Source organism: Lolium perenne, chromosome 2 (genome assembly GCF_019359855.2).
Source record: "Lolium perenne isolate Kyuss_39 chromosome 2, Kyuss_2.0, whole genome shotgun sequence".
NCBI lineage: Eukaryota > Viridiplantae > Streptophyta > Magnoliopsida > Poales > Poaceae > Lolium > Lolium perenne.
This window is the reverse complement of record NC_067245.2, coordinates 207,305,501-207,377,098: the sequence shown is the minus strand read 5'-3', so window position 1 is coordinate 207,377,098 and position 71,598 is coordinate 207,305,501. Positions and strand designations below refer to the sequence as shown.

Below are 71,598 nucleotides of genomic sequence, written 5' to 3'. Positions count from 1 at the left end.
GTGTCGGTTAGTTAGAGTTTGGCTCGTGCACGGTTGGGATTATTCCCACGTTAGAAAGTCTACGGACTATAAATATGTATCTAGGGTTTATGAAATAAACAACAATCACGTTCACCACAAACCAATCTAGGCGCATCGCCAACTCCCTTGTCTCGAGGGTTTCTTCCGGGTAAGCATCATGCTGCCTAGATCGCATCTTGCGATCTAGGCAGTACAAGTTTATTCGCTGTTCATGCGTTGCTCGTACTGAAGCCTTTTTGATGGCGAGCAACGTAGTTATCTTAGATGTGTTAGGGTTGGCATTGTTCATCGTATCATATGCTATCGTCGTGCAACCCTGAGACATCTAGCCGCCCTTACACCTATCTTAGGTGTAGGGGCGGCACCCCGCTTGATCATTATTTAGTAGATCCGATCCGTCATGATTGCTCCTTGTTCTTCAAGGATTAGTTTAATATCTGCATAGTTAGGCCTTACAAATGGATTGAAGGATCCAGTGGCGCGTAGGGTGTAGTTTGCTAGCCCTAGACAGGATGTTCCGGGGATCAACCTCGTGTTGGTTTTTAGGCCTTGTCTAGGGACGGTTTACGATCACCGTGCGTGGCCGCCAGGCTCAATCACGAGTAGGACGTTCCGATTATGTGGTGAAAACCCTAAATCGTAGTAGATCGTTTTAGCTTTATATTGATCAAGCAGGACCACCATATATTCGTACACCTCGTGCGAATCATGGGTGGATCGGCTCTTTGAGCCGATTCACAGGACAACCTGAGAGCCGATCGAGGCTCGTATTTAATGTTTACGTGTATGCCATGCAGGAAACTAAGCGAGGCATCTCCATCACCTTCACGACCGGTATAGGTCAGGTGGCACGCCCTTGCACCAGCATCGGACGTGCGTGCCGAGTCTTTGCGGGCCGTCGCTCGGAGGGACCAGGGCCAGCCGCAGTCCTGGGAGCCTCCCGGCTCTACTGTGTTGCCCGTCGCTGCTCGCCGGTGGGTTTCTGACCGCAACAGAATGTAAGCCAACTGAATCGCCATTCTGGAAGGGTCTTATGCATGTTAAAGCTGATTTTTTTAACCGGGGATATTTTAAATTGAAGAATGGAAGTACTGTGCGTTTCTGGGAGGATGTATGGTTGGGAAATACACCTCTCAGCCAACAATACCCGGCTTTGTATAATGTTGTTCAACATAAAAATGTCCTAGTCTCAATAGTTTTGGAGACTACACCTTTGAATATTTCATTTAGAAGAGGTTTGAGTGACAACAAATGGTTACAATGGCTCAACCTTTGTCAACAACTAATGATAGTGACCTTGAATGATCAACCTGATGTGTTTGTTTGGAAACTCACAGAGTCTGGTTTATTTTCAGTGAAGTCTATGTACCTTGATTTGATGAATGGACATACTATTTATCTTCGCAGATATTTGTGGAAACTAAAGATTCCTTTAAAAATCAAGATTTTTATGTGGTTCCTTAGTAATAAAGTGCTTCTAACTAAGGATAACTTAGCCAAACAGAAGTGGAATGGATGTCAAAAGTGTTGTTTTTGTGATTCTGCTGAAACCGTTAATCATTTGTTCGTTCATTGTCCGTTTGCAAAAATTATTTGGCAAATGGTGTTTTTCTCTTATAACATCCCCCACCAGCAAATGTTACTAATATGTTTGGTAGATGGCTCAATGGTGTAAACAAGAAAGATAAACAGATGATTCGGATTGGAGTTTCAGCGTTATGTTGGTCCATTTGGAGGACTCGGAATGATATCATTCTTAATAAACATACTGGGACTAATTTTTTTGCAGGTTATCCGACGAGCTGCTCAATGGATCCAACAACGGGTTTTCCTTCTCCCGCCGGACCTACGACAGGATATGGTTACTGGATGCAATCGGATGCTAATGGTTGCTCAGGACTTCTATTTCCAGGCTACTGGATGGCGACATGCTAATGGAATAGCAAATTGATAGCTTTTCTACATGTTGTATTTTCTTAGGGTTGATTCATGTGTCGACCTTAGCTTTCCCTTGATTGTAATAATGGATACTCTGTAACTTCGTACTTGCGTTTAATAAGAAAAAGCCGTGTGCATCTATTGATGCAGAGGCTGGGGCGATGCTCCCATATCTAAAAAAAAAACTAAAGTGATACATGAAAAATATTGTGAAACAGTCTGACAAAAAGTGAAACTGATGACATCATTGCTAACGTCACTACGGTTTGTTTTACAAAAATATTAGTGTTTGAATTATGTTTCAAATTTATTTCACAATTTTATGAAAAAATTGGTCAGCATATGGCTAACGTCATTGCTGACGTCACTCCGGTAGGTACCGGAGCCTGTAAAAACAAGTTTTCGATTGCGTTCACGCACTGCACAGATCTCTATATCATGATCGGTCGCCACTCGCTAGGTCGCTCCTACTTCGGAGCTCCCGGAGTATGAAGTGCAGTTAATCAATGTAAACGTCGACACTATTGCAGACAGCCGGCACGGCTCAGGGTCAAGGGCTGAGTGCGGCCGGTTTGACAACACGCATTTTCGCTAGTCAAATGCAAACTTCAGAATGGCCTTGATGTCTTCCTGTCACATTCAAGCAGTTAGCCGCCTAGAACTAGCCCGTCCGGCCGCCGGCTGCCGGCTGAATATTGCACTTAGCTTCCGTACCACGGGATGGTTCGACCATTTCGGTCGAGAATTGGAGAAATCATTTGAGTGATTCGTTGACAATAGGAAAATCTTTCTACACCGTGCCTCGTTAAAAACAAGACCTGAATTTGTAGGTGTCCTCTAATATTTAGGACTATAGATTCGTTTTTTCTGCATAAGCAAAAGATTCGTTTTCTCCCGGTTGGATGTACTGAAATGTGCTTGGACTGGGGCTTAAAAGTCTTTTTTTTACATATCCTTGTTTTCTTGTAAAATTGTGACGGTTTCAAGAAAAACACTGTACTTCGACAAGTAATTAGGGGAGCGAAAATTTGCATATTCCACTGGGTTATGTTCATACTGTTGCACAGATCACCGTGTTAACAAAATTACAGGTCTTGTTCTAATCGATTGCAGCAAGCCTAGTTCTTGTGCTTATCTTCGTTGATAGCAAACCGGTGGTGGGCTCATATCGATATTCTAACAAGCTCTGACTTCAGGCTTAGCCTTTGAAAAAAAAGTATGTCAATGGGTACAATACTCTTACCCAGTCGGCATGGGTTGCCCTGTGATTCGTGCTACACATGAGTTACGACTTACGAGACGGATTATAACTGAGATTTTTTAGTTACATATGTTACAACTGAATTTGATTACTTGCACATGTGTTACAACTAAGAAAAACGCCTCGGACCGTCAAAATTATTGGTGATTCGTGCTAGTCATAAGTCATAAATGGGAATAATATTTTGAACCGTTAAATTGTTTGTGATTTGTGTCAACTATAGGCTGCAACATGGATTGCAACTGAGATTAGATTACATCAATGACTAAGAATTAGCTTGATTCTCAATCGACTGAGCATTAATCACATCTTATTAGAATTTAAAGTATAAGCTGCGAACAACGAGCCTAATATGAACTACACACTATGCTAGTGCCAAGACAACAGATTTTACATGAAATACGTATGTAAATGCATGTGCATCTACATATCCGAACAGCTGATCCACTCCGATGTGATCGACATTGGACGGAACGGCCCTCGTTGAAAACGCACGACGGCGAGCGTTGTCCGTACTGCAGGAGCTTCTTCGAACTTTCGCATGCGTCCACGGCGTCCTACATTTTGGTGAGCCGAATCTCGTAACCCGGAGATGCCAATCTGGTTCTAAACAAAACTTGTCGAAACTAGGTAGTTGTTGTCCTGTCTTGGTCCTGGCTGGTACTATAAATGAGCCAAGACGACCTGTGTCGAGGCAGGATCCTATCGAAGCCAAGTTCCTCTAAAAAAAGGATCGAAGCCAAGTGTTTACCATGGCAAGCAGCAGCAGCTCTGATGTCGTCCCTGCCGCTGCAATGAAGTACGAGAAGTTGCTTCCCTTGTGCCGTGTTGAACTATTTACATGCACATACTCATGCGCATACGTTTTTCAGGCTGGTGGGCAAGGTGGCGGTGATCACGGGCGGCGCGAGCGGCATCGGCGAGCGCACGGCGCGTCTGTTCGTGAAGCACGGGGCCAGCGTGGTGATCGCCGACATCCAGGACGAACTCGGCGCGAGCCTCTGCGCGGAGCTCGGCCCCGAGGTCTCCAGCTACGTGCGGTGCGACGTGACGAGCGAGGAGGACGTCGCGGGCGCCGTCGACCACGCCGTCGCCAGGTTCGGCAAGCTGGACATCATGTTCAACAACGCTGGCATCGGCGGCGCGCCGTGCCACAACATCCGGGAGAACACCAAGGAGGACTTCGAGCGCGTGCTGGCCGTCAACCTGGTGGGGCCATTCCTCGGCACGAAGCACGCGGCGCGGGTCATGGTGCCCGCGCGGCGGGGCTGCATCATCGGGACGTCGAGCCTGGCGTCCACGGTGGGCGGCGTGGCGTCGCACGCGTACACGTGCGCCAAGCGCGGGCTGGTGGGGCTGACGCAGAACGCGGCGACGGAGCTAGGGCGGCACGGGATCCGGGTGAACTGCCTGTCCCCGGCGGCGGCTGCCACGCCGCTGGCGACGGCGTACGTGGGGGTGGATGGCGAGGTGTTCGAGGCGGTCATGGAGACCGTGGCGAACCTCAAGGGCGTGGGCCTAAGGGTGGACGACATCGTCGCCGCCGTGCTCTTCCTCGCCAGCGACGATGCGCGGTACATCAGCGGCCACAACCTGGTCATCGACGGCGGCATCTCGATTGCCAACACGTCCTTCGGCATCTTCAACTGAAGACCGGTGATGATCGATGGACATGTATCTATAGATGCATGGATCGTGTCCTGCATCGTCAGGGACGGGGTCGTTTCTCTGGTTTGGTTACCTGTGTTGCAATTCCTTTGACGCCGTGCAGTGTGCTCCGTTTCACCATCATTTATGTTGCATTCCGGAAGAAATAATATATGCGCGCGAGCGCATTCCTGCGTTCATCAGTCCCGGCAACATCTATACTATAGGGAACTTCTTCATCCCTGATTATTCCTACATGACGTGTGTAAGTGCCATTTTGAAAAACAGGGATCAAGGGATCATCTTTTTACAAAACGCCAGGTTATTGCAATGTGTTGGCAGAATCGATGCCCCAATTAGATAGTACTACTATTATTATGTTCCATAATGTAAGCCATTTTCGCAAACTATTTTAATTTGCTAAAATGGTTTATGTTATGGAGACGCAGATGATACAACTAATCTGGGGCGAAGCTGATATCAGAGATTTTCTCGAGATTCGGGTCAATGATCCCCACGTGAAAAGAGAATCTATAGCTGTCATGTGTACAAAAACAGAGGTACTCTTCATAATACTACATGTACTATTCAAAAAAAACTTGAAAGGACTATAAAATCATTGTGATATATGGCATGACTACATGGACATAGTATCCGGACTACATGCCCAAGTAATAAAGAACTTTATAGATGCAGTTTACGAAATAACTTTTAAAATATTGAATATTAGTCTTGTTTTGAAGAGTTCGTCGCGAGGAAGTCGAATATGAAAACAAAAACTCATTTGCATTTGTTACGTGAAAGTTGTGCTAGTTTTTCAATTGGTAGTGCATTTGGAGAAGGGAATCTTGTAAAATGGGTAGTCAAATATGTGGGACACATGAATGGACATCCTTATGCCATGCAAGGGCCCAGATTTCAACTATGGCCCATATCAGCTTCACAGATGCATTTTCGTTATGTTATGAAGATCTCGAAGCTTTTATCACCTCTTCAAATCACATTCTGGCCAGCCTTTCTTAATGAGGTTTTTACTTAACAGATGCAAAGTGAAGTTCAAGGCGGAGCTCGTTTTGGTTCTCTACAAAACCAACAGAAGAAATGTTCTAATTTTGAAGCGTAGGTGCAGAGCTGCACTTAGTTACCTTAGATCGCATGACTCACAGCTTAGTTCAGTTTGTTGGATAATTAGGCACAATTTTCATGATTAATTCCAGAATATAAAACATGATGGCAGTAACTACTAACATGTGAAACTCAAACATACTAGATGCATTAATCAACATGAGTAGCAGCACCGCAAACGGTAAAGCATCCATCGCTAAACAGATCGAGATATGTCGCACGTACCGATCTGGTGGTGGTGGTGGTGGAGGTGTAGCAGATGATGTCGCAGCAGTAACGTTGTTGATGACAACGTTGTTGACGATGGGGACGACGGGTCGAAGTAAACGGCGTTGAAGACGACGGTAGGCAGCACCGCCCGACTTGGACGGAAGGCGACCCGTAATGAAGAGCTTGAGCAGTCGCGCAGAGCGCTTCCCAAAAACCTAATTCGCCCTCTCCCGTACAGGATCGCAAGGACGAGCGGTTTCGGAGACCTGCTCTCCCGTTCGCCGATGCACGTCAGCGCGCGGGATGGAGTAGGCTACGATGGCGGCGCAAGCAGAGAGAGGTGAAAACCCTAACTCGTGTATTGGATGTATTTCTGCGGTAGCCGGGCAGGAGATTATATAGGCTCGGGAAACCCTAGGCAACGTGGGCCACGCCCACGTCGCACGAACGTTTCGAGTCGGTTACAGATAGCCCACGATCCGGGAGCGACCCGAACCGACTAACTGCGACGCGTCCGTCTAGGACTCTGTTCGTTTTCCTGAGCTGCAAAAAGTAAGGAAAGTCTCGGCTCGAGGAGGAGGAGGAGCGCGCGTGTAGCACTCCTATTCTCACTCACTTACTAGTGGTGGAACAACCCACCTTATAAGGTGGTCTAACTTCCTCCCAACTTTCCATGTGGGACTAAACTTTCCACCCCTTGCCACTCCCTAGTGAGCTGCCACCACCTTGGGCTCAAACTCACAAGGCTGCCACTATGTGGGCTTTGAGATTTATAGGAAAAACTGAAATCTAATTTGGGCCACTAAAAGTGGGCCCAATATTTCAACAATCCCCCACCAGATCTCAAATCCCCATTTAGAGATTTACCAATACTCGCTGCTTGTTTATATACCAGTGTTTCAGCGGAGACTGTTAAGTTGAACTTCCGCCTAGAACCTTAAGCTACATCCACTCACACTTGAACAATGGACTAAGCCTTGAATTGCAAGTTTTGCGTGAACAGGATTTCACTCAAAGTCATGACCAGTACATGGCTGCCAGTAGCCTACCCCGCGGGTGAAGCATATGCGTCATACTTCATGGTCTCTTCATGAGTTTACTAGAGATCACCCAAATCTCATAGATTGCGACGTTTAACAATCGGACTCATATAGGTGTGTTATTTCAAGAATGCTCTGTAGGACAGCATCTTTGCTAAAATAGCCAACATAGACACATTAAGGCTTGTTGCCAACCTGCCTTACAGCAACTGAGAGTTGTGCATCTTCACATAGAGACGGTTACATAATACTCTCCTCAATTAAACCACTAGTTTGTTCTTCCCAGGTCCTAATTCACGGGATCTCCGATCACAAAGGTTGGGTTACCACTATGGCGTAACATCAACGGGTCTCAAACCCATCTCCCTCGATGCACTTTCTATCACATTACGTGATAGTCCCTTTGTAAAGGGATCTGCCAGGTTTTTGTCTGTTTGAATATATGTAACAGTTATTACTCCGGAATTTCGCAATTTCCTGACAGACTTCAAACGTCTCTTGACGTGTCTTGATGACTTCGCGTTATCCTTAGAATTGTTCACTTTGACAATTACAGTTTGATTGTCACAATTCAAAAGGATTGCCGGAACAGGTTTTTCAACCACAGGCAAGTCCATCAAAAGCTCACGCAACCATTCTGATTCAACAGTGGTTGTGTCTAAAGCAGTAAGTTCTGCTTCCATAGTTGACCTCGTCAATATGGTTTGCTTGCAAGATCTCCATGATACTGCACCACCTCCAAAGGTAAATACATACCCACTTGTGGCGTACAGATCAGCTACATCTGAGATCCAATTCGAATCACTATATCCTTCAAGCACAACTGGGTGCCCTGAATAGTGAATCCCATAACTCATTGTACCACATAGGTAGCGCATGACCCTATCAAGTGCATGCCAATGATCAGTACCCGGGTTTGACATGAACCTACTCAACTTGCTAACAGCAAAAGAGATGTCGGGTCTAGTCGCGCTCGCTAAGTACATGAGTGAGCCAACGATCTGAGAATATCTCAATTGATCTATGGAAATCCTCCGGTTCTTGCGTAGTGTCACACTGGGATCATAAGGTGTTGAAGAAGGCTTGCTATCAATATAGCCGAACCGGCTCAAGATCTTCTCAACATAATGGGATTGCGTTAGAGTAATCCCACTCTCGTTCTTAATCAGCTTGATGTTCAGAATCACATCAGCTTCTCCCAGATCTTTCATATCAAAGCTCTTTGACAAGAAAGACTTGACCTCGTGTATTACTTTCATGTTTGTACCAAAGATCAGAATATCATCCACATACAAACATAGTATAACACCTTCGCCCCCATCATGGCGATAGTAAACGCACTTGTCAGCCTCATTGACAACAAAGCCTACAGAAGTTAAAGTTCTATCAAACTTCTCATGCCATTGCTTAGGTGCTTGTTTCGGGCCATATAAAGATTTCAGCAACTTGCACACCTTTCTTTCTTCACCTTTTACTACAAACCCATCAGGCTGATCCATATAGATTTCCTCTTCCAACTCTCCATTAAGGAAAGCTGTCTTTACGTCCATTTGATGAACGATAATGTAACACCCCAACTTTTTGCAAGCTTGTTTAATTATCCAAAGTGCAAAAATTAGGGGGAACAAAAACTTTTTCTATAGACTAATTAACATGAATTGCCTTGATCTGTTTGTTATGATGAATTGCCTTGATCTGTTGGTAGATAAATTGTCTTGATTTGCTTGTTGAGTTTTGTTTTGAGCTACCCTTAATAACAACACCTCCAGTGATTAAACAAGCAACTCACTAAATAAAACACATGTGTGGCTTAGGAAGAATTGTTTTTCTTTTTACTACATCAAACCTCCCTCCTGATGGCAACATGAGTGTGCCTACTTATAAGATTCCAATTTTGGCAGTTGATCTCTTAGCACCCACAACTGTTTTTGGTGACCTCAGTGCATGGATCTCTTCTATACAACACCCTCTGCAACTTCCACATCTTACATGTCACATCCTCCACTTGCAACTCTTATAATCACTTGATCTGGTATCCTATCCAATGTTTCAGCACCAGATCACTTCTTCCTCTTTTACCTCTTGTGTTTATTTAATCCAATTTTAATATCCACAAAACCAAGAGTAGGTATGATGGGTACATTTTGTAGCCACCATCTACCCTTGAGAACACTCCTTCCTAAATTAGTTTTCTTTCTCAAAAACCCTATTGTTTTTCTTCCCTGGTTTTAGCCACAAAAATCACTCCTTGTTATTAAAACTCCTTAAATGTTTTCTTCAAATAACAAGAGAGATTGTGGATGGTATTTTGTATCATCCCATTCCCTTCAACCCAAAAAGACTTTCTATAAAGGCATTTGATTTTCTTCCTTCTTTTAAGTGCATGGTTTTGGTACATGTGCCATCCTTGCACCTTTTGATAACACAAGGGAAAAATCTATTTGGCATTATTATGCAAGTAGACCCATTTTGTTTTAAAAATCATTGGATCTCTTTCAAAATGTTTTCAAAGGAAAGTTCAATATAAACCCTATCCAACATTTTGATCAACTCTCATAGTGGTGGAGACCCACCTCTGTAAAGTTCCAGATCTAATTTACAACTTCCATTCATTCATCACATCTCACTCTTGTATGGTTTACCATCATCATCTTGACCTCATGTTGATGGCTTATGCCACCATATTCATCCTTGTGAGTATGGTTATTTCACTCACCATCTCTCTTAGCCTTGCTCTACAATTGTCTAAACCACCATCACCACCACCATATTTTGGCCAAGTTGATCACTTGATCAAAGTGCTTCATTCCTCAACATTGGCACCAATGTTTATTAACACCTCTCTCTTTTCATTCTTACTTCATCAAATCAACATTACCCATCTACCTTGGCATGCTCATGCATTGTTGCATGTGGTCAATGCCAATCTTTTCAATTTTGAATTCAAATAAAAAGTTTCATTCTTCAACTATACCTTTGGATCTATTTTCATCTTATGTTTGTCACAACCAAAGTGGTGGGAATTATCCTTAGAGTACATATCACCTCACACTTCTTTTTATCTATATGAATCCACTCATATTCTTATCATCATTAAAGTCACTCATTGACGTCATCTCCTCAACATCATGCCTTGGCCTACACACATGGATGTTGTGCATCTCTTTGTTTGTTCACTTATGTTTGGCAAGGATGGAGCCGGCCATTGTCTATGCATGGCAATTTCGGCCAGCCATTCCTCTCTATTTTTCTTCCTCTACAAGACTTGCCTCCCAACTACCCCAATCAATAAATGAGCAGCCTCCCAACCCACCCAATCAATGAGGAGGCAGCCACCATCCTCCCTCTTTATAAAGAGCTTGGCCGGCCACACCTCCTCTCCTTTGCCTCATTTCTTTTCACTCCCTACTATTTCCTCCACTCCCTCACACTCTCCTCCTCCACTTCCCCACGAAAATGGTGCTCCCCTTTGCTCCCCTGGCCGGCCATGGCCATGGCAAGCCACCAAGATGAAGCTCTCCCTCTCCCTCAAGCTCCTCCTCACCATGAGAGCCTCCCTCTCCTTCTTCTCCCCAACCCTAGATGGTTTTCTCTCCTCTTCTTCTTCCTCCCTTGCTAAGATTGGATCTTGATGCAGGTGCATATTGGTCCAAGCATGGAGAAGCTCGAGCTATCCTCAGATCTGAAGTTCTTGAGCAAAGTTCGTCCAAATCCCTGCAGTAATTTCTGCTATCTTGCTGTTTCAGATTCTGTACGATTTTGTAAAATCTGCCAAAACTCGTGTGCAGGGCCAAATCGAGTGATTCAAAGTTCCGCGGATAGGTATTGAAAAGATCTACAACTTGGCGTTGGTTTCACCCTCAAATTCGTTACATATTTTCCTCGGTAAATAAAGTTCTGTAAACATGCAGATTCACTGTTTGTTAGATTTGTTCCGTTTTACAAAACCTTTTTGAGCAAACTCAACTGTGGGTGAAAGCCCTCTACAATACCTTCATTTTGGCGGTGGTTTCACTTCGATTGACCTCCTGAAACTGAAATGGTTCACAGATCAAGATCTGGTCAGATCTGACTTGGTCGAATTAAATCAGGAGCTTGGGAACGAATTTTTGAATGAAACAAACTGGGTAAGAACCACCTTTTCAATACCTTTCAGATTCAACTGACCTCATATTTTTATGAATCATGTACGATTTGTGGTGAATTAAACTTGTTCTGTGGGTTCTGCAGACATGGCTGTTAGCTTTTAAATCACCAAAAATTCATCTTTGAACCTAATTGAGTGATTCCAACTTTGTAGGACTGCTGGATGTTTTCCTAATCATCTCAAACAAGTTTCAAACTTTTATCTGTTATGAAAATCTAGTTGTAAAGAAAATGGTAAAGACATGCAGTAACCTTGTTAATCCATTTGTGAGAGTTTCAGAAATAATTTGAACCCAAATCCAATTGTGTATGCATCTCTGTTTAAATATCTTTCAAATGCCAGTGGTCTCATATTTTTAGGATTTTTCTACGATTTATGGCTTACAGATCTTGTTTTCTGTACAGTCAGATTCAAACAAATTCTTAAATTTGTAGGTTTAATATTTTTGAGTGAATCCAATTGGGTTAGTCTTGTATTAGTACTGGCCATCTAGGAAAAATAGTGTTAGTATCTGTTCATGCATTTTTGTTACTGTTAGTAATGTGTATGTGTGACATGGGTTGTTGTAGCAAAACTTTTTGGTTTACTTGGAAACCTTAACCACCTCTTTGCATTAAAAAAATTGGTCAACCAATGTTTTATTCTTGCAAAACAAAACCTCTGCAACTTAACCTTAGTTCTATTGTTGGCTTAAGTTTTCCAATGATGTGGAATATTGTTTACTTCCTATTCTTGTGTAGTGTTATGTAAGCTTTATAAAATAGAGAGAATGATTTCCCGCTTTTCCAAAAATGTTTCAAATTATAATATGAATGTTTGTGATGCCAAACTAATGCACTTGTCCTCTTTATGACGTTATCTACCAGGGGATATTTGGTTTATGCCATGCTGATAACCGAGAGAGGCAATTACTAAGCATGGTACTCTCATACCTTTATTAGGTAAATAAAATGGGGTTTCTTCTAGATGCTTTGTAGTATCTATATGTCCTTAATATGTTAGCCTTAGTAGAGTGGTTAGTTTTTGATTGATGCTTGTTGCTTATTGTTTTGTTGGTGCAATGTGTTTGATTGTGTTCCTTTTATATTTTTCGGCGATAGATGCGAACAATTACGGAGAAGAAGAAGAAGTGGATTGGACAAGGTTTTTATTTATATTGTTGGAATTCTTTTGATGGAGTTGAAGAAGTCCAGGGACAAATAAGCCAACCAAGGCAAGCCATCTTTTGATCTCTGATTTGGTGTCCAGTTGGACGTCATTTGCTGATATCCAAAGCACCTTGATTCTATGTGTGTTGATCTCTCTTTTATTGTCATCTATGTATGGTTGCTAGTGGGGTACTCCCTAGTGGTGATACTCCACTACTATCTTTGTGTTTTGGGATGCATGGAATTATGGCCATGCTATTCCACTTGGTTAGCTTGTATGCTCACTTGAGCATGCCTCTTATGGGGATAATAACTTACACCACACCCACCCCCTTTTGTAGTATAGAGGTATTAATATCATGATCTTGGTATATTCTCAACTTGAGAGGAATATGCCTTTGTACCCTATGGGAAAGTATGTGGGATAGTGATAGTCCACTATCTAAGTTGTATTATTAGCATCACAAATCTGAAAGTATATTCCTTCTTGTGTTGTCATAATACATGCTTACCTTAAGCAAGTATGATCCACTCCATTACCCCTCTTTACACCATCTATGGCGTGATGACTCTCATCTCGGACGTAGTGAAATAGTTGTTCAACTCATGAAACTTTAGGTTGGGAACCCCTCAAGGTTTACCTTGTTGTAAATGTTTATGAAAACCTTGGGTGAGTTAACCTTACCCAAGTGTATGGTTTATAAAGGCAAAAAGGATCTTGTCAAAGATGGTTGAGAAAAGGAATGTGTGTGTGTGAGTTGAGTTTTGAGAAAAACGACACATGGTTCTTTGTATTTGTTGACTGCCAAAACCCACCGGCGGGCAGCGGCCTGTCAACACAGGTAGAGCCGGGAAGAGCCTAGAGCTGCGGCTGGCTGAGACCCCTCCGAGCGACGGCCCGCAATGCTCTTCTGGTCACACGCGGCGATGCGAAGTGCAAGGGCGTGCCACCTGACCTATACCTGGTCAGGAAGGTGATGGGGATGCCTCGCTTAGTTCCTGCATGGCATACACGTAAACATTAAATAAGAGCCTCGATCGGCTCTCAGGTTATCCTGTGAATCGGCTCAAAGAGCCGATCCACCCATGATTCGTACGGGGTGCACGAATACTTGGTGATCCTGCTTGATCAAGATAAAGCTAATGAGATCTACGACGATTTAGGGTTTTCACCGCATAATCGGATCATCCTACTCCAGGTTGGGCCTCGCGGCCTCGCACGGTGCTCGTAAGCCGATCCTAAACAAGGCCAAAAAACCAACATGGCGTTGATCCTCGGAACATCCTGTTTAGGACTTGCGAACACCACCCTACGTGCCACTGGATCCTCCCCCCCTTTGTAAGGCCTAACTATTGCAGATATTAAACTAATCCTTGCAGAGCAAGGAGCAATCGTAACGGATCAGATCTACTAAATAATGAACAAGCAGGGTGCCGCCCCCACACCTGAGATAGGTGTGAGGGCGGCTAGACATGCAAGGGTTGCACTACGTAAGCATGTTATACGGAGAACTATGCTAACCCTAACACATCTAGGATAACTCCGGTGCCCGCCATCCAAGACGCTTGATACGGGCAACGCATGAACAACGTGGAGCTTGTGCTGCCTAGATCGCAAGATGCGATCTAGGCAGCATGTCGCTACGATTGAAACCCTCGAGACGAAGGAGTTGGCGATGCGCCGAGATTGGTTTGTTTTGGGGTGAACGTTGTGTTGTTGTTTATTCCATAAACCCTAGATACATATTTATAGTCCAGGGGACTTTCTAATTCGGACGTGCACCTAACCGTGCACGGGTAAAACTCTAGCTTCTAACTTAAGATACGATCTAATAAATTACAGATAAATGGGCAATCTAGCCCAACTTTGCATATAAGGCCGATCTTCGTATTCTCTCCATATATAACCTTCAAGCTTATCTTGATCGTGGCCCACCTCCGACGTGGTCAAATTCTGGTGATAACACATGCCCCCCTGGTTTTGGAAATGACATTTCCAAAATCATTATGCTTTGTCCGTCGGGTCATGTCGTGGCAGAGCAGAACCATTGCAGTATTTTTCGTCATGATGCCTGTCTTCTCGGCGCCCGCGTGATTTGACCGTTGTATTTGGGCACGCCTCCTCGAAAACTGCTTGTGGCATTGAATTTTTTCACCGTAGCCCCTTTTATTTAACCGCTACGAACAATTTGCCACTTCACCATCCTGCTCTGTTCTGGTCATCGGCACCAAAAACCCCAATCTCCCACAGCCATGTCTTCCTCTTCTTCCTCTTCGTCGTCGGCCTTCCACGACTCCTCCTCCGAGCTTTCCTACGGGTCCTCCTCCTCCCGTGAGACGCCGCCGGACATCCGCGCCCCAGAAGCATGGGACCTGGAAGACCACGCCTCCTCGGTTTGGTCCGAAGACGACCAGTCCCTGACCAGCGGGAACGAAGATCTTCAGTTCCTTGCCGTCGGGGAACTGGAGTCGGAGAGCGAGGACGATCGGTTCCACAGGGACGGCTGCCCCACCTCTGAAGAAGAGGAAGAGGAAGACGACGATGATGACAACGACTCCCTCGAGGGCTACCCGCCAGCGAAGCGCCTCCGCATGTGGTGGGACAACGACAGCAGCGATGATGAAGACGAAGATGAAGCTCCCGTAGAGGGCTATGGGAGCAGCGACGAGGAACCCATCGGCAGCAGTGCCGATGAGAGTTCCGAGGATGACGACGAAGGAAGCGATGGCCCATAGATTAGGATCTACTAGTGTAGGCCTAGCAGTAGTAGATTGGTCAATAGACCCTTCTTTTGTTCTTCCTTCCTAAGAAATCGGCTCTTTCTTTGTAAGAAATCCTCTTATCAATGAAGAAAATCCCTTAATTAATTTCGCTCCCTTGCCGATTGTCGAATGGAGTCGTCGTACGAGGAGCCGATAGCGAGAACATCGGCTCATATCGCTGCACGAGGCCAAGCTGTTGTATAAACTTATTTCGCTAAAGTCGATATCAGCGTATCGGCTTTGTTTTTGAAGTCGATGCCCGCGCATCGGCTGTACTTGCATCTTGTTAATCTCCATATGTCTTCTCAAGTCGATGTACGTGCATCGGCTGTGATTTTTCTTATTATTTTTTCTTGGCCGATTCTGAAATCGGCCCCCACATCTTCTTGTCCATCATCCCACATGCTTGGGAAATATTTCTTGAGGTGTTGACCATTTACAGCCACTGGGAATTTTTCGCCGCTCAACTCTTCCAGCATGTATGCATTACCCTTCAAGGCCTGGACAACTTTGTACGGACCGTGCCAATTAGGAGACCATTTGCCATATGCCTTATCCCTGGTTCCCAATGGCAACACAGCTTCCCAGACAAGATCACCAACTTGGAACTCCTTTGGCCTAACCTTTTTGTTGTAAGCACGAGCCACCCTGGCTTTGTTCTCCTTAATCTTCTCCAACGACCAAAGCCTGAGTTCCGTTGCGTCTTCAATAGTGTCGCTCATCAAGGCTGCATATTCTTCAGCTGTCAGATCATTCTGAAACGTGACACGTCTTGACCCAGCCGTAATTTCCCAAGGCAATACAGCTTCCTGTCCATAGACAAGCTGGTACGGCGAAGTCTTTATGGCTCCATGGCACGACATGCGGTAGGCCCATAATGCTTCTGATAACTTCTCATGCCAATCCCGAGGGTTCTCGTCGATTTTTCTCTCGATCAACTTGATCAGACTCTGATTGGACGCCTCAGCCTGCCCGTTAGCTTGAGCATAGTACGGGGATGATCGGATCAATTTAATCCCTAAGTCATCACAGAACTTCCTGAATTCTTTAGAAGTAAAGACCGAACCTCCATCGGTCGTGATAGTTTGGGGAATCCCAAATCTATGAATGACGTGTTCTTTCACAAACTTGATCACATCTTCTGATTTCACCTTTTTCATAGGGACGGCTTCCACCCACTTAGTGAAGTAATCTGTGATAACCAAAATCCATTCATGTTTTTTACCCGACGCGGATGGATTTTGCCGATCATATCCATGCCCCACCCCAAACGGCCAAGGTTTGATGATTGGGTTCATCGCTGATGCTGGCACCATCTGAATCTTTCCAAACATCTGACACGCTTGGCACCCCTTGTAATAATTGAAGCAATCTTCAAGCATAGTGGGCCAATAAAACCCTGATCGCCTGATCAACCACTTCATCTTATGAGCCGACTGATGCGTTCCACAGGCGCCTTCATGCACCTCATGTAAAAGCCGATTAGATTCAATCGGTCCTAGACACTTGAGTAGCAACCCCTCCAATGTCCTGTAAAACATGTCGTCTCCTATAAGGACATACTTCATGGCTTTGTATCTAACCCGTTTAGGTGCCCCCCGAGCCGAATCTTTTAAATAATCGAAGATCTCGGCTCTCCAATCATTCTGTTCCAGGAATTGTATCTGAACTTCCGGTCCGTCGGCTATATCTATGTAGCCTGACGCCATTTGTGCGAGATTGTTGGCATCGGTATTCTGGGATCTTGGGATCCAATTAAAGTTGATGTGCAAAGCTGTGTCATAAACTCACGGCATTACATCCAATTTGGGAAAAGCGTTTCACTTTCGCAATTATATTCATCCGTGAGCTGGTTAATCACCAACTTTGAGTCTCCAAAGAGCTCCACGGCTTCCGCTCCAGCTTCCAATAACAATTCCATTCCCTTGCGTATTGCCTCATATTCTGCTACGTTGTTGGTGCAAGGGGTAGATAATCTGATGGAGAAGGAGTATTCTACCCCCCGAGGCGACACAAGCAGAATGCCGATGCCACAACCACCGTCACAAACCGATCCATCGAAGAACATAGCCCATGCTCGTATAGATAGTGCTGCTATATTGGTGCGATTCGTTCAGCGATGAGATCGGGCCAACGCTGGCCCTTGACGGCCTTCGCCGTGGTACCGGAGATCAAATTCGACAGCGCCAACATCCACTTACCGAGCCGGCCTTTCAAAACAGGAGCCGACAACATGTGCTTGACAACGTCCGATTCTGAGATGACGATGATTTACTGCCGTCGGAAGGATGTGATGAAGCTTGGTGCGAGGTAAAGAACAAGCAGAGGCAAAGTTTCTCGACCTCAGGATATCTTGTCTCCGCGTCCAGCATCCTTCTGCTGAGGTAGAAAACGACTCTCTCAACGCCCTCGTAGAGTTGCACCACTACCGAAGCAATGGACGTGTCAGCTACTGACAGGTAGATGTAGAATGGCCTGTCTTCTGGGCGGAACTAATACGAGCGGTGTTGTCGGATATCGCTTAATTTCATCAAACGCTTTGTTCTTTGTTTCGCCCCAGTGAAACTCGTCGTCATATTTAGTCTTCACCAACGCCATGAACGCAGCTCGATTCGTCACGACAAATTAGAGATGAACCGCCGGACGACGAAATTGATCTTGCCGATGAGGCGTTGGAGCTCCTTTTTCGTGGTGGGCGGCTGCATGGTGCGCACCGCCTCCTGACTTTTCAGGCCGATCTCAATTCCCCGCTCATGAACCCGAAAACCTAGGAATTGACCAGCCGTCACGCCAAAGGCGCACTTCTTGATTCATTCTCAGCCCGAATTTCGAGTTCGGTCTAGGACGCGCCGTAGATCGTCCAAATGCCCCTCCATGGAGACCGATTTGACCACCACGTCGTCGATATAGATCTCCACCAACTTGCCGATCAGATCATGAAATATATAATTCATGGCTCGTTGGTATGTCGCACCAGCATTCTTCAGTCCAAAGGTCATGACCACGTATTCAAACAAGCCTACTGCCCCTGGTACTATGAATGCGGTCTTGTGTATATCTTCCGGAGCCATGAAAATCTGGTTATAACCGGCGTTGCCATCCATGAAGCTCAACACCTTGTGGCCAGCAGGCGGCGTTTATCAATGTTTACGCCACGGGCATTGGATATTCGTCCTTTGGGGTGGCTCTGTTGAGAACTCGGAAATCGATGCACACGCTACATCGGCCGTCCTTCTTCTCCACCGGAACGATCACGGAGATCCACTCGGCATACTGCATGGCCTGATGAATCCGGCGGCCAACATTTTCTCGATCTCCTTCTTGACTTCTTCCGGGATCTCGGCCTTCATCGACGTGCTCGCTGTTGGAACGGCCGAAATCCTTTCTTAAGGGGAGCCGATGCTCAATGATGCTCTGTCCAACCGGGCATCTCCGTGTAATCCCATGCAAAGCAATCTGGGTATTCCTTCAACGGGGCTATCATCTGTCCCCCTGAGTTTGTGGATCTAACTTCTTGCTGATAAAAGTAGGTCGAGGCTTATCCCCAGGGACCGATGTCGACTTCTTCTAGCTCATCAGCTGATGTAAACCCGTACCCTAGCTTTTCGTCACCTGTGAGGTCGACGGCACATACCGGGAGAGCATGTGATACGGATACTACGGGCCGATCGCTAGCATCGGCTTCTACCTTGATCATCACCAAGATGTTTTGGCGGTGTTGGGGCCGATCGCATGGAGCAGCCTCTTCCTTATCTTTGCCACGAGAGCAGCTGCCCTCGCCTTTATCTCCATCAAGGGGTGTCCCGGTTCTATCATGTTGACGTTGAACGAGTGTCCTGGTTGGCACCTCCCGGGGTAAGTACCGTTGGTCCTACCAACGGTGCGCGGCCAGTGAATGAGGCACTCCCGGTGCCGCCGATGTGCACGACAACGGCAGACGGGGCTGGAGTGGCACTTTTCCTCGGTAGGTCCTGAGAGCTGGCTCTAATAGAGAGTGCTGATTCTTCATGACTTCCTTGACCATCCGAACGGCGACGTGCTCCAAAGTATTCACCAGGCTCTCAGAATGGAGACGCAACGAGTGAGCCACCATGCCACCAATCTCCTGGCGCACGGCCCTGGTACGTTCCTCTGACGGGACAGATAGATCCACTTCATCGAGTGCGCCTTCCGGTGAGAACCCCTTCCGCCTGACGCCATGTGAACGAGTTCTGTGATATGAGCCGATGAGGTTGGCTTCGAGGGTGGCCTTGGTTTCGTCATATCGCTTCTTGAGCTCGTCAGGCAGTTCCTCGTAGGTGACTGGCGTGCCGTCCGCCGCCATCTCAGATGTAGATGGCGATGTGGTTGATGTAGACGATCGTCCCACCGGGCGTGCCAGAATGTGTTGTTGCCAAAACCCACCGGCGGGCGGCGGCTGTCAGCACAGGTAGAGCGGGAAGAGCCTAGAGCTGCGGCTGGTGAGACCCCTCCGAGCGACGGCCCGCAATGCTCTTCGGTCACACGCGGCGATGCGAAGTGCAAGGGCGTGCCACCTGACCTATACCTGGTCGGGGAAGGTGATGGGGATGCCTCGCTTAGTTCTGCATGGCATACACGTAAACATTAAATAAGAGCCTCGATCGGCTCTCGAGGTTATCTGTGAATCGGCTCAAAGAGCCGATCCACCCATGATTCGTACGGGGTGCACGAATACTTGGTGATCCTGCTTGATCAAGATAAAGCTAATGAGATCTACGACGATTTAGGGTTTTCACCGCATAATCGGATCATCCTACTCCAGGTTGGGCCTCGCGGCCTCGCACGGTGCTCGTAAGCCGATCCTAAACAAGGCCAAAAAACCAACATGGCGTTGATCCTCGGAACATCCTGTTTAGGACTTGCGAACACCACCCTACGTGCCGCTGGATCCTCCCCCCCTTTGTAAGGCCTAACTATTGCAGATATTAAACTAATCCTTGCAGAGCAAGGAGCAATCGTAACGGATCAGATCTACTAAATAATGAACAAGCAGGGTGCCGCCCCCACACCTGAGATAGGTGTGAGGGCGGCTAGACATGCAAGGGTTGCACTACGTAAGCATGTTATACGGAGAACTATGCTAACCCTAACACATCTATGATAACTACGTTGCCCGCCATCAAAGACGCTTCAGTACGGGCAACGCATGAACAACGTGGAGCTTGTGCTGCCTAGATCGCAAGATGCGATCTAGGCAGCATGTCGCTTACCTGATTGAAACCCTCGAGACGAAGGAGTTGGCGATGCGCCGAGATTGGTTTGTTTTGGGGTGAACGTTGTGTTGTTGTTTATTCCATAAACCCTAGATACATATTTATAGTCCAGGGGACTTTCTAATTCGGACGTGCACCTAACCGTGCACGGGTAAAACTCCAACTTCTAACTTAAGATACGATCTAATAAATTACAGATAAATGGGCAATCTAGCCCAACTTTGCATATAAGGCCGATCTTCGTATTCTCTCCATATATAACCTTCAAGCTTATCTTGATCGTGGCCCACCTCCGACGTGGTCAAATTCTGGTGATAACAGTATTCGCCCGGAACAATTACACAGCGCAACCATAGCTACTCCAACATGGGCACGGGGCTTAACTTGACGTTTGTTCTTCTTAGCATGAGGCACCGCACAACTATACAAGGGTACGGTTACCCCCGAGTCCGGGTTGTCATGGTTGGGACAATAGTATAACGGGAGGCCTTCGGGGCTGACCCGTCCGGAAGACACTATGGGTCTCCTGGCTTGGCGGTGGAGCCACGCTCAAGAGGAGGTGAGCTGCCACGGTGCCGGGGAGGTACATACTCCATAGGGTAGGACCTCATGTTAAGTCGAATGGGCGAAAGGTTATGTCCGGGTATCCGTCGTGGCATATGTCGTTATGCGAGGATGATGCCCACACGATAGGTATCCGGATAGTTGTGGTGAAAGTGTGCAAACTCTGCAGAGTCAAAACTATTCGAATAGCCACGTCCGCGGTCATGGACGGTTGGGATGGCCGTTACCGAGCTGTGTCGAGTTTTGGTTTTGAAAATGTTTTCCAAAGGAAATGTGTGTTGGAAGTACCGGAAGGGTACGGGAAAGATGTTGTGCCGACCATGTGGAGATGGTCGAGGAAAATGAAACAAAAGTGGGTGACCCTTCCTAGTGTTTCATGTAGAGGAACTCTTCTTTAACAAAGATATACAGATGTCATAGGACTTCCCTAGTATCCCCATCAATTGAGATGGCGGTATGCTACCTCTTCTTTAACAGAGATATAGAGATGTCATAGGACTTCCTTAGTGTTCCCATCAACTGAGATGTGGGATGCTATATCCACAAGAGAAACTGATTCTCTTTCACATGCTATATCCACAAGAGAAACTGATTCTCTTTCACATGCTATATCCACAAGAGAAACTATTCTTCCTCTCTTGTCTCTTTTAATTAGCATTGCTAGCACCTTTCTTGATGGTTTGCGAGTGCAATTCCAATGTACTCACGGCTTTGTCCCTGGCTATTTACTTGGCCAGACTTGGAGGAACTCGACAGATGAAGAAGGAGCTGACGACGTCTATGCGATCTAGGAACGTCTTCCCAGTCAGTTGCCTGTAGGGTTATGGCAGATGACTTGGGTACTGCGCTGCTGAAGTGCTGATGCTACTCTGATGTTTAGTTAGGCCCTTCGAGGCTATTATGTAATTATCGGTCATGTGACTATGTTGTAATTTTCTTATTCCACTTTGTAATGGATGGTGTAATTTGATATCAGTTCGGTTATGTGTTCACGGCGCACTGATCATGGGATCGTGAACTGTATACATAACAGGGAATATCGGACAGCTAGTCCGGGGTCCCCACAGAGCTGGTATCAGAGCCATCCTGACTGTAGGAGACCTTAGTTAGCATGGACGTTAGTTAGGGAAAGCACTACTTTGGTAAAAATATTTACGAACCTTATCTTCCTAAGTAACTAGAAACTTCGTTTCTATTCTTCTTATCCTTTCAAAAATTTCTAATTCTTACCTCACTTTCTGATTTCCAAAGACTTTGAAAGCTTTTGATTTTACTACCTCATCCTCTTCCAAATCAACATATTGGACGATGTCCCAACTCATACTCGGAGACTCGAAGTCGAAGATGGATCAACCCTTCAGGAAGTCTCAAGTATCTCCGACTACGACTGCGAAGATTGGATGCCGACTTAGCCGTACGCGTATAGGGTTAATAAGAGCATGTCTTTGGTTGTCACCAAAGTCTGTCAAGGAGTTGACCTTGCTCCTCTTTGGACTTGCACTTTTGCAGTCGTCAAGGATCAAGTCCTCAGTTTCTTGACTAGTAATTTTTAGGCCAGCAACGAGTAGATCTTGATTTCAGGAGCACATCAACAGCTACTCCTTCGAAGACCTCATGTTTCCGAGATGTCGAGACTAGAAGTTCTACACAGTTTTCTCCTCCGCCTCAACATCAACGACTCAACACCCGGCCCCTTCACCACCAACAAGTACAAGGTTCCTTATTGAAGACGATGCCAACAAGATGAAGACGCCAACATATGTGACCAGCCCCAAATCCAATAGGATGGATAGGACAAACTCAATCGCTTCGATTGAGCTACCCCCACGTATTAGGTATCTCTGGATACTTAGAGTGCCTTGTTTGGTTTGATGATTGCTTGTAGTTCCCTAGTGTGCTGCCTTGAGTGTTTGTATCTGTTTGCTGTGTGCATGTATGTCTGGCTATTTAGACGTTCCCGCCCTTTTTAATTGTTTGAAATTTGTGAAACAGAAATTAAAAATGGAAATCTGCCCGTGTACTGTTTTTCTAATAAAAATAGTTCGGTAGCTCCGATTGATGTGATTCCAATTGCACTAGAACCAGTATGAAATTATCTTTCAGGCGCCACTGACCTTGTATTTTTAGTATTTTTGTGCGATTTTTAATAAATAAAACTTGATCACTGTTTCTGGTTAGTATTTTGAGTCTCAAAAATTGAAAAATAAATATTTTTGAATGATTCCAATTGTGTTGATCTTGTTTTGTTACTGTGTATCCAGGAAAAATACCAGTAGCCTCTGTTAGTGGTATTCTGTCTCTGGTTATGGTTGTATGGGTGTCACATGTAATGATAGGATTAAAGATTGCCTCGCCGATGTATTGCTAACTGCTAGTTAGTTGGGTAGAATAACGAAAGACTCTAACTCTAAACCCGTTAGCAGTTGTTTTTCAACCGTCAGGTAAACTAACTCAGACCCCTATCTACGCCGACTACCTTCAAGGTCATCTGAAGCATCTCTACTACGCCAACAAAGCAGAAGCCAATACCTTCAAGATCAACTGAAGCATCTCTACTACGCGAAGAAAGCAGAAGCCCCTACCTTTAAGAGTGACTGCACCTCGGTGAGAAGACATACTAATTTGGGCTAACCTTAGAGCATAACCGCACTAACCTCGGGGATATCTTCTTGAAAACCACCCTCTAACACACCATCTAACAAGCTGAGAGAACAATAGCGTCAAAGCCAACGCCTACATCACATGGTTCATCTGTTCCTCATCAAGTGAAGCTCATGAAGATACCTCAAGACTCAAGATTAGGTGTATTTTACCTGCTCACTTCTTAAGTGGTATAAGTCAACACTGACCCTCAAGCTGAAGATTGTCTTCGACGGCCTTCGTTGCTGCTTCATATGGAGACCAACCAGGCGTTTCATCGACTTACTAACTTACCGCGCATTATATGGTCTAATAAACACCGTGAGTGCCTCTTGAAGTCGTGGACTACACATCGTCTCCTGAAGATTCTTCAACTGAATACGGAAGATCGACGACTTCTTCAGAAGCCCGAGACGAGGACTACAAGGCGAAGCTACGAGTTTTTCCGAAACCCGATGAAAAATCCTAAGGGTGGAAGACTTCGTCTTCCACTAAAAATTTGAGCTGACCCTAAAAATTTAAACCTTTCTAAAACACCGTTGGGAATTTGGGATGCACTAACTTCCCTTGAAGTTGTGGACTGCACCTCGCTCACGAAGATGCTTCAAATCAAGACGAGAGAAAGATCACTTCTTCGAAAGCAGCGACAAGACCCTTGGCCGAAGCTTAGAGTTTTTAAACCCCCTATGAACAATTTTAAGGGTGGAAGACTTCGTCTTCCACTAAAATTTAAAGTTAACTCTAAAAAGTTTTCAACCCTGCTAAAGCACCGCTGGAGTGCGCTAACTCTCCTTGAATCGTGGACTCTAACACCTGCTTGGAGTATTCAACCTCTTCATGAAGCTCACCATCGGCAGGAATCCATCATGTCTCCCAGAAGATGAAGCAACGACCTTCTCAAAAATGGCACATCTACAAAAGAATGGAGTCTAACTTTAGTTAAACTTTACAACCCCTCTAGTTCTATGCTTAGTAATCTCGGGACGAGATTATTTTAAGGTGGAAGATCTGTAACACCCCAACTTTTTGCAAGCTTGTTTAATTATCCAAAGTGCAAAAATTAGGGGGAACAAAAACTTTTTCTATAGACTAATTAACATGAATTGCCTTGATCTGTTTGTTATGATGAATTGCCTTGATCTGTTGGTAGATAAATTGTCTTGATTTGCTTGTTGAGTTTTGTTTTGAGCTACCCTTAATAACAACACCTCTAGTGATTAAACAAGCAACTCACTAAATAAAACACATGTGTGGCTTAGGAAGAATTGTTTTTCTTTTTACTACATCAAACCTCCCTCCTGATGGCAACATGAGTGTGCCTACTTATAAGATTCCAACTTTGGCAGTTGATCTCTTAGCACCCACAACTGTTTTTGGTGACCTCAGTGCATGGATCTCTTCTATACAACACCCTCTGCAACTTCCACATCTTACATGTCACATCCTCCACTTGCAACTCTTATAATCACTTGATCTGGTATCCTATCCAATGTTTCAGCACCAGATCACTTCTTCCTCTTTTACCTCTTGTGTTTATTTAATCCAATTTTAATATCCACAAAACCAAGAGTAGGTATGATGGGTACATTTTGTAGCCACCATCTACCCTTGAGAACACTCCTTCCTAAATTAGTTTTCTTTCTCAAAAACCCTATTGTTTTTCTTCCCTGGTTTTAGCCACAAAAATCACTCCTTGTTATTAAAACTCCTTAAATGTTTTCTTCAAATAACAAGAGAGATTGTGGATGGTATTTTGTATCATCCCATTCCCTTCAACCCAAAAAGACTTTCTATAAAGGCATTTGATTTTCTTCCTTCTTTTAAGTGCATGGTTTTGGTACATGTGCCATCCTTGCACCTTTTGATAACACAAGGGAAAAATCTATTTGGCATTATTATGCAAGTAGACCCATTTTGTTTTAAAAATCATTGGATCTCTTTCAAAATGTTTTCAAAGGAAAGTTCAATATAAACCCTATCCAACATTTTGATCAACTCTCATAGTGGTGGAGACCCACCTCTGTAAAGTTCCAGATCTAATTTACAACTTCCATTCATTCATCACATCTCACTCTTGTATGGTTTACCATCATCATCTTGACCTCATGTTGATGGCTTATGCCACCATATTCATCCTTGTGAGTATGGTTATTTCACTCACCATCTCTCTTAGCCTTGCTCTACAATTGTCTAAACCACCATCACCACCACCATCTTTTGGCCAAGTTGATCACTTGATCAAAGTGCTTCATTCCTCAACATTGGCACCAATGTTTATTAACACCTCTCTCTTTTCATTCTTACTTCATCAAATCAACATTACCCATATACCTTGGCATGCTCATGCATTGTTGCATGTGGTCAATGCCAATCTTTTCAATTTTGAATTCAAATAAAAAGTTTCATTCTTCAACTATACCTTTGGATCTATTTTCATCTTATGTTTGTCACAACCAAAGTGGTGGGAATTATCCTTAGAGTACATATCACCTCACACTTCTTTTTATCTATATGAATCCACTCATATTCTTATCATCATTAAAGTCACTCATTGACGTCATCTCCTCAACATCATGCCTTGGCCTACACACATGGATGTTGTGCATCTCTTTGTTTGTTCACTTATGTTTGGCAAGGATGGAGCCGGCCATTGTCTATGCATGGCAATTTCGGCCAGCCATTCCTATCTATTTTTCTTCCTCTACAAGACTTGCCTCCCAACTACCCCAATCAATAAATGAGCAGCCTCCCAACCCACCCAATCAATGAGGAGGCAGCCACCATCCTCCCTCTTTATAAAGAGCTTAGCCGGCCACACCTCCTCTCCTTTGCCTCATTTCTTTTCACTCCCTACTATTTCCTCCACTCCCTCACACTCTCCTCCTCCACTTCCCCACGAAAATGGTGCTCCCCTTTGCTCCCCTGGCCGGCCATGGCCATGGCAAGCCACCAAGATGAAGCTCTCCCTCTCCCTCAAGCTCCTCCTCACCATGAGAGCCTCCCTCTCCTTCTTCTCCCCAACCCTAGATGGTTTTCTCTCCTCTTCTTCTTCCTCCCTTGCTAAGATTGGATCTTGATGCAGGTGCATGTTGGTCCAAGCATGGAGAAGCTCGAGCTATCCTCAGATCTGAAGTTCTTGAGCAAAGTTCGTCCAAATCCCTGCAGTAATTTCTGCTATCTTGCTGTTTTAGATTCTGTACGATTTTGTAAAATCCGCCAAAACTCGTGTGCAGGGCCAAATCGAGTGATTCAAAGTTCTGTGGATAGGTATTGAAAAGATCTACAACTTGGCGTTGGTTTCACCCTCAAATTCGTTACATATTTTCCTCGGTAAATAAAGTTCTGTAAACATGCAGATTCACTGTTTGTTAGATTTGTTCCGTTTTACAAAACCTTTTTGAGCAAACTCAACTGTGGGTGAAAGCCCTCTACAATACCTTCATTTTGGCGGTGGTTTCACTTCGATTGACCTCCTGAAACTGAAATGGTTCACAGATCAAGATCTGGTCAGATCTGACTTGGTCGAATTAAATCAGGAGCTTGGGAACGAATTTTTGAATGAAACAAACTGGGTAAGAACCACCTTTTCAATACCTTTCAGATTCAACTGACCTCATATTTTTATGAATCATGTACGATTTGTGGTGAATTAAACTTGTTCTGTGGGTTCTGCAGACATGGCTGTTAGCTTTTAAATCACCAAAAATTCATCTTTGAACCTAATTGAGTGATTCCAACTTTGTAGGACTGCTGGATGTTTTCCTAATCATCTCAAACAAGTTTCAAACTTTTATCTGTTATGAAAATCTAGTTGTAAAGAAAATGGTAAAGACATGCAGTAACCTTGTTAATCCATTTGTGAGAGTTTCAGAAATAATTTGAACCCAAATCCAATTGTGTATGCATCTCTGTTTAAATATCTTTCAAATGCCAGTGGTCTCATATTTTTAGGATTTTTCTACGATTTATGGCTTACAGATCTTGTTTTCTGTACAGTCAGATTCAAACAAATTCTTAAATTTGTAGGTTTAATATTTTTGAGTGAATCCAATTGGGTTAGTCTTGTATTAGTACTGGCCATCTAGGAAAAATAGTGTTAGTCTCTGTTCATGCATTTTTGTTACTGTTAGTAATGTGTATGTGTGACATGGGTTGTTGTAGCAAAACTTTTTGGTTTACTTGGAAACCTTAACCACCTCTTTGCATTAAAAAAATTGGTCAACCAATGTTTTATTCTTGCAAAACAAAACCTCTGCAACTTAACCTTAGTTCTATTGTTGGCTTAAGTTTTCCAATGATGTGGAATATTGTTTACTTCCTATTCTTGTGTAGTGTTATGTAAGCTTTATAAAATAGAGAGAATGATTTCCCACTTTTCCAAAAATGTTTCAAATTATAATATGAATGTTTGTGATGCCAAACTAATGCACTTGTCCTCTTTATGACGTTATCTACCAGGGGATATTTGGTTTATGCCATGCTGATAACCGAGAGAGGCAATTACTAAGCATGGTACTCTCATACCTTTATTAGGTAAATAAAATGGGGTTTCTTCTAGATGCTTTGTAGTATCTATATGTCCTTAATATGTTAGCCTTAGTAGAGTGGTTAGTTTTTGATTGATGCTTGTTGCTTATTGTTTTGTTGGTGCAATGTGTTTGATTGTGTTCCTTTTATATTTTTCGGTGATAGATGCGAACAATTACGGAGAAGAAGAAGAAGTGGATTGGACAAGGTTTTTATTTATATTGTTGGAATTCTTTTGATGGAGTTGAAGAAGTCCAGGGACAAATAAGCCAACCAAGGCAAGCCATCTTTTGATCTCTGATTTGGTGTCCAGTTGGACGTCATTTGTTGATATCCAAAGCACCTTGATTCTATGTGTGTTGATCTCTCTTTTATTGTCATCTATGTATGGTTGCTAGTGGGGTACTCCCTAGTGGTGATACTCCACTACTATCTTTGTGTTTTGGGATGCATGGAATTATGGCCATGCTATTCCACTTGGTTAGCTTGTATGCTCACTTGAGCATGCCTCTTATGGGGATAATAACTTACACCACACCCACCCCCTTTTGTAGTATAGAGGTATTAATATCATGATCTTGGTATATTCTCAACTTGAGAGGAATATGCCTTTGTACCCTATGGGAAAGTATGTGGGATAGTGATAGTCCACTATCTAAGTTGTATTATTAGCATCACAAATCTGAAAGTATATTCCTTCTTGTGTTGTCATAATACATGCTTACCTTAAGCAAGTATGATCCACTCCATTACCCCTCTTTACACCATCTATGGCGTGATGACTCTCATCTCGGCCGTAGTGAAATAGTTGTTCAACTCATGAAACTTTAGGTTGGGAACCCCTCAAGGTTTACCTTGTTGTAAATGTTTATGAAAACCTTGGGTGAGTTAACCTTACCCAAGTGTATGGTTTATAAAGGCAAAAAGGATCTTGTCAAAGATGGTTGAGAAAAGGAATGTGTGTGTGTGAGTTGAGTTTTGAGAAAAACGACACATGGTTCTTTGTATTCGCCCGGAACAATTACACAGCGCAACCATAGCTACTCCAACGTGGGCACGGGGCTTAACTTGACGTTTGTTCTTCTTAGCATGAGGCACCGCACAACTATACAAGGGTACGGTTACCCCCGAGTCCGGGTTGTCATGGTTGGGACAATAGTATAACGGGAGGCCTTCGGGGCTGACCCGTCCGGAAGACACTATGGGTCTCCTGGCTTGGCGGTGGAGCCACGCTGAAGAGGAGGTGAGCTGCCACGGTGCCGGGGAGGTACATACTCCATAGGGTAGGACCTCGTGTTAAGTCGAATGGGCGAAAGGTTATGTCCGGGTATCCGTCGTGGCATATGTCGTTATGCGAGGATGATGCCCACACGATAGGTATCCGGATAGTTGTGGTGAAAGTGTGCAAACTCTGCAGAGTCAAAACTATTCGAATAGCCGCGTCCGCGGTCATGGACGGTTGGGATGGCCGTTACCGAGCTGTGTCGAGTTTTGGTTTTGAAAATGTTTTCCAAAGGAAATGTGTGTTGGAAGTACCGGAAGGGTACGGGAAAGATGTTGTGCCGACCATGTGGAGATGGTCGAGGAAAATGAAACAAAAGTGGGTGACCCTTCCTAGTGTTTCATGTAGAGGAACTCTTCTTTAACAAAGATATACAGATGTCATAGGACTTCCCTAGTATCCCCATCAATTGAGATGGCGGTATGCTACCTCTTCTTTAACAGAGATATAGAGATGTCATAGGACTTCCTTAGTGTTCCCATCAACTGAGATGTGGGATGCTATATCCACAAGAGAAACTGATTCTCTTTCACATGCTATATCCACAAGAGAAACTATTCTTCCTCTCTTGTCTCTTTTAGTTAGCATTGCTAGCACCTTTCTTGATGGTTTGCGAGTGCAATTCCAATGTACTCACGGCTTTGTCCCTGGCTATTTACTTGGCTAGACTTGGAGGAACTCGACAGATGAAGAAGGAGCTGACGACGTCTATGCGAGCTAGGAACGTCTTCCCAGTCAGTTGCCTGTAGGGTTATGGCAGATGACTTGGGTACTGCGCTGCTGAAGTGATGATGCTACTCTGATGTTTAGTTAGGCCCTTCGAGGCTATTATGTAATTATCGGTCATGTGACTATGTTGTAATTTTCTTATTCCGCTTTGTAATGGATGGTGTAATTTGATATCAGTTCGGTTATGTGTTCACGGCGCACTGATCATGGGATCGTGAACTGTATACATAACAGGGAATTTCGGACAGCTAGTCCGGGGTCCCCACAGATAAGACCATAGGAGGCAGCCATGGATAGTAGTACTCGAATGGTGGTAAGTCTAGCGACAGGTGAATAGGTGTCGAAGTAATCTTCATCTTCTCTCTGTGTGTAGCCTTTCGCTACAAGCCGCGCCTTGTACTTTCAATAGTACCATCAGGTCTTAGCTTCTTCTTGAACACCCATTTGCAGCCTACAGGCTTGCATCCATGGGGTCGTTCTGACAACTCCCAAGTTCCATTAGAAAGAATCGAGTCCATCTCATTATGGACAGCTTTTTTCCAGTCATCTGCATCTGGAGATGCATATGCCTCTGCAATGGACGTGGGAGTATCATCCACAAGGTACACAATGAAATCATCACCAAAGGATTTTTCAATCCTTCGTCTCTTGCTCCGTTAGGAGCTTCATTGTCATCCTTCTCAGTAACATTCTCATGTGATTGTTCAAAATACTCATTAGATGTACTAGACTCAGGAATTATCTCAGTAGAGATTCTAGCAATGCTATGCATATCTTTCATAGGAAACATATTCTCAAAAAATGTTGCATCACGAGATTCCATAATAGTATCAACATGCATATCAGGTACCTCGGATTGAACTACTAAAAATCTATATCCTACACTCCGCGGAGCATAACCTAGAAAGATACAATCCACTGTCTTTGGTCCAAGTTTGCGCTTCTTAGTAATTGGAATATTGACTTTCGCCAAACATCCCCATGTGCGCAAATACGAAAGTGATGGTTTTCTCCCAGCCCACTCCTCGTAAGGGGTTTTATCTTTATTCTTGTTAGGAACTCTATTCAGGACATGACATGAAGTCAGCAAAGCCTCCCCCCACCATGCCTTTGATAAACCAGCAGTGGCTAACATGGAATTCACCAAGTCAGTCAGCGTGCGGTTTTTCCTCTCGGCAACCCCGTTTGATTGGGGTGAATAGGGAGGCGTCCTCTCATGAATAATGCCATGTTCCTCACAGAATTCATCAAAGATTTTAGGAAAATATTCGCCACCACGATCCGACCTAAGACGCTTGATCTTTCTCTCTAGTTGATTTTCAACTTCGGCCTTATAAATTTTAAAGTAGTCTAAAGCTTCATCTTTAGTTCGCAACAAATAAACATAGCAAAATCTAGTCGCATCATCAATCAATGTCATGAAATATCTCTTTCCACCTTTTGTCAACACACCATTCATCTCGCATAGATCAGAATGTATGAGTTCTAGAGGTGCCAAGTTTCTCTCCTCGGCCGCCTTGTGAGGCTTCCGAGGTTGCTTTGATTGCACACAACTATGGCACTTAGAACCTTTGGCAATGGTGAAATTCGGAATTAAACTTAAACTGGATAGCCGAGACATTAAACCAAAATTAATGTGACATAAACGAGAATGCCAAACACTAGTATCATCACTAACATTGCCACAAATATGGTTCACAGACTTATTACTGAAATCAGAAAGCGAAAAACGGAACAAGCCTCCGCACTCATAGCCTTTACCAATAAATTGTCCAAACTTGGAAACAACTACTTTATTCGACTCTAACACAACCTTAAACCCATCTCTACATAGAAGGGAGCCGCTAACGAGATTCTTGTTCATAGTAGGGACATGTTGCACGTTCCTCAGCTGCACGATCTTCCCCGAAGTGAACTTCAGATCTACCGTACCAACACCACGAACAGAAGCATGTGACCCATTCCCCATCAAGACGGAAGAATCCCGGGCGACCTGGTAAGAAGTGAACATGGATATGTCAGCACACACATGAACATTAGCACCTGTATCAATCCACCAACATGAAGATTGAAATACCGAAAGAACAGTAAAGAGATTACCGTACCCATCAGCATTGCTAGCGATCACAGTGTTGACTTGCCTCCCCTTTTTCTTGCGGTCTGCCCTCTCTGGACAGTCCTTAGAAAAGTGGCCAGCCTCTCCACAGGTAAAGCAGCTCAGATCTGCTTTGTTTATCATCTTCTTCTTCTTGAAGGTTGTAGTCTTCATAGGCTTATTGAAGGAGGGCTTGTTATTCCCTTTGTTCTTGCTGTAGGGTTTCTTCTGCACCATGTTGGCGCTAGACTGACCCTCTCCTTTCTCAGTATTATCCTTAGCCCGAGCTTTCTCCTCAACATCAAGAGACGCTATCAGATTTTCAACTGATATCTCCTGTCTCTTGTGTTTGAGAGTTGTGGCAAAGTTCCTCCATGAAGGGGGCAACTTAGCAATGATGCATCCAGCCACAAACTTGTCAGGTAAGGCACACTTAAGGAGTTTGAGCTCTTTCGCAATGCACTGTATCTCATGAGCTTGTTCGACTACAGAACGGTTGTTTACCATCCTGATATCATGGAAGCTCTCCATGATGTACAGTTCACTGCCTGCATCGGTTGCACCGAATTTAGCATTCAGTGCATCCCAGAGCTCTTTACCATCTGTTATGTGCATGTACACATCACACAGACGATCAGCAAGAATACTCAGAACGCATCCGACGAAGAGAGTGTTGTTTTCCTTGAACTTGTTCTGATCTTGGTCAGATATAGTTCCTTCAGGTAAACCATCACTAACTTCGAACACTTTCAGATGAGTAAGCCAGAGCGTGGCCTTAACTTGCCACCTCTTAAAGTGCACACCGGTAAACTTATCCGGCCTCAGTGCATCAGCAAAACCTGTCATTGTTAACTCAGGAAATTGCCTACAATTAGGTTTTTGGATTGTTGGATAATTAGGCACAATTTCCATGATTAATTCCAGAATATAAAACATGATGGCAGCAACTACTAACATGTGAAACTCAAACATACTAGATGCATTAATCAACATGAGTAGCAGCACCGCAAACGGTAAAGCATCCATCGCTAAACAGATCGAGATATGTCGCACGTACCGATCTGGTGGTGGTGGTGGTGGAGGTGTAGCAGATGATGTCGCGACGATAACGTTGTTGATGACAACGTTGTTGACGATGGGGACGACGGGTCGAAGTAAACGGCGTTGAAGACGACGGTAGGCAGCACCGCCCGACTTGGACGGAAGGGGACCCGTGATGAAGAGCTTGAGCAGTCGCGCAGAGCGCTTCCCAAAAACCTAATTCGCCCTCTCTCGTACAGGATCGCAAGGACGAGCGGTTCCGGAGACCTGCTCTCCCGTTCGCCGATGCACGTCGGCGCGCGGGATGGAGTGAAAACCCTAACTCCTGTATTGGATGTATTTCTGCGGTAGCCGGGCAGGAGATTATATAGGCTCGGGAAACCCTAGGCAACGTGGGCCACGCCCACGTCGCACAAACGTTTCGAGTCGGTTACAGATAGCCCACGATCCGGGAGCGACCCGAACCGACTAACTGCGACGCGTCCGTCTAGGACTCTGTTCGTTTTCCTGAGCTGCAAAAAGTAAGGAAAGTCTCGGCTCGAGGCTCAATCCACTCACCACGAGCGCGGCGCGGCGCGGCGCGTCGCGTCGCGTCGAGACGAGCGAGGAGGAGGAGGAGCACGCGTGTAGCACTCCTATTCTCACTCACTTACTAGTGGTGGAACAACCCACCTTATAAGGTGGTCTAACTTCCTCCCAACTTTCCATGTGGGACTAAACTTCCCACCCCTTGCCACTCCCTAGTGAGCTGCCACCACCTTGGGCTCAAACTCACAAGGCTGCCACTATGTGGGCTTTGAGATTTATAGGAAAAACTGAAATCTAATTTGGGCCACTAAAAGTGGGCCGAATATTTCAACACAGTTGACCCTATCACCCTATACATTTCTTTCTAATGCTTGCTAGGCTTGAATACCAACCACTCACAGCTTAGTTCAGCAAGGCAAAACAACACGAAAATTCTTAGGACCAGGCTCGACACTCATTTTCTCCAGGCGCCATGGTCAGGACATATTCAGAGGACATATTCAAATTGCTTAATTCTGTATGAATTAAAAATATAGGGAGTTACAACAACTTTAGCATACTTCCTACAAGTACAGTCCCTAAAAGCACTCACCGTTCACTAATGTAAACCCTTTTAGCTTTTTGTAGATTCACTCATTTTGATATGTATCTATAGTCCACTTTTACTATGTAGATTGACTCTGAATGGTATGTATCTAGTCTATTTTAAGTTTCTAAAAGGTCTTGAGAAAGTAATTAAAGTGCCCTACTAATATAATATATATGTACATACTCTAGATGTTGTGTGCAAATTCCAACAAAGGAACGATGTCGACGATATCACCATCGTTAATCTGGAGCCAAATCTAGGCTTTTCTCTGGAGACAACAACCGGAGTGAGAGTGAGGGAGATTTCGACACTCCTCGGTGATGCCTCCAAGAGAGCCCACAGTGACGTCATTGCTGGCACCAACCGATGACATGCAGGACTTTCATATGTAGCGCCGCACACCTGTCATCTCTACCCATGAGAACGTGGTGTTTGGAATGTGATGAGTTGTGCAGCTTGGTTCAAGCATCACTTTGCACACAACAATCAATGCTTAAATGTATGGTTGAAAAGTTTTGGTGACAAGAAAGAAAACTTTATATCGATTAGGGTAGTGGTTGTCTTATCGGGGATTTGGAAAACGAGGACTTTGGCTTCTTTTGAGAATAAATGGTCCGAGGAACCATTTGAGTTCATTTTCTAGAATTTGTTACCTAATTAAATTATGGGCGAAACTGCATGTGATGAAAGACAACAATTTAGAGCCACAAACATGTGCAAAAATGTTGGAATGGGTCATAAGTGATGTTTCAAGGGCGAGTAGGCACTAAACATTCTAGTAGTCAAGGTTGGAGAGCTGATCGTCAATGGTTTGCCGAACTTCTTCGGCGGTGATGCTGGTTGTGGCTAGTCCTTTGCTTTGTTGGAATGTTACATTACTTTCTGTTTGTAGAAAACTTTTACTTTCGTAGAGGCATTTTTTTGGACTTATAGAACTCTGGTGGTGGCATGTTGTGGGTGGTAGTGACATAGCTTTGGTTTCTATTAATGGAAATCAGGGAGAAATCTCTTAGAAGTCGTTTGGTATCCATCATTTGGGCCTGAAATCCAGAAATCCATTTTGGAATTATATAGGTGGGCTGTTTGGTTGCCACAGAATTGGGCCATCATTTCATTTAGGAAAACGAGCAAAATGACGCTATGGGTAAACACAATTCCGAGCTGAGACCTGTCATTTGCGTTTCTCTATGGAAATCATTTACAAATTCAATATTGAATTCTGCTGTCATTTGCAATTCCTGTGGCAACCAAACAAGTGTCCATTTCTGAAATTACAATGTAAATAAAATGAATACATGTATTCATTTTAAAATGCTACAAACGAAATGAAAGCCTGGCTTCCAAACGACTTCTTATCGAAAACCAAAGCAATGCAGGGAATTGATGAAAAAAGGGCGATTTCTTTTATTCTTTTGCGAGAATGGATGCTTTTTAACCATGCATCCTCTGCGCCGTGCCATGAGATCGCTAACACGTGGACCCATTTTGATATCTGTTCGGAATTCCGCTGGAATGGATACTCGTCTAGTCGGCAGAATGTGCCTGTGGACTATGCAGAATGTGCATGTCGACTATATGGTGTGACGTGCGGAAGTGAACTGGTGGTCGGGGTCGCCGTCTGAAAACAGAATCCTTACGAAGCACCGGCCCAGAACAACCGGCCCATGTGATCCACATCCACGAGAGGGCTTTGGAGTTGGTGGAAACCCTCCAAAGTCGCCAACCTCAATAGCGGAGCGGAGCAGCCGAGGAGGAAGGGGATAAACCAGCAACAGAAGAAGAGCTATCTCGCATCCTCCTCCGGCTCTCCCCCACCAGCATTTCGAGACACCGGAGCGGCGAGATGGAAGGGATGGGGCAGAAGAGGCGGCCGCTGGTGGTGATGGCCTCCTCCTCCACCGCGGCGGCGCAGGCGGCGGGCCGGGGCGGCGCCAACCCGCTGGCCGAGCTCACCGACCGCTTCAGGGCGCTGGAGACCGGGGTGCGCTCCTGGATGGCCAAGCAGCCCACCCACATCGAGGCCGCCGTCACCACCGCCTTCGGGGCCGTGCAGGGCGGCGCGCTCGGCGGGCTCATGGGCACCTTCGCCCCGGAAGCTGGGGCCGGGCTCCCCGTGCCGCAGCCGCCGCCCGGGCTCGACCCTAAGGCCTTGGCCACCTTCAAACAAGCGCAGGTATCTCTCTCCGCCTTTCCCATGTCGTTACAGATTTACACGGAGACCGTCAATTTTGGTCAATTTCCTCGGACAAATTTTACTTAGAAATATAAAGCAATTGATCCCTTGCTCATTGAAGTACTTCGAGCATCCACAGTGTGGAAGGTTCTTTTGTTCAACTTTATGACCTGAGATCGGTGGATTAGTCATTTCGAATCAGGAACGACTTTATTAAAGATCAAATCAAGATAGCTAGTACTTGCTACTAAACGCATGTGATGTGATGGCTTTTCCTTTGTTTTAAGACATCAATGACTTTTCCTTTTTCGTTTTTTAAAGCAATCACTCTTCCTTCAGTTTTAGTGTAGCAAAGCCTGTATTGCTCCTTAAGCCTGTCTTGCAAATGGGACCTAAGAAAATGCATATGCAGCAATTTCATTGTGCCTATAATCTACTTAGTACAACTTTGTCGTGGTCCGTTATAATCTACTTAGTACAACTTTGTCGATTGCATTGTACCGATTATCTACCAAGCACAACTTTATGGTGGTTCATTTGAATCTAACATTCCTAAACCTTCAGGTTGATAGTTTTTATTTTTTGGATTATAGGCTTTGGCAGGTGGTCCACTTGTGCAGGCTCGAAATTTTGCAGTCATGACTGGTGCAAACGCAGGCATATCTTGCGTTATGCGAAGGATAAGAGGAGTGGAGGATGTCCAGGGCAGGTGAGGGTTCCTAAGATCTTGTTTCTTGTTATGTGAATACTTGCACCTTAAAGGGGGTTAACACGTTCCACGGAACATGTGGATCTAATTCTGTTCACATCAGATGTTTCTTTGTCTATTCTTAGCCAAGCCACTTGTGAGCTGCTTATCACCTAACTAGAATATAAGCAGTTTTGGTTCCTAAGAGTATTTGCTCAATGTTTTGTTGATTCAAGACATTCGAAAAGATGAACCATGAGCCCCCGCAAAGTACATGTAATTTTGCTTAAAATTTCTAGCTTAAGATTTCTTATTTCTTAAATCACTTGAATGTTATTATCTATACTAAACCATTATCTAACTGTGTATTCCAATGGAGTCACAAAATCTTAACAGAAAAAATCAATTGAACTGCAACACTACTGTATGTTCATATATACAAAATGCATATATGTTTCCTCTGCATGGCCAATCAGCACATTGCCTAGACTGAATAAACACGGCAAATGTGATGTCGAAAAGGTAAAAACAAATATGGTTAGAGCTGTCTCTCTCTTAGCTGAATAGCTGATCGATGATCTTCTGTTCTGATGTTCCCCTCCCTGCCAAGACAAGAGGTGCCTTACTCCTCTGCACCGTTGGCTATTCCCACTTCTATGTTTCTCATCTCACAAAAAACCAATCCAATAACTACGGAAATTGATCTTAGCAAGAAAGATGCCCCATCATGTGCATTGGGAGCAGCAAGGTGAACCAACGCCGAGAGGATGATGGTGGCCACCAGATTCTGAATTTAACTCTGCTGGTTTTAGAAGCGTACAAGAATACCAGAATGGGGAGATCATCAGTCAGATAAGAAAGGAGTGAAGGAAGTTTTGTTGTGTATAGTTGGTGTAGCACATGTTGTATAGTGGATGCCATGACATGTGCATGTGAGACTATAAGGGGGCGTGAGGCGTCAGTTAGTGGGTTGTGTTGGCCTGTTGGGTCAAAACAGCGACTGGTAAAAACCACAGAAATTATGGCATGACCCCGCAATCTGCAAATATTTACAACCCCGATAAATTGTGAAATTAACAGGTAAAAGTGCAATTTACTATCTCTTTCTCTCTCTAAAAGTAAAGAAGGCAAATAGAGAGCAGAGTAGCAGACCATTACCACCACTAGGTGGATCTTTTGTAGTAGTAAAGATAAGTGTTATTTATCTGTGCATAATCAATAAGATGGGGTGTACTATGTTAGCTAATAGCTCAGTTTATTAATGTAAAACGTTTTGGCAATTCAAATTGAACTGCCAAAACATCTTATAATTGGAATGGAAGGAGTAATTCATAATTATTTTGTACATGATGTATTTCATATGATTGCTCTAATATGGGCATGGCTATCTTCTGAGCCGTAAATAGCGAAGTAATGACAAATGGTAAGATAAACATGATATCCTTAGGAACCAGCAAATAGTAAACCTAGTACATGGGGAACGGAAAGTGATATCACACAGCTCAGTCAATCATGCAAGCCATTACAATTTCAGGGGACTGATTGTTAACAAGATGATAGATTTGAATTCTCTCACCTGCGTGATTGACTGACTCTCTTTTATATAGCATGGCAGCAGCTTTTGGTTCTGGTGCTTTATTCTCCATCGTGAGTGGAATGGGAACCCCAAATCCAGTTGTTAATGCAATTACAACTGGTATGGCTTTTGCAGTATTTCAAGGTGGATTTTTCATGGTAATACTTTGGACATATTCTCTTATTTCTACATATCGAATTCATTGTGTTCCACTCGAATTATGTCTCTAGATTTTAGTCCTGAATGTGTTTATGAGTTGCCAATGCAGTCTGCGTAGCTTCATGTTGCATTGCAAGCTTCACTGATATATATATCAGTGGGGTAGGCCCAATTGTATCTTAACTTTCCCATGACTCGTGTGTTCTTCTAATTCTTATAGTTGATCTATGGTGAGTGTAGGTTGGGCAGAAATTCTCGAAGCCAAAGGCTCAGAGTGAAGATACAAACTACTCTCGTGGAAGAAATATGTTGAACCAATTAGGCCTTCAGAACTATGAAAAGAATTTCAAGAAGGGTCTTCTGACTGATGAAACATTGCCACTCCTCAATGACAGGTACATGCTTTGTATACTGAATCAATTTCCTGCTTACCCAGAAGAAGGGATCTTTAAAAAAAGTTACGCTTACTGAATTTGGTCATACAAATTTGTCTTGATTATCTTCCAGCGCGCTCAGAGATGTGCAGATCCCCCCTGGTCCAAGACTTGTCATCCTCGATCACATTAAAAGGTTTGGAATTGTTGCATATATTCCTGGATTCTGCCATGTTAGTTTCGTTGATCTAATATCCTATGTTGAAATTTTGCAGAGAACCTGGCTTGGCAAAATCAAAGTGAAGTGATCGCCACTGTGCCGCAGTTTTCCCTCTAGTTGCATAAAATATGTTCTCGGATTCCAACGATGAGCACTTTAGGCAGCAGTATCATTGTAAAAGAATAATTAGTATATGTTTTGTAGTCATTAGACTGATTAAATTACATGTGTCTATCTGTACTGAAGTTTCAGTTGAATTGTTATGTGTTGTTGTTTATGGCAAAATTCATTCTCCAGAACACTTGGGCTTATACTGAGTCATTCTTGAGTTGTGCATGTTTTTGGGCCGTCTTCTGCCCTTCCCTTGCAAGTTAGTATCCAGTTACACGTGTCAATCTGTACTGAGGTTTCAGTCAAACTATCATGCGCTGTTTATGGCAAAACTCATTCTCCAGAACACTTATACTGAGTCATTCTTCAGTTGTGCATGTTTTTGGGCCGTCTTCTGCCCTTCCCTTGCAAGTTAGTATCCAGTTACACGTGTCGATCTGCACTGAGGTTTCAGTCAAGCTATCATGCGCTGTTTATGGCAAAACTCATTCTCCAGCTCCAGAACACTTGGGCTTATTCTGGGTCATTTCTAAGTTGTGCATGTTTTTTGGGGTTGTTTTCAGTCCTTCACTTGCAAGTTATTACTAGTATCCAGTTTGATGGACACTGGTAATGCGGAATCATAGGTTTGCATGGGAGAAATGCAGCGACCACATGCCGAGAACGGATTGTAAAGCGAAAATTAAGTGACAAATGGGAGACAAAAAGTCCCAAGGGCAAATGAGAAAACTTATATACTGTCAGAAAAAAGAGAAAACCTGTATAGTAGTACGTAATAAGTATTTTGATATGCTTGGCGTGTGTAATTCGATTTTGGAGGACTTGTTGAATCCAACCTGGAGACGACAAAAAAAGAAGAAAAATAATAATATTTACGCTAGAAGGAGGCAGCGACCACATGCCGAGAACGGATTGTAAAGCGAAAATTAAGTGACAAATGGGAGACAAAAAGTCCCAAGGGCAAATGAGAAAACTTATATACTGTCAGAAAAAAGAGAAAACCTGTATAGTAGTACGTAATAAGTATTTTGATATGCTTGGCGTGTGTAATTCGATTTTGGAGGACTTCGCTGAATCCAACCTGGAGACGACAAAAAAAGAAGAAAAATAATAATATTTACGCTAGAAGGAGGCAGCGACCACATGCCGAGAACGGATTGTAAAGCGAAAATTAAGTGACAAATGGGAGACAAAAAGTCCCAAGGGCAAATGAGAAAACTTATATACTGTCAGAAAAAAGAGAAAACCTGTATAGTAGTACGTAATAAGTATTTTGATATGCTTGGCGTGTGTAATTCGATTTTGGAGGACTTCGCTGAATCCAACCTGGAGACGACAAAAAAAGAAGAAAAATAATAATATTTACGCTAGAAGGAGGGCTTGAACCTCCGACCTTGTGGTTAACAGCCACACGCTCTAGCCAACTGAGCTATTCCAGCTTTGTTGTCTTGGATACAACATTTAGCTAAATAAACTTTTACTCCGTACAAAAATCGCATTACAAGGTTTAGAATGCTTGCATATATCTATGGTTTCAAGTCGGTGTTCGATTCCTTAATCTACGATCTCAATTCCAAAAAAGTTTTGCGTTGTGCGTGAGTTGATAAATTCAAATTTAAGTGATTGCCAGTGCGCACCAGTTCGTTCTCATCTCGGAAGTCTTCCAGTCTAGTCATGTCAAGATCTATTTTTCAGATCACTCGAGCTTATTGCTCAGGAGTCACTGACTCGAGATTTCCTTTGGCCAAGAGGTAATTATTCTGAACGCTTATAGGAGAGCAGGTGTTCAGAAGGATATGTTGAAGCATATGTATATTCCAGTCTGACATAAGCAATGTACATATATATTAGAAATGAAACAAGTATGTACAGGTGTTGTAAGACCTCAATTTACATTATATTCAGGGAGAAACTCCCATCACTTGGAGACTATGTACATGAACTATGGAGACTATGCACAAAAGAATAAAGAAGCTTATAGACAGCAACGTAATAAGCTTCTACTATACATTGGGTGCTTGAGCTTTTAAAGTGTTGGCGTGGGATCAGACAATTGAACAGTCTGATCGTTCATCCGACTCAAGCAAGGCTTCCCCGTGTCATCAGTGTCCATGGTTATGGTATCGCCAGGCTTGTAATGCCCAGAGAGAATTGCTTCACTGATGACATCTTCAACGAACTGGGTGACGGCCCTTCTCAGTGGCCGCGCACCATAGCTCTTGTCGTATCCTTGCTGAATAATCATGTCCTTCATTGCGTCAGATACTTCTAAGCCGATACCGAGGGCCAAAAGCCTACCCTTCACCTCTTGCAGAATTATATTGAGGATAGCAAGCATCTGGAAAGTCGTCATTTGAAATACTTAGCATGGTTCCATAAACTACAAGTTAGAAAGTATAACACCATTTTTCCACCAAAGGAACATAAAAATCTCATGTAAAAGATTTTACGAGGTGTAAAGGGGACAAGGGGTCGCATTGTAGGTATTGGCATATTGTGCATAAATAGAATTATGGTTTTAGTTATCATAATCAAAAGATAGGTATCTTAAATCACAGAAAAATAACAAAGGAACTTAAAATAAAACAACAGACCTGATTCTTCTCAAGTGGACGGAACACAACAACCTCATCCATTCTATTGAGCAATTCAGGCCGAAAAAATGCCTTCAACTCCTCCATTACCAAGGATTTCATCACAGTATATGTGTTTTCTTCTGTATCATTCAGCGTCTGGAAACCTATGGCCATCCTTCCTTTGGATATTGATGCAGAACCAACGTTGGATGTCATGACAATTAATGTATTCTTGAAGGAAACTCTGCGGCCCTGTAGTTCACAAAAAAAAAAAATTGGTTTCATTTTAATAATATAAGAGGGATCTTGCCTAGTTTTTCTAGTATAAGTTCACATAAAAGATTCACTAATGCACATCAGACTGTATCGGTAGGATCAGGCATAAGTCACAACAAATAATTGGATTCTTGAATCCGCAAAAATAGCTAGCCTGACTTTGAAGGTTCATGATATATCATAAAAAAGTGTGGAAAATATAATACGAATTTGATTTATCGACTGCAGAAAGGAATATCACGAATGTCAGGGTCTAGTACCTGTGAGTCAGACAAATGACCATCTTCAAATACTTGGAGAAGAATATTGAAAATATCAGGATGAGCTTTCTCTATTTCATCAAGCAATACTACAGTAAATGGTTTTCTTCTGACTGCTTCTGTCAAAGTACCACCTTCACCAAATCCCATGTACCCTGGAGGAGAGCCTATCAGCTTGCTCACAGTGTGCCGCTCCATGTACTCACTCATATCTAACCTAACCATAGCTGACTCCTGTTAATAGAAACAAAAAAATATATAAATTCCATGTAACATGTTCTAAATGAGAGGATTTCTGGCACCCAGGAGCCCTGGAGCTCGGTTTTTGAAAAAAATGAAAATGGTAATTTGAAGTTTCAAAAAAATCGAAACAAAATTCTGTGAATACATACACATGTTCTGTATACTTTTGCAAAGTTTCGGTAAAAAAAAGGCAGTCTATTTGAAAAAAACGAGAGCACTGGTGCTCAGGTCCAACAAACAGTTTTCGGTTCTAAAGTATAGGAATAATAATACCCCCTCCATCCCATGAAGCTTGTCTCGACTTTGTCCAAATTTGAGTGTATCTAAGTTGAGACAAGTTTCATGAGATGGAGCAAGTATAAAGATGTAACCAGGAAAGAGTGACCTACAGATCCAAAATAAGTTGCTGCCAGAGCTTTGGTTAACTCAGTCTTTCCTACTCCTGTTGGACCGCAGAAAAGTAGAGTAGCAATAGGTCTGTCAGGATCACTCATGCCAACGCGTGATCTCTTCACAGCTCTTGATATTGCCACAACAGCATCATCTTGACCTATGACACGCTTTCTGAGTTCATCGTCTAGTCCTACTAGAAGCTTTCTTTCATCTGCAGTCAATTGCTGGACTGGTATGCCCGACCACAATGATGTGACTCTTGCAATTTCCTCTGATCCAATCATAGATGGCCTGCACCATCACATGTATTTAAAATTTCAGATGCTTAAATTGTGAAATGTAAAGTCCACCCTAGATGAAATCATGAAATGAGAAAACCTACTCATCAGCTGAAGCTGACAGTGTTGATGTTCGACTTGTCTTGTCATCATCCAGTACTTCAACATTAACTTCATTCTCTTGGTCATTTTCATTCAGAGAATATTTCAACCTGTTAGTCAGTGCCTGAAATGTGTTGCACAATGAATTAAACATCTACCAGCAGATGGACATGGATAAAAGTTATTTGCAACAGCTCTAGCTAAATATTCTACCACATCATGCATGGCCTGGACAGCTCTAATCTCTCGCCAATATTCATCTGGTGACTTTGAAATTATAGAGCACTGCTCTTCTTTCTTCCTTTTAAATGATTCCATCCGAGCTCTGCTACCAGCTTCATCAATCAGATCAATAGCCTTATCAGGAAGATGTCTGTCAGGGATATATCTCGCAGACAAATAAACCGCTGCATTGATGCCTTCTAAGGTGTATTTGCATTTGTGGTAAGTCTCATACTTTTCACGAAGACCAAGTAGAATTTTCACAGCATCCTCCTGTAGAGAGCATGAAGGAAAGTTAGAAGAAACTGATAGCCAAGAGTCCCGAGCGACTTCCAAATTTGAAATTCTGCACTACCTGACTAGGCTCATTTACATATACTGGCTGAAACCGGCGAGCCAAAGCCTTATCCTTCTCGAAATGCAAACGGTGTTCATCCAGAGTTGTAGATGCAATGCACTGTGAGTACAGACAAGTGTTAACCCGTGGAAAAGTAAAATAAGATGAGATGCTATATTACATTATGTGAATGGGATGAAAAACACTTAATATTCACCACCGAAGTGGCTCATATGCATCATGACCGGTGATTATCACAGATACTTCACAGTTATTCATAAAGGAACGTCAATCGAGTGACAAACTACACAGTACAACATCAGGACTCATGAGTATGTGCACAAGTATAGAATCAGTCTAATACTGTAGAACTAGCAACATCAATTGTTGTTTAGATATGCAACTATTACCCATGTACATATTTAAACAAAAAACTGAAGGGATAAGTATGTTTTGGCCCCTCAACTGTTCACACTGTTCACTTTTGGTCCATTATCTTTTTTCCATATACCTTTGGTCCCTCATTTTTCTGAACAGGACAAGCTTGTTCCTTACCTGATCTGAAGCAGTATCCTAACTAACAGTATGTGATTTTTCACCGAACTGTCACATGTTCGTCCCTGCTGGAACATATGAACTTGCCAGAACAACATATGCCTTCAGAAAGCATACCAAAGCAGAGAAGAGACATGAAAGAGAGATAGAGCTGAGGGGAGCTTAAGCTCGCTGGAGTTAGAAGGGAGAAGAGTGCCAAGTGAGAATGAAGATAGATTCAGGAGGGGAAGAAGAAGCTGACGTGAAGGGCCATATGGCATGTTGGATCAAAATTCACACCAAAGCCACTTCTGGTTGGGTGAGGGGCCAAACTTCTCCAGTTTCGGAAGACGAGGGACCAAAACTATACAATAACAACAACAACAACATCAAAGCCTTTTTCCCAAGCAAGTTGGGGTAGGCTAGATATGAAACCCAACAGAAAAAGGAGGGACCAAAAGTATATGAAAATAAATTAAGAGGCGAAAAGTGAACTTTGCGAACAATTGAGGGATGAAAAACACATCTCAAAACTTAATTACATCTATGCAATGATAAGGTTAAAGGTGTCATAGAATGCACAAATTGCTATAATAAAGTAAAAAATCACAGCGTATGATTTGACCTGTAGTACTTCAATCCTAATCTATTCCGAATCCGAACTAGTAAGTAAACTTATGTCATCACCTCCTGCCTGTTTGCAAAGTTGACATAGTGATACACAGTTTACAGCAGTACAAGCTAGCTACTAGCTAGAGCTGTGACCCAGAAGGACACCACCAAGCAACAAATAACATTGTTTTCCTTTGTAACTATTATATTACAAACCAATCCTTGGTTTTAAAAAAGTTGCCATAGTGAGAACAAAGAAACAAGATGGGCAACATAGATTTAGCCATAGGAGTTCCTTTTGTGAGAATGTTACCTGCAATTCACCTCTAGCAAGTGCAGGTTTCAGCAGATTAGCGATATCAAGACCAGCTCCCTTACTGCCTCTTCCGGCAATTCCAGATCCAATAAGAGTATGAACCTCGTCGATGAAAAGAATAACATCACCTGCATGAAATTGTGGGGCTATTTGTAAGAGCAAAAACCAAGACAGAAGTTTGTGTGTTCTATTCATACTGTACAAATCAGATAACCTGCTTTGCGCACTTCACGTATTAAACTAGTAACCCTGGCTTCTAGCTCGCCCCTCTCTTTTGCACCAGCCATCAGTAAGGCAACATCTAATGACAATATACGTCTTCCCTACATAACAATGTAAATTAGTCATAACTGTTAACCACTGTTGTACAAGCAGAACTTTACAGCAAATTTGATTGTTCATGGAAACTCAGTAACTCACCACAAGAAAAATAGGCACATCTCCGTTAGCAATCTTAAGAGCCAACCCCTCAGCAATGGCAGTTTTACCAACGCCAGCTTCACCCAAAAGAATAGGGTTGTTCTTTGTGCGCCGGCATATAATCTGAACTACTCTTTCAATCTCCTTCTTGCGGCCAATAACAGGATCAATTAATCCACCACTGGCTCGCATGGTCAGATCTACACAAAATAGAGCTAGTGCGCTCTTCTCTGAAATGACAAATAAAATAAGCTCATTCTTTCCACACTCCATGCCATAAAGAAAATCAGCACAAACACCAACGAAGTAGCTTAACCCCTGACCTTTCCTTTTATTTGTGTATTTGACAATTGCAGACCTCCCATTTCCAGCAGTAGATTTATCACGCAATCTGAAAGAAGATAACCCCAGAGGCTCTCTGCCATCCTTGGCAAGCTCCCCTTTGACTCGGGCAAGCGCCTGCTTTGCTAGCTGAGTTGGTTCTACTCCTAAGCTACAACGAAGCACATTAATTAGCTAATCATCAATGCTTGAACACAACAGTTTATTTAATTTTCACTCTATTGGATTACCCTTTCTTTGAGAAGTTGAGATAAATTCATTTGCATTTCCTGCATCCAGTCTGATGATGGTTGTCTATAGTTGTTACTATGTTAATGTTTTAACAGTTCAAAAGATGGAATGTTGATTAATGCTTAGGCGATCAAGAGATGGTTCGATGCATTGCTTATCTTATCACATTTTTATGAGCACACAAATTAGGGAGAAATGGAATAGGAGTACATGAGCACCAACCTCTTGAGGATGTTGTTGGTGGTGGCGTCATCCAGGTCGAGGAGGCCGAGCGCAATGTGGTCCGGGGAGATGAAGTTGCACCCCATGTTCCTGGAGAACTCGACGGCGTTGACGAAGACGCGCTTGCTGGCAGCGGAGAATGGCACGTCCGTGGCGAGCCCCGTGGCCGCCTGCGCGGGCCCTCGCTTCCCGACGGCGGCGCGGCATGCGTCGCGTGCGCGGTCGATCCGGGCGGCCGGGCCGAGGAAGCCCGCGGCGGAGCGGTCCTCGGCGACGAGGCCCAGCAGCAGGTGGTGCGGCGCGACCGCCTCGTCCCCCATCCCGCGCGCCTCCCGCTGCGAGTGCACCACCGCCTTGACCGCCCGCTCGGTGAAGCGCTCGAACACCGCCCGGACGACGGCCCCGCGCCGCTGCTGCCCGCGCCGAGGCGGTGTCGTGGTCGCCGAAAGCGGGGACGGGGACGCGCGGAGCGGGTGCGCGAGCGCCACCGCCCTCCCGCCCGCGGATGGGGACGGGGACGGGGAGAAGCGGCGGCGGAGGCCGGCGCCCGTGGCGGCGAGGATGGACGCGGACGGCGCCGACGACGACGAGCAGCAGCAGGCCTCCATCGTCGGTCGGGTCGGTCGCGGTGTGTGATTGGACGGTTCCTCCTCCTCCTCTCCGATTAAACTATGGACGGAGTCGTACCCGCTGCAAGGTGCGCGAGACCTTAAAGAAACGTTGCGCGGCGAGGAGGAAGGAATAGAGTAGTGGTGGCGGTTAGCTGCGTGGTCGGGAATCGAGTGATTGCATGGTGGAGGAGGCACGCAAGGAAGACGGGGATGGTGGGGAAACCTGCCGGCACGGCGGCGCGCGCGGCGGTGGATGGAGATGCGGGGTGAGGAAAGGAAGGAATCTTTGGGTCGGGAGGGATCTTGGGTCGGAAGACGACGACGCGCGCGGTTTATCCGATCGGGTTCGGTGGCTGCGCTCGCGCCGCTGCGACTGCGAGGTGTGATCGGGGATGGAGGGCCGATGGTGGCGAATGCCGGCAGAGGTTTGCGTCGCGGCGCCGGTTGCCGAAATGTGCCGTTCGGGGCTTCGTACGTGCTCCACACTGCATACAGCGTCGGTACGTGACCACCGGCTGCCTTCCCCCGCGCGCGCGTGTGAGCCGGGGAAATGCGTCGAGGGTGAAACCGACATCTCTGCTGTGGCAGTGTAACAACTGCTGCAACGATGTGCCATACACGCAGTACGCATGTGATAAGCGGTGATCACAAGCTTCCAACATCGACAGCTCTTTTTTTGTTCGACATCAGCAATGAGCTTCCAAGACCGACATCGATGACCCGCAAAGGGTGGTTCTAGCTAGCAAGCCCTCTCTGGTTGATAAGTTGGCCTAGAACTTTCTTCTAATTGCCTTGTTGACAAAACCCGAGTTGCTTGTGTCTCGGCCGAGGGTTCCCTCCGGTAATCGGTCATGTTACATAACAGACATGTCGACATGTTGTAATCTCTTTTTTATTTAAAAGGAATGTGGTGGGTACGGAGTACGTTGAATTTTTTAAAATAATGATAATCTAAATCTACATATGTGAGGACATAAACCTAGGTGGTTGGTTGTACTTCCACTTGCCTAACCAAGTAAACTAGGGTCAATTCTTAAATCTTGATTCGGACCCGACTTTTCTCAAATTAAGTGGATGGTTCTATTTGGCTTAACAAATAAAAATGCAAATCTCAACCTCGTTATGAAAACTAACATGGGGATAGGTGATGATCATTCCAAACTAGAAAGCACATTACTCCCACACACCGGACTAGTAAAATGAGAACAAAGACATAGACATTGGGAAGGAAATTAAGCTGCCATGTCAGTATGTTGGGAACATCTACCTCCGTTCTCTTGGCCTCGCAAAGGCGGGATGGGAACCACTAGTGACCCTTAAAGTATAGCTTAAGTTTTTTCTATGCTTGATTTCTGTGCCTTTTTTGTGGCAATTTCTAATATGTTCACTATTCTATTATAGTTCCTATTTTTGGTTGTTATGGGCGACGCTACTAACAAGTGAAACATGTGGTAGTTTGGTCTCTTGGGACACGGTTTACAATTTTGGCGCTTTTGCATGCCATGTGTTGTAGTGTTGTAAGTTGATTTTGGTAAGTAGTTATCCTACATCCGAATTTTTGTGAGCATGCCTTCTTCTCCAACAGTAGAATGACAAATATCATCCTAGTGACATTCATCATTTTTGTTAACTGACTTTTAAGGGGGTATCCCTAGCCCTGGATTTTTAACTGACTTTTGTACTTCGGCATATGAAGATAAATGTCATTACTCGAATGTTGGAACAATGGATGGCTACTTTCAAGACTTCAACCTAATAGTCTATGATACGTTGCAAACATATCTATAATTTTTTATGCTCCATGCATATTTTACACCAATTCCTATATGTTTTGTCTACATTTCGTGGCACTTTTATGCATTTTCCGGAACAAACCTATTGACAAGATGCCACAGTGCCAGTTCCTGGTTTTTGTTGTTTTTCTATTTCAGAAAAGTTGGAAATATTCCCGGAATTAGACTCCACAAAAGCCGAAGATCTTATTTTTCCGTAACAAAGACAAAGTCCAGAGGAGAGACGAGGATGCGCCACAGGGCGGCTAGACCAGACCTAGGCGCGGCCCAGGCCCTGGCCGCGCCTAGGGGTGGTCTGGGACCCCCTGGCCTCCACCGACCTCACCCTTCCGCCTATCAATTTCCTCACGCGAAAACCCTGAAATATCCAGCCTTCGTCCATGAAAAGTTCTATCGCCGCCGCTATCATCCAGACAAGTTTCGGGGGTCAGAAGTTCCTGTTCCGGCACCCTACCGGGACGGGGATTGAGCCCCGGAGCCATCTCCATCGACTCCACCGCCTCCACTTTGACTCCATGATGGTTCGTGAGTAGTTCCCCCTGGACTACGGGTTCTCGGTTGTAGCTAGTTTGTACTCTCTCTCCCATGTACTTTAATACAATGATCTCATGAGCTGCCTTACATGATTGAGATCCATATGATGTAATTGCTGTTGTGTTTGTTGAGATCCGATAAATTGTGGAATTGTGATCATATTGTTCATCATATTAGCATACTACTGTTATTTAAGATCTTGCATGCTCTCCGGTACTTGTAGTTACCTTGATCAAGTAGTTGCTTGTATCTCCAAGAGGGAGTATTTATGCTCGATAGTGGGTTCATGCCTCTAGTTTTCTGGAAGAGTGACAATAACTTCTAAGATTGTAGATGTGCTGTTGCTACTGATGGTGCTTATCGTAACGCCGACTTCACACTGTTGGGGAACCCCAAGAGGAAGGTATGATGAGCACAGTAGCAAATTTTTCCTCAGTAAGAAACCAAGGTTTAATCGACCAGTAGGAAAAAGGTGTGACTTCTGAAGGTGTTGTTAGCTGACTAGTGGCAGGGCGCACTACTGGCGTCAGCAACAACGTGGAATCTGCACACAACACAGCCAAAATACTTTGCCCCAACTTACAGTGAGGTTGTCAATCTCACCGATTTTGCTGAACACAAAGGATTAAATATATCGAGTGGAAGAAGATGTTTGCAGTAATTAAAGAGAATAGAGCTTTGCAGTAAGTAACATAGCAGGATTGCATTGGTTGAATTTATAAGTGTAAAGGAAAGGACCGGGGTCCCCAGTTCACTAGAGGTGCCTCTCCATAAAGATAAATAGCATGTTGGGTGAACAAATTACAGCTGGGCAATTGACAGAATATCCACCATACATGACAAGATGATTACTATGAGATTCGTTTGGGCATTACAACATAATACATAGACTGTAATTGTTGAAAGTATAGAGATGGTAAACCTAGAGGGGGGGTGAATAGGTTTCTACAGATTTTAATCCTTTCTTTGCAATATTAGGCTTTGCGGAATATAAAGGTGAGCCTAATGCAAACTAGGTGAAGCAACCTATATGAAGATACAACTATCTCGAGCACGAAGGCTCTCTCAGGCAGTTTAAATCACAAGTAAGGAGTTCGGTTAGAGATAACCGATAGCACGCGGAGACGAGGATGTATTCCCGTGTTCCCTTGCTTTGCAACAAGGTACGTCACGTTTGGAGGGGTGGAGGTCCCACGAAGGATTCCCCATGCCACGAAGGCTCACCCTATTCTCCGGAGCCTATCCCACGAAGGAATAGCTCACTCACTTGTGGTAGACTTTGAGGTAGCCTCCAAACCTTCACAATCTTGCCCGGAGCTGGACTCCTCTTGCCCGCCTAGGGTTTCCAAGGAACCCTAGGAAGCAAGCTTCTCGATGAATACAAGGGGGAATGAGATTTGGCTTGGTAGAACAGTAGATCGGGTCCTCCTCTAGTGATTCCCCGGAGGGATTTGAGTTTGGGTGGAGGAGGAGGGAGATCGGAGGCTTTTGGTGTTTCTAATAATGGAGTAAGAGAGAGAGAGCTCAAGAACAGCTTGTAGTATGTTGCCTAACTCTTCCAAGGTAGGAGAAGGGGTATTTATAGTGTTCTTCAAAATCTGGCCGTTGCAACTTGCCACCTCAGCATTTTCCTCGACAAACCCGGTTGACCGGACCACGAGCCGGACAGCCCGGTCGTGAGGCCGGTCGAGCCGGATCAGCGGCCGGATCCCCTTTGCGTCGTCTGGCGCTCCTGCGGTTGGTGGCCGGTTGGCGCCCGGTTGGCGCCGATCCCGGACGGAGCGCCGGACCCGCCGGTCGATAGCCCGGTTGACCAGGCGGCAACCGGATCTCGCTCTTCGTTTGAAGCCCGGTTGGCGCCGGTTGACCGGCCAGCACGCTGGATTGGCGGTTCTTGGCCGGTTGGACCGGGCTGCAGACGGATTTCTCTGTAGACCCTTTTTGATTGTTGTCGAAGTGGGGGGTCTCCTTTAGCCTTCTTGTTCCTTTGATACACCATTTACGCCTCATTGCCTAATACCTGAGATTATCCTTATAAACATATTAGGCCAAATACTTTAGCACGGTGTCATCGTTACCAAAATAATGGATAAGGGTAAAATACCCTTACAATCTCCCCCTTTTTGGTATACGATGACAAACCGAGCTAGAGTCACAAATAGATATTATGATAAGCTCTAAACCTTGATTCCATATACGATATTACGACAGCTCCCCCATAATGTGTGCACTTGGAGAATTTGCGTTTGAATGCAAAGTGCACCATTCGTGAAACATGAGAAGCTCCCCAATATCTTTAGGAAACAAGCATGGTATGGAGATGTGCATATCAAGATATATAAGCATAGCACACATAATCATCCTAACATAGAGTAGCACACATAATAGTCGTCCATACACATCCATACACGAATTATTGGAGATAGCAAATGGTTCTTGAAAAACTCAAAGTAAACAAGCACAAGCCATATAAAATCCAAATAAAGCAACTCCCATGGCTTGTGGCAATCAACGAACCCCGTGGTCCTAGACTCTACTCTCTTCTCCCCCTTTGGCATCGGAACACCAAAAAGGCGAAGAAAAGAGGAGAGATGCTATCGCACCCATCAGTAGTAACCAAGCCCCATCGAGGAGGAGCTCTCGCCATCACCATCGCGTGCAGCCGCATCAACCTCATCGTCATCACCATCATCATCATCAGCAGGAGTGGGAGCACGAGCAGTCCTAGGAGGGAGAGCACCATGAGCGTAGACGGAGAAGTCAAAGTTCTGGATCATCTCATCGGTAAGAGGAGGCATCTCCCACTGAGGTGCTACCACAGGCTCCATCTCAGGTCCAGGAGGAGGAACAGGGTGGTTCCTAGAGGCCATGAACTCAGTCTGGCGCCTCCGTGTCTCCTGGGTCATAGTCAGGGTCCGATGTGCAACATCATTGCTGTTCTTGCACATTTGCCACATGCTGGAGAAGAATCGAGCGGCCCCATGCTGGGAGCGCCGAGAGTGACTGGAGCTAGCATCATGATCATGGTGTGCCTTGGAACGGCGCTCAGTGGTGGGCATCATGGAGGGAACGTCTGGACGAGTGGCCTCCTGAATGGGGAACCTGAATGGGTCCATGATGACTCTTTCACCAAGAACGTTTTGAGGAGCGGGAACAATGTAGTTGATGAGCCGCTGAACATACTGAGCGTAATTGGGAGTCATGCGGTCCATAATTGCTCTCTTCAGTTCACAGTAGATAAGATCACAGCCATCAATCTTCCTTACCCTGTCAGGATGACAATAGTACATCAAGTTGAGGTGATAGTTCCGGACTTCACTGGAGTCGCCAGACTTGCTGATGAGGCTCTCACGGAACATCTTGGCAAGTACAAGATAGGAGTAGTACATCCCAGAGATAGTGGGAGGTCCAGGCGTAGGGTTCGCAGGATAGCAGAAGGAGATGTCACCCTTAGTAAGCTTGGACCGTGAATGAATCTTGTACCCTGGAACAATGTCATCACCACAACCCATGGCTGCACGGAACTGAGAGTAGGAGCATGAGTACTTCTCCTTGCCGGTCATCCAGGTGAGGGTGCGGTCCGCATCATCATGGAAGAAGACGGTGCAGTGAAATTGATGGACAAGGAGGGGACAAAAGGTAGGATCGTCTTGGGTATCATCAGGCTTGAGGCACACAAGGTCATACAATCCCATACCCTTCAAGGTTTGAACCACAAAGCGGTACTTTGTGGCGTCATGCAAGGCAAGCTCGTCAGGATTGATGGCCTTGGGTGATACAATATTACCATGCTTCATAAACTCATGAGAATCATAGTAACCATCCCAGAGGGCTGCTTGTGTCTTGGTCCAGAAGGCCTTGTCCCCACGAGTGTAAGTCGGTTTCTCAAAGCGATACAGATTCACTGTCCTCCATTCCTGCCACTCAACACGGTTTGCATTCCCAACATTGACAGTTGGCACTATCTCATCATCCTCTTGGGAGGCATGCTTATCCTTTTTCTTGCTACCAACAGACTTGGTTCTACCCCGAGCTGAGCTGCCAATGTCAGTACCTTGATGAGCTTGAGGGGGTGCACGACTACTAGAACGGCGGGGAGGATCAGCCGTCCTTCCTCTCTTGGCAACATTGCCACGGTGTGGCTCACCACTCCAACTACCTGTGAATGAGAAAATAAAGCAAGGATAGCAGTGGGGTAAGTGTACATGTCATCAGTAAGAGGGAAGCCAAAAGAGCATAGCATATATCCAAGTGTAGTGATGAGATTGTGCGAAAACTGGGCAAGCCGGCGCACAGGCCGGTCCAACCGGGCAGCAGACCGGACAAGCCGGTTGGCGCCCGGTTGACCGGGCCATACGCCGGGCCGGCCGGTTGAGCGGCCGGTCGACCGGGCTGGTGACCGGATCTGTCGAGGTGTGAAGTTTTGCCCAGATTTTCTACCACAAATTCATGCAAAAACTCATAAACTTGAATATAGACTATAGCAATATAGTGGAGTAAGTGCATTGTGGTGTGAGACACTCTAAAGGCATGAGGACTTACAAACCCTAACCCTAACCCTAATTTTTCTCAACTTTCCTCAACATGTGACAATGGGAGAGGGAAAGCAAGAAGGAGGGGGAATGGAAGGGAGATTTACCCGATGACATTGTCCTTGTTGCCCAAGTGAGCAAGAAGAACACGTGAAGAGGGCTTGAGGGCCAAATCCCCAAGATCTCCCAAACGAGCTTGAGAAGGACCAAATCCTTCAGTGAAGAAGCTTGAGAGATCCCGATCTACGGTTGGGTGTAGTTTGGGGAGAAACTATTGGTGGGAAGGACCTAGGCTGTGGTGGAGATGGTCAGGGCGCCGGCCATGGAGTGTGGAGGTTGGGGAACAATGGGGAAGATGACCCCAAGAGGTATCCCTTCCCCAATATAAAGTAGGCTGCGCGGCCGGTCAGGCGTCCGATCAGCCGGACTGGGCTGACCCGGCCAGGACCCGGTTGGCGCCCGGTCAACCAGGACCATCCGGTCGAGGACCCGGTCCAACCGGGCCAGGACCGGCCAGCCAGTTGTCTAATTTTGCCTCGTTTTTGCCCCTATGCTTTGTGTAAATGTGTGTGAGTGCTCAAATGATGACATGTACATATAGATAGATAGATGATGATGAGATGAGCATAGACATGGGGTTGGAAACACAAAGTTCTCTAGGCATACCCATTGGAGAGAAAATCCAAACAAGATGTGAATAGCAACAATGGGCATGATTCGAAGTATATATCAAGAATCATAAGTCATTTTGGAAATGATGTTCGCAATAAGATCATTTGGCCTTATATAGTCAAATCAAGTTGTAATGAAGGCTCAATGAGGGGCGGGGGATTACTCCCCCTATGTGAAAGCGCAAATGTCATGTGACCGCGAAGAGACATGCTTGGGTCCATATAATGACATTGGGTCTATTTATGTTGCACACATAGGTATGCATCATACCAAGACATGGTAGGATGACTATCCCCATATGTGCTATGCCTCTAAGCTAGATAGCAAGATAAATGCAAGAATATAGTGCAAGAAGTTAATCAATCCAAGTTTTTAGGATCAAGAATACCAAGTTCTCCTCTCAAGTTAACAAAGCGGGCTTCATCCAAAGGCTTAGTGAAAATATCCGCCAATTGGTAGGTTGTTCCCACATGAGTGAGATCAATATCCTTATTGGCAACATGATCACGTAGGAAGTGATGGTGAATGTCAATATGTTTGGTGCGACAATGTTGAACCGGGTTGTTGGCGATCTTTATTGCACTTTCATTGTCACAAAGAAGAGGCACCGTACCAAGAGACACACCATAGTCTTTCAAGGTTTGCTTCATCCATAACAATTGAGTGCAACAAGATGCCGCGGATATGTATTCGGCTTCGGCGGTGGATAGGGCGGTGGAGTTTTGTTTCTTGGATGACCAACTCACCAATGACCGGCCAATAAATTGGCAAGCCCCGGAGGTAGACTTCCGATCAACCTTATCACCGGCCCAATCGGAATCCGAATAGCCAATGAGTTCAAAGGTTGACCCCTTTGGATACCATAGCCCGAGAGTAGGAGTGAGAACAAGGTATCTTAGTATCCGTTTGACCGCCACTAAATGGCTCTCCTTGGGAGCGGATTGAAAACGAGCACACATCCCTACACTTAGCATGATATCCGGCCTAGAGGCACAAAGGTAGAGCAAGGATCCTATCATGGAGCGGTATACCTTTATGTCCACATCCTTCTCACCGTCACATGAACCAAGTTGCCCCTTTACGGGCATGGGTGTCTTCATTGGGCTCGCATTGGTCATGTTGAATTTCTTGAGCATGTCCCTCACATACTTTTCTTGAGAGATGAAGGTGCCTTTTGCAAGTTGCCTCACTTGGAAGCCTAGAAAGAACTTCAACTCTCCCATCATGGACATCTCAAATTTCCTAGTCATCAATAGCTCAAAAGCTTTGTTATGATTGGGGTTAGTTCCACCAAAGATAATATCATCAACATATATTTGACATATAAAGAGGCCACCCCCTTTAACCCGCTTGGTGAAAAGGATGGAATCGACCGTACCCATGCAAAACCCATCATGTAGTAAGAAATCCCTAAGGAAGTCATACCAAGCACGTGGAGCTTGCTTGAGACCGTAGAGTGCCTTATGGAGTAAATACACGTGGTTGGGTCGGCATGGGTCTTCGAAACCCGGGGGTTGATCCATGGTGGAAGTTTCAGTTTTGGACAACAATCCTCAAATCTCAAATGAGAAAATTATTAATTGTTGTTACATGCTTATGCATAAAAGAGGAGTCCATTATCTGTTGTCTATGTTGTCCCGGTATGGATGTCTAAGTTGAAGAATAATCAATAGCGAGAAATCCAATGCGAGCTTTCTCCTTAGACCTTTGTACAGGCGACATAGAGGTACCCCTTTGTGACACTTGGTAAAAACAATGCATTGTGATGATCCGGTAGTCCAAGCTAATTAGGACAAGGTGCGGACACTATTAGTATACTATGCATGAGGCTTGCAACTTATAAGATATAATTTACATGATGCATATGCTTTATTACTACCGTTGACAAAATTGTTTCATGTTTTCAAAATCAAAGCTCTAGCACAAATATAGCAATCGATGCTTTTCCTCTTTGAAGGACCATTCTTTTACTTTCAATGTTGAGTCAGTTCACCTATTTCTCTCCACCTCAAGAAGCAAACACTTGTGTGAACTGTGCATTGATTCCTACATATTTGCTTATTGCACTTATTATATTACTCTATGTTGACAATATCCATGAGATATACATGTTACAAGTTGAAAGCAACCGCTGAAACTTAATCTTCTTTTGTGTTGCTTCAATACCTTTACTTTGAAATTATTGCTTTATGAGTTAACTCTTATGCAAGACTTATTGATGCTTGTCTTGAAGTGCTATTCATGAAAAGTCTTTGCTATATGATTCACCTGTTTACTCATGTCATATACATTGTTTTGATCGCTGCATTCACTACATATGCTTTACAAATAGTATGATCAAGATTATGATGGCATGTCACTCCAGAAATTATCTGTGTTATCGTTTTACCTGCTCGGGACGAGCAGAACTAAGCTTGGGGATGCTGATACGTCTCCAACGTATCGATAATTTCTTATGTTCCATGCCACATTATTGATGTTATCTACATGTTTTATGCACACTTTATGTCATATTCGTGCATTTTACGGAACTAACCTATTAACAAGATGCCGAAGTGCCGATTCTTTGTTTCTGCTGTTTTTGGTTTCAGAAATCCTAGTAAGGAAATATTCTCGGAATTGGACGAAATCAAAGCCCAGGGGCCTATTTTCTCACGAAGCTTCCAGAAGTCCGAAGGAGAGACGAAGAGGGGCCACGGAGGGGCCACACCATAGGGCGGCGCGGCCCCCCCCTTGGCCGCGCCGGCCTGTAGTGTGGGGCCCCGTGCCGCCTCTTGACCTGCCCTTCCGCCTATAAAAAGTCTCCGTGACGAAACCCCCGATGCGAGAGCCACGATACGGAAAACCTTCCAGAGACGCCGCCGCCGCCGATCCCATCTCGGGGGATCCAGGAGATCGCCTCCGGCACCTGCGGAGAGGGGAATCATCTCCCGGAGGACTCTACGCCGCCATGGTCGCCTCCGGTGTGATGTGTGAGTAGTCTACCCCTGGACTATGGGTCCATAGCAGTAGCTAGATGGTTGTCTTCTCCCCATTGTGCTATCATTGTCGGATCTTGTGAGCTGCCTAACATGATCAAGATCATCTATCTGTAATTCTATATGTTGCATTTGTTGGGATCCGATGAATAGAGAATACTTGTTATGTTGATTATCAAAGTTATGCTATGTGTTGTTTATGATCTTGCATGCTCTCCGTTACTAGTAGATGCTCTGGCCAAGTAGATGCTTGTAACTCCAAGAGGGAGTACTTATGCTCGATAGTGGGTTCATGCACGCATTGACACAGGACGGTGATAGAAAGTTCTAAGGTTGTGTTGTCTTGTTGCCACTAGGGATAAAACATTAGTGCTATGTTCAAGGATGTAGTCACTAGTTACATTACGCACCATACTTAATGCAATTGTCTGTTGTTAGCAACTTAATACGGAGGGGTTCGGATGATAACACGAAGGTGGACTTTTTAGGCATAGATGCGGTTGGATGACGGTCTATGTACTTTGTCGTAATGCCCAATTAAATCTCACTATACTCATCATGATATGTATGTGCATGGTCATGCTCTCTTTATTTGTCAATTGCCCAAGCGTAATTTGTTCACCCAACATGCTGTGTTCGTCTTATGGGAGAGACACCTCTAGTGAGCTGTGGACCCCGGTCCAATTCTCTTTCTTGAAATATAATCTCTTGCAATCTTGTTCTACTGTTTTCTACAAACAATCATCTTCCACACAATACGGTTAACTCTTTGTTACAGACAAGCCGGTGAGATTGACAACCTCAACTGTTTCGGTGGGGGAATGTACTTTGGTTGTGTTGGGGGCGTTCCACGTTGGCGCCGGAATCCCTGGTGTTGCGCCGCACTACATCCCGCCGCCATCAACCTTCAACGTGCTTCTTGGCTCCTCCTGGTTCGATAAACCTTGGTTTCTTTCTGAGGGAAAACTTGCTGCTGTGCGCATCATACCTTCCTCTTGGGGTTGCCCAACGAACGTGTGAAATACACGCCATCAAGCTCTTTTTCTCGGCGCCGTTGCCGGGAGATCAAGACACGCTGCAAGGGGAGTCTCCACTTCTCAATCTCTTTACTTTGTTTTTGTCTTGCTTAGTTTTATTTACTACTTTGTTTGCTGCACTAAATCAAAATACAAAAAAATTAGTTGCTAGTTTTACTTTATTTGCTATCTTGTTTGCTATATCAAAAACACAAAAAAAATAGTTTACTTGCATTTACTTTATCTAGTTTGCTTTATTTACTTTTGCTAAAATGGCCAACCCTGAAAATACTAAGTTGTGTGACTTCACAACCACAAATAATAATGATTTCTTATGCACACCTATTGCTCCACCTGCTACTACAGCAGAATTCTTTGAAATTAAACACTGCTTTCTTGAATCTTGTTATGCGAGAGCAATTTTCTGGTGTTAGTTCTGATGATGCTGCTGCCCATCTTAATAATTTTGTTGAATTATGTGAAATGCAAAAATATAAAGATGTAGATGGTGATATTATTAAACTAAAATTGTTCCCTTTCTCATTAAGAGGAAGAGCTAAAGATTGGTTGCTATCTCTGCCTAAGAATAGTATTGATTCATGGACTAAATGCAAGGATGCTTTTATTGGTAGATATTATTCCCCTGATAAAATTATATCTTTGAGGAGTATCATAATGAATTTTAAACAATTAGATACTGAACATGTTGCTCAAGCTTGGGAAAGAATGAAATCTCTGGTTAAAAATTGCCCAACCCATGGACTGACTACTTGGATGATCATCCAAACCTTCTATGCAGGACTAAATTTTTCTTCGCGGAATTTATTGGATTCAGCTGCTGGAGGTACCTTTATGTCCATCACTCTTGGTGAAGCAACAAAGCTTCTTGATAATATGATGATCAACTACTCTGAATGGCACACGGAAAGGGCTCCACAAGGTAAGAAGGTAAATTCTGTCGAAGAAACCTCTTCCTTGAGTGATAAGATTGATGCTATTATGTCTATGCTTGTGAATGATAGGACTAATATTGATCCTAATAATGTTCTGTTAGCTTCATTGGTTGCACAAGAAGAACATGTTGATGTAAACTTCATTAAAAATAATAATTTCAACAACAATGCTTATCGGAACAATTCTAGTAACAACTATAGGCCATATCCTTATAATAATGGCAACGGCTATGGTAATTCTTATGGGAATTCTTACAACAATAATAGGAATTCACCCCCTGGACTTGAAGCCATGCTTAAAGAATTTATTAGTACACAAACTGCTTTTAACAAATCTGTTGAAGAAAAGCTTGGGAAAATTGATATACTTGCTTCTAAAGTCGATAGTCTTGCTGCTGATGTTGATCTTTTGAAATCAAAAGTTTTGCCTAATGAGAATCATCATAATAAAATTACTACTACAGCAAATGCCATTCAAGTTAGAATTAATGAGAATATAAGATTAATGGCTGAACTGCGTGCTAGGTGGGATAGAGAAGAAAATGAAAAACTAGCTAAAGAAAAGAATGTAGCTAAAGTTTGGACTATTACCACCACTAGTAATGCTAATGCTACACATGTTGCTGCACCTCCCACTAATACTAATAAAAGAATTGGTGTTAGCAATGTTTCCACTTCTAATGCAAAGCGCGAAAAACTTCCTGAAAGCGCTAAAGCTCAAACTTTTGTGATAAAGCTGCTGAAATTTTTTCCAACATTGGGGATGATGATCCCATTGCTTTAGATTATAATGGTTTGAATTTTGATGATTGCCACATCTCTGAAGTTATAAAGTTCTTGTAAAAACTTGCTAAAAGTCCTAATGCTAGTGCTATAAATTTGGCTTTTACACATCATATTACAAATGCTCTTATAAAAGCTAGAGAAGAGAAACTAGAGCGCGAAGCCTCTATTCCTAAAAAGCTAGAGGATGGTTGGGAGCCCATCATTAAGATGAAGATTAAAGATTTTGATTGTAATGCTTTATGTGATCTTGGTGCAAGTATTTCTGTTATGCCTAAGAAAATTTATAATATGCTTGACTTGCCATATTTGAAAAATTGTTATTTGGATGTTAATCTTGCTGATCATTCTACAAAGAAACCTTTGGGGAAAGTTGATAATGTTCGCATTACCGTTAACAATAACCTTGTTCCCGTTGATTTTGTTGTCTTGGATATTGAATGCAATGCATCTTGTCCCATTATATTGGGAAGACCTTTTCTTCGAACTGTTGGTGCTATTATTGATATGAAGGAAGGTAATATAAAATATCAAATTTCCTCTCAAGAAAGGTATGGAACACTTCCCTAGAAAGAGAATGAAGGTACCTTTTGATTCTATTATGAGAACAAATTATGATGTTGACACTTCGTCTCTTGATAATACTTGATACACACTTTCTGCGCCTAGCTGAAAGGCGTTAAGAAAAGCGCTTATGGGAGACAACCCATGTTTTACCTACAGTACTTTGTTTTTATTTTGTGTCTTGGAAGTTGTTTACTACTGTAGCAACCTCTCCTTATCTTAGTTTTGTGTTTTGTTGTGCCAAGTTAAGCCGTTGATAGAAAAGTAAGTACTAGATTTGGATTACTGCACAGTTCCAGATTTCTTTGCTGTCACGAATCTGGGTCCACCTCCCTGTAGGTAGCTCAGAAAATTAAGCCAATTTACTTGCATGATCCTCAGATATGTACGCAACTTTCATTAAATTTGAGCATTTTCATTTGAGCAAGTCTGGTGCCATTTTAAAATTCGTCAATACGAACTGTTCTGTTTTGACAGATTCTGCCTTTTATTTCGCATTGCCTCTTTCGCTATGTTGGATGAATTTCTTTGATCCACTAATGTCCAGTAGCATTATGCAATGTCCAGAAGTGTTAAGAATGATTGTGTCACCTCTGAATATGTCAATTTATATTGTGCACTAACCCTCTAATGAGTTGTTTCGAGTTTGGTGTGGAGGAAGTTTTCAAGGATCAAGAGAGGAGTATGATGCAACATGATCAAGGAGAGTGAAAGCTCTAAGCTTGGGGATGCACCGGTGGTTCACCCCTGCATATATCAAGAAGACTCAAGCGTCTAAGCTTGGGGATGCCCCAGGCATCCCCTTCTTCATCGACAACATTATCAGGTTCCTCCCCTGAAACTATATTTTTATTCCATCACATCTTATGTGCTTTTTCTTGGAGCGTCGGTTTGTTTTTGTTTTTGTTTTGCTTGAATAAAATGGATCCTAGCATTCACTTTATGGGAGAGAGACACGCTCCGCTGTAGCATATGGACAAGTATGTCCTTGGTTTCTACTCATAGTATTCATGGCGAAGTTTCTCCTTCGTTAAATTGTTATATGGTTGGAATTGGAAAATGATACATGTAGTAATTGCTATAAATGTCTTGGGTAATGTGATACTTGGCAATTGTTGTGCTCATGTTTAAGCTCTTGCATCATATGCTTTGCACCCATTAATGAAGAAATACATAGAGCATGCTAAAATTTGGTTTGCATATTTGGTTTCTCTAAGGTCTAGATAATTTCTAGTATTGAGTTTGAACAACAAGGAAGACGGTGTAGAGTCTTATAATGTTTTCAATATGTCTTTTATGTGAGTTTTGCTGCACCGGTTCATCCTTGTGTTTGTTTCAAATAAGCCTTGCTAGCCTAAACCTTGTATCGAGAGGGAATACTTCTCATGCATCCAAAATACTTGAGCCAACCACTATGCCGTTTGTGTCCACCATACCTACCTATACTACATGGTATTTTCCGCCATTCCAAAGTAAATTGCTTGAGTGCTACCTTTAAATTTCCATTCTTCACCTTTGCAATATATAGCTCATGGGACAAATAGCTTAAAAACTATTGTGGTATTGAATATGTAATTATGCACTTTATCTCTTATTAAGTTGCTTGTTGTGCGATAACCATGTTTACTGGGGACGCCATCAACTATTCATTGTTGAATATCATGTGAGTTGCTATGCATGTCCGTCTTGTTTGAAGTAAGAGCGATCTACCACCTTATGGTTGGAGCATGCATATGTTAGAGAAGAACATTGGGCCGCTAACTAAAGCCATGATCCATGGTGGAAGTTTCAGTTTTGGACAACAATCCTCAAATCTCAAATGAGAAAATTATTAATTGTTGTTACATGCTTATGCATAAAAGAGGAGTCCATTATCTGTTGTCTATGTTGTCCCGGTATGGATGTCTAAGTTGAAGAATAATCAATAGCGAGAAATCCAATGCGAGCTTTCTCCTTAGACCTTTGTACAGGCGACATAGAGGTACCCCTTTGTGACACTTGGTAAAAACAATGCATTGTGATGATCCGGTAGTCCAAGTTAATTAGGACAAGGTGCGGACACTATTAGTATACTATGCATGAGGCTTGCAACTTATAAGATATAATTTACATGATGCATATGCTTTATTACTACCGTTGACAAAATTGTTTCATGTTTTCAAAATCAAAGCTCTAGCACAAATATAGCAATCGATGCTTTTCCTCTTTGAAGGACCATTCTTTTACTTTCAATGTTGAGTCAGTTCACCTATTTCTCTCCACCTCAAGAAGCAAACACTTGTGTGAACTGTGCATTGATTCCTACATATTTGCTTATTGCACTTATTATATTACTCTATGTTGACAATATCCATGAGATATACATGTTACAAGTTGAAAGCAACCGCTGAAACTTAATCTTCTTTTGTGTTGCTTCAATACCTTTACTTTGAAATTATTGCTTTATGAGTTAACTCTTATGCAAGACTTATTGATGCTTGTCTTGAAGTGCTATTCATGAAAAGTCTTTGCTATATGATTCACCTGTTTACTCATGTCATATACATTGTTTTGATCGCTGCATTCACTACATATGCTTTACAAATAGTATGATCAAGATTATGATGGCATGTCACTCCAGAAATTATCTGTGTTATCGTTTTACCTGCTCGGGACGCAGCGTAACTAAGCTTGGGGATGCTGATACGTCTCCAACGTATCGATAATTTCTTATGTTCCATGCCACATTATTGATGTTATCTACATGTTTTATGCACACTTTATGTCATATTCGTGCATTTTACGGAACTAACCTATTAACAAGATGCCGAAGTGCCGATTCTTTGTTTCTGCTGTTTTTGGTTTCAGAAATCCTAGTAAGGAAATATTCTCGGAATTGGACGAAATCAAAGCCCAGGGGCCTATTTTCTCATGAAGCTTCCAGAAGTCCGAAGGAGAGACGAAGAGGGGCCACGGAGGGGCCACACCATAGGGCGGCGCGGCCCCCCCCTTGGCCGCGCCGGCCTGTAGTGTGGGGCCCCCGTGCCGCCTCTTGACCTGCCCTTCCGCCTATAAAAAGTCTCCGTGACGAAACCCCCAGTACCGAGAGCCACGATACGGAAAACCTTCCAGAGACGCCGCCGCCGCCGATCCCATCTCGGGGGATCCAGGAGATCGCCTCCGGCACCCTGCCGGAGAGGGGAATCATCTCCCGGAGGACTCTACGCCGCCATGGTCGCCTCCGGTGTGATGTGTGAGTAGTCTACCCCTGGACTATGGGTCCATAGCAGTAGCTAGATGGTTGTCTTCTCCCCATTGTGCTATCATTGTCGGATCTTGTGAGCTGCCTAACATGATCAAGATCATCTATCTGTAATTCTATATGTTGCGTTTGTTGGGATCCGATGAATAGAGAATACTTGTTATGTTGATTATCAAAGTTATGCTATGTGTTGTTTATGATCTTGCATGCTCTCCGTTACTAGTAGATGCTCTGGCCAAGTAGATGCTTGTAACTCCAAGAGGGAGTACTTATGCTCGATAGTGGGTTCATGCTGCATTGACACCGGGACGATGTGAGAAAGTTCTAAGGTTGTGTTGTCTTGTTGCCACTAGGGATAAAACATTAGTGCTATGTTCAAGGATGTAGTCACTAGTTACATTACGCACCATACTTAATGCAATTGTCTGTTGTTAGCAACTTAATACCGGAGGGTTCGGATGATAACTTTGAAGGTGGACTTTTTAGGCATAGATGCGGTTGGATGACGGTCTATGTACTTTGTCGTAATGCCCAATTAAATCTCACTATACTCATCATGATATGTATGTGCATGGTCATGCTCTCTTTATTTGTCAATTGCCCAACTGTAATTTGTTCACCCAACATGCTGTTCGTCTTATGGGAGAGACACCTCTAGTGAACTGTGGACCCCGGTCCAATTCTCTTTACTGAAATATAATCTACTGCAATACTGTTCTACTGTTTTCTACAAACAATCATCTTCCACACAATACGGTTAACTCTTTGTTACAGCAAGCCGGTGAGATTGACAACCTCACTGTTTCGTTGGGGCAAAGTACTTTGGTTGTGTTGTGCAGGTTCCACGTTGGCGCCGGAATCCCTGGTGTTGCGCCGCACTACATCCCGCCGCCATCAACCTTCAACGTGCTTCTTGGCTCCTCCTGGTTCGATAAACCTTGGTTTCTTTCTGAGGGAAAACTTGCTGCTGTGCGCATCATACCTTCCTCTTGGGGTTGCCCAACGAACGTGTGAAATACACGCCATCAATCATCATGGTCTTGCTCCGTGGAATGAGGATCTTCTTCTTGTTCTTCGGATTGTGACTCATCTTGAGTAGAGGATGGTTCTTGAGTTGCACTTGATGGTTCGACTTGAGTTGAGCTAGGCTCCACTTGTGGCGTGCTTGAAACATCTACTCCATCATCTTGATCATCATTATGAACCTCCATGGGCCGGATGTGTCCAATGCCCATATGCTTGATGGCACTAGATGGATCATCATCATTATCTGCAACACATGGAACAACTTGCTCCACTTGGGAGCCATTATCCTCCAAGAACACCACGTCACAAGATACTTCAATAGTCCCGGTGGACCGGTTGTAGTATCTATAGGCGTGAGAGTTCTCCGCATATCCAACAAATATACCCTCTATGGTTCTAGTTTCAAATTTACCGAGCTTTCCAAAAACACGAATGTACATGACGTTAGGCTTGTTACCGGTAAGGAGCTCGTATGGGGTTTTGTTGTGGAGGGGACGGAGAAAGAGCCGGTTGGAATAGTGGACGGCCGTAGAGATGGCTTCTCCCCAAAAGTTGTGGGGTGAGTTGAATTCACTCAACATGGTTCTTGCCATCTCAATGATAGTCCGGTTCTTCCTTTCAACAACACCGTTTTGTTGAGGGGTGTTGTTATCACCAGAATTTGACCGGATCAGAGGTGGGCCGTGATTAAAGATGGACTTGAAGAATATATACGAAAGATATACATGAATCGGCCTTGTACACGAAGTTTGGGCTAGTTTGCCCGTGTATCTGTAAATATAGTAGGATACGTGTCGGTTAGGTAGAATTTGGCTCGTACACGGTTGGGATTATTCCCACGTTAGAAAGTCTACGGACTATAAATATGTATCTAGGGTTATTGAGAAAGACAACAATCACGTTCACCACAAACCAATCTAGGCGCATCGCCAACCCCTTGTTTCGAGGGTTTCTTCCAGGTAAGCATCATGCTGCCTAGATCGCATCTTGCGATCTAGGCAGTATACGTTTATTCGTCGTTCATGCGTTGCTCGTGCTGAAGCCTTGTTGATGGCGAGCAACGTAGTTATCATAGATGTGTTAGGGTTAGCATTGTTTTACCACGATACATGCTTTGCTCCATGCTATCCCTAGACGTCTAGCCGCCTTTACACCTATTTTAGGTGTAAGGGCGGCACCTTGCTTGATCCGTGTTTAGTAGATCTGATCTGTTATGATTGCTCCTTGTTCTTCAAGGATTAGTTTGATATCTGTATAGTTAGGCCTTGCAAACGGGTTGAAGGATCCAGTAGCACGTAGGGTGTAGTTTGCTAGCCCTAGATAAGATGTTCCGGGAATCAACTCCATGTTGGTTTTTAGGCCTTATCTAGGGCTGGTTTATTATCATCTTACGTGGCTGCCAGGCTCAATCACGCGTAGGATGTTCCGATTATGCGGTGAAAACCCTAAATCGTCGTAGGTCGTTTTAGCTTTATATTGATCAAGCAGGACCACCATGTGATCGTAGACCTCATACGAACCATGGGTGGATCGGCTCCTTTTTTTTGACAACCTGAGAGCCGATCGAGGCTCGTATTTAATGTTTACGTGTATGCCATGCAGGAAACTAAGCGAAGCAGATCATCACCTTCCTGACCAGGTATAGGTCAGGTGGCACGCCCTTGCACCAGCATCGGGACGTGCGTGCCGGAAGCTTTGCGGGCCGTCGCTCGGAGGGACCAGGGCCAGCCGCAGTTCTGGGAGCCTCCCGGCTCTTCGTGTTGCCCGTCGTTGCTCGCCGGTGGGTTTCGGACGCCAACAGGTGTATGGTGCCGAAAACTCATGCTTGATGCCCTCATCATCAACAAACTCTTGCATAGTGTAGTTCTTGAACTCGGTGCCATTGTCGGTCCTAATTGCCTTGATCTCGGATTCATACATACGTTGAGCTTTCTTGGCGAAGGTGATGAACTCTCTATGGGTCTCGTCCTTAGACTTAAGGAGAAAGACCCAAGAGTATCTTGAGTAATCATCAACAATGACAAGTCCATACTTGCTCCCACCAAGAGTATCATAATGTGATGGCCCAAAGAGATCCAAATGAAGGAGCTCCAAAGGCCTAGACACTACAAGAAAAGTTGCCATGGCCGACGAAGTTGAAGTCGCGCCGTGGTTGCTGGTGTACCATGGCCGACGATTTTTGGTCCCTCCGTGGTGCATGTCAAAACTTTTTTTTTCTCGTTTTTGAGGCCACCTAGCCCGACGAAAGCGGCCAAAACGTCGCGTATGGTGGCCCGGGACGTGGTGCATCTCGAAATCTCGGGTTCGCCGGCCGAGTCAACGCAAATCCGCACCGCCGAGGGATGTAGGGCCCAGATGGCAGCCTCTCTGGCATTGTTTTTTTTCTCGATCGCGCCATCTCGTTCAACGTTCTCCGATCGAGCCGTTTACGATGCAGGATCATGGGTCCCGCATGTCATCCTCTATGAACCAAAATTCTTTCTATTCTTGGATTTTTTTGACCCTGATTTCTGGCTACTTCCTTTTTCTTTTGATCCCTTGCCGCCTTGGAAACGTTGAGACCGCTGCTGCTAAATGGGACCCGCATGTCATCCTCTATGTGCAATCAACTTTCTTTTCTTGGAGTTTTTTTTGGCACCTCAAATTTGGTCACTTGCCTTTTTCTTTCGATCCTCGCTGCCTCTCAAACGGTGATACCGCTGCTTGCTAATCGGGACCCGCATGTCATCCTCTATGTACTATAAAACTTTCTTTTCTTGAATTATTTTTGGCACCTCATATTTGGTCACTTACCTTTTTCTTTCGATCCCCTGCCGCCTCTCAAACGGTGATACCGCTGCTGCTAAATGGGACCCGCATGTCATCCTCTATGTACTATAAAACTTTCTTTTCTTGAATTATTTTTGGCTTCTCATATTTTTTCACTAGCCTTTTTCTTTCGATCCCCTGCCGCCTCTCAAACGGTGATACCGCTGCTGCTAAATGGGACCCGCATGTCATCCTCTATGTACTATAAAACTTTCTTTTCTTGAATTATTTTTGGCTCCTCATATTTGGTCACTTGCCAATTCCTTTGTTTCTCATGACACGTTTGAAACCTTGAGGAACCTCTTGGCTCATGGGACCCGCATGTCATCCTCTATGTGCTATAAAAGTTTATTTTCTTTATTTTTTTCACCCTCTGATTTTTGGCTATTTCCTTTTTCTTTTGATCCCCGCCGCCTTGGAAACGTTGGGTAAGTCTTGACTCATGGGACCCGCATGTCATCCTCTATGTACAATCAACTTTCTTTTTCTTTTGATCTCAAGCCGCATTTGAAACGTTGAGACCGCTGCTACTAAATGGGACCCGCATGTCATCCTCTACGTACAATAAAGTTTCTTTTCTTGGATTATCTTTGGCTCCTGATATTTTGTCACTTGCCTTTTTCTTTCGATCTCATGCCGCCTTTGAAACGTTGAGTAAGCTGCTGGCTCATGGGTCCCGCATGTCATCCTCTACGAACAATAAAAGTTTTCTTTCTTGGAGTTATTTTTTACCCCTAATTTCTGGCTATTTGCCTTTTTCTTTTGATCTCCTGCCCCCTCTGAAACGATGAGGACGCTGTTGTGTGTCGGTCCCAAATGTCATCCTCTATGAACAATAAAAGTTTCCTTTGATGGATTTATTTTGAACCCCTAATTAATTTCTGGATATTTCCCCTGCCGCCTTGGAATCGTTGAGGATGCTGCTGCCTCATGGGTCCCGCATGTCATCCTCTCAGAACGGTAAATGTTTATTTTCTTGGATTTTGTTGATCAAACGATTTTTGGCTTATTTTTTCTTTCGATCACCTGCAGCCTTTAAAACGTTGAGGACGCCGCTGGCTCACGGGTCCCACATGTCAACCTCTATGAACAATAAACGCTGAGGATGCTGCTGCCTCATGGGTCCCGCATGTCATCCTCTTAGAACGAAAATGTTTCTTTTCTTGGATTTTTTACCAACAGATTTTTGGTTTATTTTTTCTTTCCATCCCCTGCCGCCTTTAAAACGTTGACGACGCTGTTGGCTCATGGGTCCCCGATGTCAGCCTCCCCGTACAAGAAACATATGATATCTTGATTATTTTGCAGACAATAAACAATGTATTGCGCTCTGAGCTATTTCAAACGGATAATTAAATATTTATTTTTACATAAACAAACTTATATGTTGAATCTCCTTGTTTTTTTGTCTTTGCGAAGCATAGGACTTTCCTGTTTTTTTAGAAAATTTGGAACTTTCCTGTTTTGGAGTGGGCTAAAATTGTACGAGTCAAAAGGCCAAGCAGGATAGTTCGAAAGCCCAGATGTCCAGATGCAGCCCAATTGAAATCTTTCTTCTTGGATTTTTTTCACCCCCTGATTTCTGGCTACTTCATTTTTCTTTTGGTTCTGTGTCGCCTTGGAAACGTTGAGACCGCTGCTGCAAAATGGGACCCGCATGTCATCCTCTACGTACAATAAAATTTCTTTTCTTGGATTATTTTTGGCTCCTGATATTTGGTCACTTGCTTTTTTCTTTCGATCCCGTGCAGCCTCTCAAACGGTGATACCGCTACTGCTAATTGGGACCCGCATGTTATCCTCTATGTACAATCAAGTTTCTTTTCTTGAATTATTTTTGGCTCCTGATATTTGGTCACTTGCCTTTTTCTTTCGATCTCATGCCACGTTTGAAACGTTGAGGAACCTCTTTGCTAAATGGGACCCGCATGTCATCCTCTATGTACTATAAAACTTTCTTTTCTTGGATTATTTTTGGCACCTCATATTTGGTACTTGACTTTTTCTTTCGATCCCCTGCTGCCTCTCAAACGGTGATACCGCTGCTGCTAAATGGGACCCGCATGTCATCCTCTATGTACTATAAAACTTTCTTTTCTTGGATTATTTTTGGCTCCTGATATTTGGTCACTTGCGTTTTTTTCTTTCGATCTCATGCCACGTTTGAAACTTTGAGGAACCTGCTGGCTCATGGGACCCACATGTCATCCTCTATGTGCTATAAAAGTTTATTTTCTATGGTTTTTTTTCACTCTCTGATTTTTGTCTATTTCCTTTTTTCTTTTGATGCCCTGCCGCCTTGGAAACGTTGAGTAAGCTGCTTACACATGGGACCCGCATGTCATCCTCTATGTACAATCAAGTTTCTTTTCTTGAATTATTTTTGGCTCCTGATATTTCGTCACTTGCCTTTTTCTTTCGATCTCATGCCACGTTTGAAACGTTGAGGAACCCGGCTCATGGGACCCGCATGTCATCCTCTATGTGCTATAAAAGTTTGTTTTCTTGGATTTTTTCACCCTCTAATTTTTGGCTATTTGCCTTTTACTTTTGATCCCCTGGCCCCTTTGAAACGTTGAGTAAGCTGCTGGCACATGGGTCCCACATGTCAACCTCTATGTCCATCAACTTTCTTTTCTTGGATTTTTTGCCCCCTAATTTCTAGCTACTTTCTTTTTCTTTTGATCTCAAGCCGCATTTCAAACATTGAGACCGCTGCTGCAAAATGGGACCCGCATGTCATCCTCTATGTACAATAAATCTTGGATTATTTTTGGCACCTCATATTTGGTCACTTGCGTTTTTTTCTTTCAATCTCATGCCGCCTTTGAAACGTTGAGTAAGCTGCTGGCTCATGGGTCCCCCATGTCATCCTCTACGAATAATAAAAGTT

The 71,598-nt window shown here is 44.0% G+C and overlaps 3 protein-coding genes, 2 long non-coding RNA genes and 1 other non-coding gene across 6 annotated transcripts; 4 read left to right on the top strand and 2 right to left on the bottom strand.

Annotated features, from left to right (window-relative positions):
• Positions 1–3,833: 3,833 nt before the first annotated feature.
• On the top strand, positions 3,834–5,070 carry LOC127321074 (momilactone A synthase). Its single transcript, XM_051350115.2, has 2 exons — positions 3,834–4,019; positions 4,093–5,070. The coding sequence occupies exons 1-2, from the start codon at positions 3,973–3,975 to the stop codon at positions 4,868–4,870; spliced, it is 825 nt and encodes a 274-aa protein (XP_051206075.1). The 5' UTR covers positions 3,834–3,972; the 3' UTR covers positions 4,871–5,070.
• A 5,548-nt stretch (positions 5,071–10,618) lies between these two features.
• LOC127321101 (uncharacterized) lies at positions 10,619–12,605 on the top strand. Its single transcript, XR_007863851.2, has 5 exons — positions 10,619–10,942; positions 11,031–11,127; positions 11,293–11,369; positions 12,256–12,330; positions 12,490–12,605. It is a non-coding gene; the product is annotated as an uncharacterized lncRNA (long non-coding RNA).
• A 13,947-nt stretch (positions 12,606–26,552) lies between these two features.
• On the top strand, positions 26,553–28,776 carry LOC139835264 (uncharacterized). Its single transcript, XR_011751050.1, has 5 exons — positions 26,553–26,883; positions 26,972–27,068; positions 27,234–27,310; positions 28,197–28,271; positions 28,431–28,776. It is a non-coding gene; the product is annotated as an uncharacterized lncRNA (long non-coding RNA).
• Positions 28,777–36,254: 7,478 nt separating this feature from the next.
• Positions 36,255–40,018, top strand: LOC127321109 (chloroplastic import inner membrane translocase subunit HP30-2). Its single transcript, XM_051350145.2, has 6 exons — positions 36,255–36,702; positions 37,296–37,411; positions 38,998–39,124; positions 39,366–39,520; positions 39,633–39,695; positions 39,775–40,018. Exons 1-6 carry the CDS (start codon positions 36,373–36,375, stop codon positions 39,800–39,802), a joined length of 819 nt encoding a protein of 272 aa, XP_051206105.1. The 5' UTR covers positions 36,255–36,372; the 3' UTR covers positions 39,803–40,018.
• A 1,177-nt stretch (positions 40,019–41,195) lies between these two features.
• TRNAN-GUU (transfer RNA asparagine (anticodon GUU)) lies at positions 41,196–41,269 on the bottom strand. Its single transcript has one exon. It is a non-coding gene; the product is annotated as a tRNA-Asn (tRNA).
• A 389-nt stretch (positions 41,270–41,658) lies between these two features.
• LOC127321105 (chaperone protein ClpD2, chloroplastic) lies at positions 41,659–48,226 on the bottom strand. The gene is made up of 12 exons (XM_051350140.2): positions 47,195–48,226; positions 46,723–46,892; positions 46,400–46,629; positions 46,194–46,302; positions 45,977–46,107; positions 44,536–44,637; positions 44,172–44,453; positions 43,961–44,082; positions 43,575–43,869; positions 42,943–43,176; positions 42,425–42,658; positions 41,659–42,168 (listed from the first exon to the last, which is right to left on the bottom strand). The coding sequence occupies exons 1-12, from the start codon at positions 47,800–47,802 to the stop codon at positions 41,857–41,859; spliced, it is 2,829 nt and encodes a 942-aa protein (XP_051206100.1). The 5' UTR covers positions 47,803–48,226; the 3' UTR covers positions 41,659–41,856.
• Between the last annotated feature and the right edge of the window lie 23,372 nt (positions 48,227–71,598).

Excerpts from the sequence above, each read along its gene's own strand:
- LOC127321105 (XM_051350140.2), bottom strand. The coding sequence starts at position 47,802 with ATGGAGGCCTGCTGCTGCTCGTCGTCGTCGGCGCCGTCCGCGTCCATC. Across the intron at positions 46,108-46,193 it reads ACGTGAAGTGCGCAAAGCAG|GTGATGTTATTCTTTTCATC; the intron begins GTTATCTGATTT and ends AATTTCATGCAG. Across the intron at positions 44,083-44,171 it reads TCCAGGCCATGCATGATGTG|GCACTGACTAACAGGTTGAA; the intron begins GTAGAATATTTA and ends AACACATTTCAG.
- LOC127321074 (XM_051350115.2), top strand. The coding sequence starts at position 3,973 with ATGGCAAGCAGCAGCAGCTCTGATGTCGTCCCTGCCGCTGCAATGAA. Across the intron at positions 4,020-4,092 it reads GTCCCTGCCGCTGCAATGAA|GCTGGTGGGCAAGGTGGCGG; the intron begins GTACGAGAAGTT and ends TACGTTTTTCAG.
- LOC127321109 (XM_051350145.2), top strand. The coding sequence starts at position 36,373 with ATGGAAGGGATGGGGCAGAAGAGGCGGCCGCTGGTGGTGATGGCCTCC. Across the intron at positions 39,125-39,365 it reads TTCAAGGTGGATTTTTCATG|GTTGGGCAGAAATTCTCGAA; the intron begins GTAATACTTTGG and ends TGGTGAGTGTAG. Across the intron at positions 39,696-39,774 it reads ATCCTCGATCACATTAAAAG|AGAACCTGGCTTGGCAAAAT; the intron begins GTTTGGAATTGT and ends GAAATTTTGCAG.